Source organism: Mesoplodon bidens, assembly GCF_964165515.1.
Source record: "Mesoplodon bidens genome assembly, chromosome: X".
Taxonomy (NCBI): Eukaryota; Metazoa; Chordata; class Mammalia; order Artiodactyla; family Ziphiidae; genus Mesoplodon; species Mesoplodon bidens.
In genome coordinates, this window is record NC_138163.1 from 77,559,322 (window position 1) to 77,631,410 (window position 72,089).

The following is a 72,089-nucleotide window of genomic DNA, read 5'->3' on the forward strand; positions in this document are numbered from 1 at the left end:
TCCTGGCAAAGAGTCCTATATGTCAAACAAACCAGCAATGTATGCTCTTTAATAGTAGTTTAGCCATTCAGCACATATGGTATTTTACAAATACAAATTCTTAGGCCACGCCGCCCCCCCCCACACACACACCACATTTGGAGAAACACATTGACATTAATTCGTAGTTTGGTAATACGATCACCCAGGTAAGTCATTCAGAACAAAGTGATCTTGTCCAATATTTCAGAAAATTGTTTTAAGTTCTTAAAGGTGATCATATGCTGCTGCCCTTGGTCATTTACTACATCTCATTCAGGCAAAGAATACTGTGAAATTGTCCCTTGGCTCTCCTTTCACTCAAGAAAGAGAGCTTCCAAGTTAAATCTGTCAAGGCTCAGCATTTCTGGAAAGGTATTCAGGAGGAGGGGATGGAGCCTGACACTTGATTTCTCTCTTCATCACCATTATCTTCAGGCAAACATTTGAAAAAGATAAGGAGAGTCAGGGCAATTTAGAATTCTATAGCCTGTCAGCTCTCAGAAATCGGGACTTTAAAGGAGCTAAAACGGCATCTAACCAATAGCTCTGCTCACTTAAGGCACATGAAAGTGCAGTATAGCATGGAGCCTTGGTACTCAAAGTATGGTCCACGGACCAGCCCATGAATCAAACTCTGCATGTGATTTGTGAGCACACTGAAGTTTGAAAAGTTCAGCTCTAGTGATGGGTTAAGAGCTGGGGCATCGACTAGCGCACTGGATCTCCAACTTGAGTGTACATCAGAGTCACCTGGAAAGTGTTTCAAACCACAGGTGACTGGGCCCTGACCTCAGAGTTTCTGATTCAGTAGGTGAAGGGTAGGGCCTGAGGACTTGCATTTCGAACAAGTCCCCAGGCAATGCTGATGCTATTGTTCTGGGGACAACACTTTCAGAAAAAAACTGGACTAGAGACAAAGCTGGATGCAAACCATGGCCGTATTTGTTTAACCTCAGGTAAGTCTCTTAAACTAAGCCCTAGTTTCCTCCTACGTAAAGTGGAAATAGGGTACCAGTGTTCTGTGTTACTGTGAAGACTAAATGAGGGAACATGGAGAAGGCCCTTGGCACGGGGCCCACCACGTGGTAAACCCTGAACAGATGTAGCCAACTGTTGTTGTCGTTGTTGTTATTATTATTGAAAACATACCACGGCAGACATTTCGTCCTCCTCTAACCTCCCTTTTCCCCTGTCTCTACAGAGAATTCTGTCCCCAAAATAATGTAGCTAAATTGCATGCAGAGTATGGACAATCCTAAAGCTCAGTGCTCTGAACATAGAGGACGAATCCTATCACGGCCTGCATTGGGAGAAAAGGCTGGCGCTGATCTTAGAAAGAAGTGAAGATCACAGTCACCTGCAACCTGCTATCCAACACAACGGGGCAAAGTCTTGCCGCTGCCCTGGCCTAGACCAGCTGGTGTCCTCAATATTCCCACTCAACACAGTAGGTAGGTGCCCTCTAACAGGACATCAGGGACTCTTTTCAGTATCTATCTTACACTACGGCAACTAGTCCCACCCTCTCCTTTCCCCTCCCTCCCCCCAACTGGGGCCATTCACTTTGCTTTGTCTATTTACAGTCCTTTTGCCTCAGATTTTCCCCAGGTTGAGACCCTCCGGATATTAGTGTGGACAGTCAAACTGGATCTTACTGTGGCCATTCTTTCGGAAGGCCTATTTTTCCAGCTTCCCTTCACTGTGCACCTCACACCTACAAAAGGAGAACCATAGCTACTGATGATCTATAGCCTTTTAACTCCCCTTTTTCCTCCAGACCCAGGATAACTAAGGGGATCCCACTGCTGTCTACCACAGAATATGCATGCATGCATTCATTCATTCTTTCACTCAATTTGTGATGCTGTTGTCAACATGGTTTCACCTGCATACTGAACTTTAGGATTCCTTAAAATATCAAAGTTGTGGTCACTACGTAGGACCTACTGTGTACTATGGACCCACTCCAAACTCTTATTTGCATTTAAAATTCCACTGGCATTGCATTGGTAGTACTGCGGGTCTGTGACAAACTCCTCCATTACAGAAAAACAAAGCCCCACAGTGACCTAATCTAGAAAGATCAGATCCCAGGACCCATAGAGAAAGGAGGCCAGAGGGGAAGGCAGGCCACAAAGAGGAAGGGAATCAGGCTTCCCCACCCTCTGTACTCTTTGGCCTTCAGTGGAAAGAAGCCTTTCAGCTAGGTGCTCGAGGCCCTAACCTAGCAGCTGTTGTCCACACTCTAGTGCCAGCACTTCCTGGTCCTGATCCATTTAGCCCTTCTATCAGAATTTTCTATTCTGATTCTACTTTTGAGAGTCTAGGAGCTACTGCAGGAAACGAAGCAGCAAACATATCTATCTTTTGTGTTAATTCAAGCCTCTGTATTAATAAGGCGTGAAACAATGTAAAACCAGAAAGAAGCTTTCATCCTTATCAATGTCATCAAAGCCATACAGGACCGCTACTAATGTCCTCACCTGTAATTTCCTTGAAGAAGCCGAATCTGACCACCCAGTGAAAATGGGTACACAGCCACTGCATTTCTCTCCGTCATATTACCCCGTTTTATTTTCTTACTATCACTTATCACTATCTGAAATTAACTCGGTAATTTATTTATGTTCTGTCTCCACTCACTAGAAGGAATGGTCCCTGAGAACAGGGCCCTTGTGTTCTTCAGTGTCTTGGGTCCCCAGGGTCTAAAACTGTGTCTGGTACATAACCGGTGCTCAGTGAGCATCTGCTTTATCAAAGAACGGATGTACAGATGGCTGGGTGAATGATGCCCTTAAAGGGGGCTCCGGGGCTAGCTGGCTTTCCCTTTCCCTCACTCAAGCACCCAGGCCCCAACCCATAAAGTAAAGGAACAGCAGAAACTTCCCACTAAATATCAACAGCTTGAGGGCCCAGACGACACAGCTGGCTTGGGAAGTCCGTACTACGCTAATGCGCATGTCACCACGGGACTGAACGCGTCCATCTTCGCACTACTCCTCTAGATGACTCTTAGAGTGGGTCCGAGGGCTAACGTCATCCCTCTCCTCGCTTTCAATCTTCCCAGTAATGTCCGCCACCAGGGGGAACATAAGAAACTATCCACGAAATAAACTCAGGCCGTGGGTACGAAAGGGCGGACCGAATTCCGTACGACCCTAAGACAAACGGCCACACTTCCCATCAGCCATTGGCGCTGCCGCCCGGAAGGCAACGCTGGAACTTCCTGCTGCTGTTGCTATGGCTTCGGGGGCGGGTCTTCAGGAGACCGCTCTCCTGCCTGTCAATTGCAATTCCATTTCCGTGGTGCCCCCAGTTAGCAGTTTTGTGGGCGCCCAGGTCTAGCTACCGTCGCTTTCCCCTTCCCGTTTATCTCGCTCAGGTCCCTTAGTGGGCTACTCCGGGTCTAAGAGCAGAGACTGGGCAGCGGAGAGAACGTCCTCCCAAGCCTTCTTCGTCGCTCAGTGAAACTGTGGCCGTTTGATGGCAGCATAACTCCATTAAAGGCGCGCAACTCCGCTCTTCCCCCGCCCTTCGTGTTTGGAAAAAAAAAGGGCTCCTCAGAGTCAAAGCAAAAATTCTTTCTCCGCAGAGGCAGGGCTGTTTTAGGGCGGCCTTGTTGCTCTCCCTTCTTTCCTTAAATCTCTGTGCCAATCTGATGGACAGAAGAGTGACAGTAAAATATTTTAAATGTAAGTTGCTGTGATTACCAGCTCGCTTGTAAACTGTCTCGCATATGCCTCTCTTTTTTTTTTTCTTTTCTAAGTAAGCCATTAAGTCTCCTGTAGGGCTTATTTTAACTTTCTTTTGTTGTCCATTAAATGAATCTCAAGTGTATAAATGTTGAAAACTCAGAGAATATCAGTAAGAAGGTAAACATCACCGCCACTCCACTACCCAGAAACGACCACTAGTAATTTTGTGTATTGCCTTTTATAACTGGTTGCATTTTTTTATGTATTATTTTCCCATTCATTAAAGGCTGTTCACAAACAACGTTTGAAAGAGTTTCATCTTATTCCGCATTATCAAGATCATACTGTATCGACCACTTTGTACCCTGATATTTTAAAAGTCTCCAAAAATATATGCTTTAAGCTTTCTCCTCTTTTCTCATTATTTCCTTAGTGAAGAGTTCCTGAAAGTGTAACACAACTGTTTTTCTTCTTCAGTGTTTCACAGGATTTACCATACCATTGACCAGATTGAGTATTACTTGAATTTATTCTTGGAATCGTTCTAACCAAGGTCCCTACTTGATGATGATGATGATTTTTGAAAATTGTGGTATGAGTGACTAATAACAAAAATACATGCATCCTAATGTTCATAGCAGCATTATTTACAATTGCCAAGACATGGGTGCAGCCATCTAAGTATCCATGAACAGATGAATGGTAAACAAGATGTGGCATATATATCCAACCAAATACTGCTCAGTCATAAAAAGAAGGACATTTTGCCATTTGCAACAACATGGATGGCCTTGGAGGTTTTTATGCTAAGTGAAATAAGACAGAGGAAGATAAATATTCTATGACATCACTCTTATGTGGAATATAAAAAATACAACAAACTAGTGACTGTAACCAAATAGAAGCAGACTCACAGTTTTAGAGAACAATCTGGAGGTTACCAGTGGGGAGAGGGAAGTGGAGAGGGGTAATACAGGGGCAGGGGATTAAGAGGTACAAACTACTATGTATAAAATAAGCTACAAAGATGTATTGTACAACAGAAGGAATATAATAAATATTTTAAAATAATTATAAATGAAGTATAACGTTAAAAATTGTGAAACACTACATTGTACAACTGTAACATATAATATTGTACATCAGCTATTACTCGATAAAAAACAGATTAGTTTCAGGTGTACAACATAATGATTAGTTATTTGTAGATATTGGGAAATGCTATCCGCAGTAAGTCTACTTATCCTCCCTCACCTTACATAGACACAAAATAAATTTTTTCTTATGATGAGAACTTTTAAACTCTAGGTTCTTAGCATCTTTCAAATATGCAATACAGTAGAATTAAATATAGTCACCATGCTTACATTACACTCCCATGACTTATTTATTTTTTAACTGGAAGTTTGTATCTCTCCACCCTCTTCACCCTGACTGATTCTTGATACACATTCAAGTTAGAGAAACACTGTCCTAAGGGGCTTGCTTTCACATTCAAAGCACTATTAGTCTGTGATCTTAGCAAATGATTAAGATTTCTGGAAAAGAGATTGTGTAATAATGAGACAGAAAGACAAAGCATTATACAACAGTGTATTCCTTTTAGTGTTTTTAAAAACTTGAGATATATAGGAAAATTCTAAATGCCAAACAATGGTACAATAGGTCAATACAGTGGTCTATATCTGTGGACAGGATATTGCAGGATACTATGTGATCATGGGTCCTTATGAAAAAGCCTCCCTCCTTCATCAAACTTTTATCAGGCTCCTCTGAGCCTCTCCACTAGGCCTCCAGCCTGGCCTGCCTTCAGCAAGAATCCTGCTAAGTCTAAAATTTTAGTGAGAATTTCTCTACTCTTGGTATCTGATCTTGTTCCTCAAACCCACCCTTGGTGTGTAAGTCCTTAGCCATGCTTAGCAAGAATCCTGTTAGGCCAGTTTAGCAAGAACTTTCCCCCTTTAATGACTCCTCTCAGTAATTTTCCACCAACTGACCCCCTCACTCTACTTGTTTGCCATAAATCCCCAGCTGTCTTTGTCATATTCAGAGTTGAGCTCAGACTCTCTTTTCTAATGCAATAGAATTGACTCCTAATGCAAAAGTCTTGAATAAAATCGTCCTTACCAATTTAACTAGTGTCAAAATATTTTGTCTTTAACACTATGAAGACATCAGCAACCCACTAAACTGGCATAGTGATTACTTCATAGTGAAAACATCTGAGCTACAGAAGATGCAGAAAGAAATCTTACATGAACTTCCCTTAACTGACAAGAACAGAGATTGGGGACTTAACTGTAACACCTCTTCCCTCCCTGCACTCTGGGGAAGACTCTAGTCAGACAGACATTGACCTGGGGAGCCATAATATCCCCAAAATTTGTGTAAACAAGCCTCATAAGAATCTTCCATCCTTTTGATACACAAAACATTATTCAATGACACTTGCAAATAAATACACAGTAAGGAACACTTGACTGTGGCTATAGGTATAGGTCAACTGGAAGTTTGCAATGGGGTAGAGAGATTGGTCACAACTCTGAATACAGCATGGTTAAATGGGAATTTATAACAAAGGGGCAGGGTGGGGGTCACTGGATAGAAAATTAGGAAGAGTAAAACATGAAGGGCAATAGGAATTCCAGCTAAACCAACGTAACAGGATTCTTGCTAAAGATAGGCCAGCATAATCAGACATCACCTGGGGGAGAGGGGGGTATATGAGGAACCCAATGAGATATTGAGGGTGATCATATATCAAGGACTGGGGATTCTGGTTAAAATGACTTAACGGCATTCTTGCGAAAATTGGTCAATGCAGAGAATAACACGAAAATCCAAAAGAAAGGCCTAATTGACAAAAAGTTTAGGGGAGCCTGAGTGGAGTTAGGCCTATGAGAGAAACTTTGTCTCTTTGAAGCACTAAATACTACCACTTTATTAAGCCTGTATATTAACCTTTACTAAGGTACTTTCTGTAAGTGCACTTCCCCATGCATAGTAAACATTTTCCCTTGTTAACCTAAGGTCAGTTAACTCATAGTAACTAAGACCATTTAAACTCAAATTGGTTGAGAAGTAATGTTTCCTTCCAATAACTACCCATGTTTATTTTCCTATATTTTAAAATTCACAAAATATTTGCTTACCATACCTATGCAAGTTCTCCAACATAAAAGACCCATTCACCACTTGAATCTCTTACATGAATATGTATCAAGAATCAGGTAGGGACCTTGGTTAGAACGATTCCAAGAATAAATTCAAGTAATACTCAATCTGGTCAATGGTATGGTAAATCCTGTGAAACACTGAAGAAGAAAAACAGTTGTGTTACACTTTCAGGAACTCTTCACTAAGGAAATAATGAGAAAAGAGGAGAAAGCTTAAAGCATATATTTTTGGAGACTTTTAAAATATCAGGGTACAAAGTGGTCGATACAGTATGATCTTGATAATGCGGAATAAGATGAAACTCTTTCAAACGTTGTTTGTGAACAGCCTTTAATGAATGGGAAAATAATACATAAAAAAATGCAACCAGTTATAAAAGGCAATACACAAAATTACTAGTGGTCGTTTCTGGGTAGTGGAGTGGCGGTGATGTTTACCTTCTTACTGATATTCTCTGAGTTTTCAACATTTATACACTTGAGATTCATTTAATGGACAACAAAAGAAAGTTAAAATAAGCCCTACAGGAGACTTAATGGCTTACTTAGAAAAGAAAAAAAAAAAGAGAGGCATATGCGAGACAGTTTACAAGCGAGCTGGTAATCACAGCAACTTACATTTAAAATATTTTACTGTCACTCTTCTGTCCATCAGATTGGCACAGAGATTTAAGGAAAGAAGGGAGAGCAACAAGGCCGCCCTAAAACAGCCCTGCCTCTGCGGAGAAAGAATTTTTGCTTTGACTCTGAGGAGCCCTTTTTTTTTCCAAACACGAAGGGCGGGGGAAGAGCGGAGTTGCGCGCCTTTAATGGAGTTATGCTGCCATCAAACGGCCACAGTTTCACTGAGCGACGAAGAAGGCTTGGGAGGACGTTCTCTCCGCTGCCCAGTCTCTGCTCTTAGACCCGGAGTAGCCCACTAAGGGACCTGAGCGAGATAAACGGGAAGGGGAAAGCGACGGTAGCTAGACCTGGGCGCCCACAAAACTGCTAACTGGGGGCACCACGGAAATGGAATTGCAATTGACAGGCAGGAGAGCGGTCTCCTGAAGACCCGCCCCCGAAGCCATAGCAACAGCAGCAGGAAGTTCCAGCGTTGCCTTCCGGGCGGCAGCGCCAATGGCTGATGGGAAGTGTGGCCGTTTGTCTTAGGGTCGTACGGAATTCGGTCCGCCCTTTCGTACCCACGGCCTGAGTTTATTTCGTGGATAGTTTCTTATGTTCCCCCTGGTGGCGGACATTACTGGGAAGATTGAAAGCGAGGAGAGGGATGACGTTAGCCCTCGGACCCACTCTAAGAGTCATCTAGAGGAGTAGTGCGAAGATGGACGCGTTCAGTCCCGTGGTGACATGCGCATTAGCGTAGTACGGACTTCCCAAGCCAGCTGTGTCGTCTGGGCCCTCAAGCTGTTGATATTTAGTGGGAAGTTTCTGCTGTTCCTTTACTTTATGGGTTGGGGCCTGGGTGCTTGAGTGAGGGAAAGGGAAAGCCAGCTAGCCCCGGAGCCCCCTTTAAGGGCATCATTCACCCAGCCATCTGTACATCCGTTCTTTGATAAAGCAGATGCTCACTGAGCACCGGTTATGTACCAGACACAGTTTTAGACCCTGGGGACCCAAGACACTGAAGAACACAAGGGCCCTGTTCTCAGGGACCATTCCTTCTAGTGAGTGGAGACAGAACATAAATAAATTACCGAGTTAATTTCAGATAGTGATAAGTGATAGTAAGAAAATAAAACGGGGTAATATGACGGAGAGAAATGCAGTGGCTGTGTACCCATTTTCACTGGGTGGTCAGATTCGGCTTCTTCAAGGAAATTACAGGTGAGGACATTAGTAGCGGTCCTGTATGGCTTTGATGACATTGATAAGGATGAAAGCTTCTTTCTGGTTTTACATTGTTTCACGCCTTATTAATACAGAGGCTTGAATTAACACAAAAGATAGATATGTTTGCTGCTTCGTTTCCTGCAGTAGCTCCTAGACTCTCAAAAGTAGAATCAGAATAGAAAATTCTGATAGAAGGGCTAAATGGATCAGGACCAGGAAGTGCTGGCACTAGAGTGTGGACAACAGCTGCTAGGTTAGGGCCTCGAGCACCTAGCTGAAAGGCTTCTTTCCACTGAAGGCCAAAGAGTACAGAGGGTGGGGAAGCCTGATTCCCTTCCTCTTTGTGGCCTGCCTTCCCCTCTGGCCTCCTTTCTCTATGGGTCCTGGGATCTGATCTTTCTAGATTAGGTCACTGTGGGGCTTTGTTTTTCTGTAATGGAGGAGTTTGTCACAGACCCGCAGTACTACCAATGCAATGCCAGTGGAATTTTAAATGCAAATAAGAGTTTGGAGTGGGTCCATAGTACACAGTAGGTCCTACGTAGTGACCACAACTTTGATATTTTAAGGAATCCTAAAGTTCAGTATGCAGGTGAAACCATGTTGACAACAGCATCACAAATTGAGTGAAAGAATGAATGAATGCATGCATGCATATTCTGTGGTAGACAGCAGTGGGATCCCCTTAGTTATCCTGGGTCTGGAGGAAAAAGGGGAGTTAAAAGGCTATAGATCATCAGTAGCTATGGTTCTCCTTTTGTAGGTGTGAGGTGCACAGTGAAGGGAAGCTGGAAAAATAGGCCTTCCGAAAGAATGGCCACAGTAAGATCCAGTTTGACTGTCCACACTAATATCCGGAGGGTCTCAACCTGGGGAAAATCTGAGGCAAAAGGACTGTAAATAGACAAAGCAAAGTGAATGGCCCCAGTTGGGGGGAGGGAGGGGAAAGGAGAGGGTGGGACTAGTTGCCGTAGTGTAAGATAGATACTGAAAAGAGTCCCTGATGTCCTGTTAGAGGGCACCTACCTACTGTGTTGAGTGGGAATATTGAGGACACCAGCTGGTCTAGGCCAGGGCAGCGGCAAGACTTTGCCCCGTTGTGTTGGATAGCAGGTTGCAGGTGACTGTGATCTTCACTTCTTTCTAAGATCAGCGCCAGCCTTTTCTCCCAATGCAGGCCGTGATAGGATTCGTCCTCTATGTTCAGAGCACTGAGCTTTAGGATTGTCCATACTCTGCATGCAATTTAGCTACATTATTTTGGGGACAGAATTCTCTGTAGAGACAGGGGAAAAGGGAGGTTAGAGGAGGACGAAATGTCTGCCGTGGTATGTTTTCAATAATAATAACAACAACGACAACAACAGTTGGCTACATCTGTTCAGGGTTTACCACGTGGTGGGCCCCGTGCCAAGGGCCTTCTCCATGTTCCCTCATTTAGTCTTCACAGTAACACAGAACACTGGTACCCTATTTCCACTTTACGTAGGAGGAAACTAGGGCTTAGTTTAAGAGACTTACCTGAGGTTAAACAAATACGGCCATGGTTTGCATCCAGCTTTGTCTCTAGTCCAGTTTTTTTCTGAAAGTGTTGTCCCCAGAACAATAGCATCAGCATTGCCTGGGGACTTGTTCGAAATGCAAGTCCTCAGGCCCTACCCTTCACCTACTGAATCAGAAACTCTGAGGTCAGGGCCCAGTCACCTGTGGTTTGAAACACTTTCCAGGTGACTCTGATGTACACTCAAGTTGGAGATCCAGTGCGCTAGTCGATGCCCCAGCTCTTAACCCATCACTAGAGCTGAACTTTTCAAACTTCAGTGTGCTCACAAATCACATGCAGAGTTTGATTCATGGGCTGGTCCGTGGACCATACTTTGAGTACCAAGGCTCCATGCTATACTGCACTTTCATGTGCCTTAAGTGAGCAGAGCTATTGGTTAGATGCCGTTTTAGCTCCTTTAAAGTCCCGATTTCTGAGAGCTGACAGGCTATAGAATTCTAAATTGCCCTGACTCTCCTTATCTTTTTCAAATGTTTGCCTGAAGATAATGGTGATGAAGAGAGAAATCAAGTGTCAGGCTCCATCCCCTCCTCCTGAATACCTTTCCAGAAATGCTGAGCCTTGACAGATTTAACTTGGAAGCTCTCTTTCTTGAGTGAAAGGAGAGCCAAGGGACAATTTCACAGTATTCTTTGCCTGAATGAGATGTAGTAAATGACCAAGGGCAGCAGCATATGATCACCTTTAAGAACTTAAAACAATTTTCTGAAATATTGGACAAGATCACTTTGTTCTGAATGACTTACCTGGGTGATCGTATTACCAAACTACGAATTAATGTCAATGTGTTTCTCCAAATGTGGTGTGTGTGTGGGGGGGGGCGGCGTGGCCTAAGAATTTGTATTTGTAAAATACCATATGTGCTGAATGGCTAAACTACTATTAAAGAGCATACATTGCTGGTTTGTTTGACATATAGGACTCTTTGCCAGGAAGCTATCTGTTCACTATATAAGATGTTTGGAGTGTGTTCCTTATATTTATGGCAAATGAGGATATGGAGAATACAGATTGTATCTGACCGTTGACTGGGGTAGGGGTAGGGGGCTTTGTTGAATGGAAAGGGTGCCCAGGCACCTCCATGGCCCTTTTAATCTTCCTGAACTTCATGGAGAAGGCAACGAGTTAACATGTACACCTAGAGGAGGTATTATGTCTGCAGCACATCCTTATTTGGGGCCTGACGGTCCAGAAGTGTGATATGCTGCTCTTTAAATCCCCAGCCCTCCTGGCCAAAGTGTTTCTAAAATTTTCATTTTGTAGGTTTCAGCACTGTAAGGCCTCTGTGGAATATGTGGGGCAACCAGTAACCCAAAAGATAACTCCTGATGCACCCCCACCAGGATGCATCCCACTCATTATCGGGTATTCAGATTGTCCTCGTTGAGGTTCAGTGGCTACATGGAGCTTCTTCGGGCAGTGCTGATGGGAATGGTGATTAGGAAGCATGGTGCTGTATGGAGCTCAAGGAAGAGGGAAACTACAGGAAACTCAGGTTGGCCACCGCTGTAGCTCACAGCAGTGCAGACAGACCGAAGCATCTGTGTAATTCTCTGTATGAGGCCAGGAGCTCTCAGGGGAGGCTCAGAACTGTTGTAGAATGTCCAGCCTTCCTGGCAAATGGAACTCAGGTAAAAGGGAGGCAGAGTATCTCCATCTGGGGGTAAAATGAAGGAAGACATTGCCTGGTGTACTACATTGAGGCAGAGGGTAGACTGAACAGTAGTAATGTGATCCTAGATATAACCTCCTACCCACTGGGGAGCTGGTAGGTAAGCTGCCCCTCCACCGGTGGACTCAGGTACCTGGATCATAGAGAAAGAACAACGTCAGATCTTGGAACACCCAATGTCTCTATTTAAACTAAGACATCTTTCCACCAGATTTTTAGTCCAAATCCTCAAACTACTCATTTCTCTCATGCCCCGCTCCCTGCCCACCCTTCTATTTCACAACCTATTTTCTCTCTTCAAACTTCCAACACTGCCTCTTCCATCCTGAACTCTTAGCTGATGACCTATTCTCAATTTTTCATGGAGAAAATTGCATAGGAGTCAACCCAAATTAACAAGTCCAAAATTGAACTCCCTCATCTTCCCCTATAAACCTTCTCCACCTTCAGTATTTCCCACCCCAAGGTAATGGTAACTCTGCCCTCCCACTTTTTTTTGTGCCATAGACTCTGCTCTTTCATGCACCCTTCATTTTCAACCTGTCAGGAAGTCTCATCTTTTGTAAAAAGATGAGCTCTTTTTACAAAATATATCTAGAATCTGACCACTTCTCACCACCTCCACTGCCACCATCCTGTTCCAGGCCACCATCAGTTTTTCCCCTAGGTAATTGGAATTGTTTCCTGACTTCTTTCCCTGCTTCACCCTCCCCCCTCCCCACCAAACTGCCCCACTGATAATCAATCCAGCAGCCAGAATAATGCTATTAAAACACATGATCAGATCATATAATGCCTCTGCTCAAAACCAACAGCTTTCATTTCATTCAGGGTAAATTAAGAGCCCTTACAGTTGCTTACAATGTGGCCACTAGTTACCTGTCTTACCTTATCTCCTAGTCCTCTCCTCACTCTCCTCCTTTCTCATTCCCCTTTGGTTACAGTGACATCCTCGCTGCTCCTAAAGTAAGGGCTTTGGCACCATCTGTTTTTGCAGCCTGGAACATTCTTTCCCCACATTCTTTCCTGCATGGCTACCTCCCTCATCTCTTTCGTGTCTTTGATTAAATGTCACCTTTTAATGTGGCTTACCCCTAAACATCTTATTTCAAACACACACACAATTTCTATTTACACTCTTATTTTATTCTTTCTCGAATGCATTTTGTTCTTTCAACACATTATGTGATCTATTTCCTTATTACGATTGTTTGCTTGTCTCTGCCCACTAGAAGGCAAGCTCTTCAAGCCCTCTGTTTTGGTTGTTGTTGTTTTTAGTATGTGTGTCCGATTGTTCACTAATTTATCCCTGTAGTGACTGGCTAGTAGTAGGTGCTCAATGCATGTTTGTTGAATGAATAAATATACATTACCAACATCCTCCATCTTTACTTGACTTTTTTGGATCCAGTGAAGAATGAGAGGGAGATGTTAATGTGCCCCACAAAATTGTGTATTTCCTCAGTTTCCCCCATATGGTTGTACCATCATTGACAAAATCCCAAGACAAAGAAAAATATCTCTAACACACATAAGAGGCAAAGGGTAAAAACCCTAAGGAACAAAAGCAGGCAATAAATAGCACACCAAACAGCAAAACAAACAAAACACCGGGAGACACCCATAAATAAATGAACATTGTTCACAAACAATTTGGTGGTGGTGGTGGTGGTGAGGTTTAAGGAAACAAACTACTTTTGCCTAACTGTGCTCACACTGAGGGTGTTGTAAAAAAATATCTCCATGAATGTACCTGTTGTGTCTGGTGTTAGGACAACGTTGAAGACGAAGTTCACTCGACATACAGTAACCTCCCTAGGATGACTCATGGGAGAAACTCATCTCAGGGAAAAGCATGGTTGCTCCTCCCGCACAGTTAGTTCAGGTTTGAACTCAGGGTTACTGTGACTCCTGCTGACGATCACCTTTCCCTCTTTCCATCTGGGCAGCTAGAAAACTTAGATCCACATCTGTGGCCAAGTGGCAGTAAATGTATAGAGCCTTATGGCATGCACTTTGTGTTGAAATCAGTCATCTGATTAGACCTCCCTCCTCATTTTAATTTGGCCTTGATTTCCTCATCCAACGTATTTTTTTAACTTTGATTTTCTTTTGTGTTGATGTATTTTATAAGCTGTGTAATTCCTCAGCTCCAAGCCCTCCAACGGCTTCTGATCTCAACCAGAGTAAAAGCCCAGTCCTTAGCCTGTAAAGGACTATCTATCGGATGTAATTCCTGGTTAACTCTCTGCCTTCCTCTCCCACAGTCTCCTCGCTCTCGCTGCACTTCACTCTCTCTGCCCCTAGTCAAACAGGAATCAGATTATACTTTTAATAAAGGCTTCTGCTTCTGGGGGGATCGAGCCCCATGTTACATGACCACGGCCACAGATTTTTTTTCCTTAACCCAGCTTTTGATGGCAAGAGATGATGTCTCTCTAAGTCAGCTTACCCCTTGTACATGCCAACATTTGAATAAGGCATATCTGTCAGTCATATCCACAAATACTCTGTATATTGTTACACTTTCTACCAACAGCATGGCAGGTGTGTCTGTCTGGTCAATGCCAAATTCTCGTTCTACAGCTCACCCTCTGAGAAGAAATACAATCACCAGCCACCACTGAGACTATTAGACCTGTGATGACAACTACTTCTATCCTGGCACATCCATATTGCCCTCCAGAAAAAGAAGCTGTGAGCCGACTTACTGGGCCCTTTCTAGATAACAACAATCATCACCCTTGTATCCATGCATCTATGGTTTTCTCTGTCCAGGTGAATCCAAGGCACTTCCAAGGTTCCCTCCTCCAGCCTATTCAGTATGACTGTCCCCTCCCTACTTGGGTTAGCTCCCACAGCCTGCACTGCTAACCCAGGATGGGGAAGTGGAGTATGAAATACAGGAGAGGCTATACCTTCAATGGCACTGTGACATCTCCGAGCCTTCTCCACCTAAGAGGATGCTGCCTAGAGGACCGATCCCCAGAACCACCTGAAAAATGCCCTGGTCAGGTCAAAACATTCTAACAAATGAATCGTTGGAAATCCGGGCCCCTGGTATCTGTGGTATGGGATTTCATCAATTTGGAGGTGCACAGGGAAGCCAATGGGGGCACAAATAGTTTGAGGGTCATGAATTATTACCTGACGGTTCAGGGTCAAGGCCCAAAAGGTTTCTCTCTCTAACTTCTTTTGTACCTCAGGGAATGGCCTCAGGCAATGCTTCCTGAGCCAGTTCACTCAGTCTTCTCTGACCTGCACTGCCAGCCCTTCATCCCAGATCTTGTTTTTGCATTTAACCCACCATATGGACTTGACATCCTCACCAAAGAAAACATTGAAAGTAGGGGAAGGTTACCAGAATGAATAAAAAATCACCCATAATTCCACGACCCATGTTTAATCACGCTTAGCACTTAAGTTGCTTCCCAGTATTCTCTTTTCTAGGGAAGTAAGATAATGTAGCAGGTATCCTACTACCATGAGATTAAATTGTGTCCCTTGCTGCATTCCAGGCATTGCTGAGTGTGTGCGGTGACTGGCAGAAATGGCCTCCTTGCCCCCCTCCCACACACCCCACCCTTCGTGGAAAAAGATGCTTAACCTCAAAGTGAGTCAGGCAATAAAAAATTTGGGTCACGGTGAGATACCATTTCTTTCCATTCAGAGGACTATTTGATGTAGGGACTGTAAAGGATACTAGGCAATGACATCCTAAGGAAGAAAGAGCCAGGAAGCCCAGCTTGGCCCACTAAGAGCAAGTGGTGATTCTGAAGAGAGGACTCTATCCCTTACTCAGGTTTGCCTCCTGGCCCAGCCCCCATAGGACCCAATACGAATCCAATGAGGGGATGAGAGTAAACACTGAAAGAGCTGTTTCCATAGGAGTGATGAAGCAGTGCAAGTCGCTCATCACATCCCAAACGGCTCCCTCTCATGGCAGTGATTAGGGCCGCTGGTGGGCCTGTGGTCAGAACAAAGGGTGCCCCGTGACACCAAGCACCACAGGAGCCACTCTCAGAGAAATCTACTGGTGATACTTGTGTCCAGACCCCTGAAATCTCCTGTAGATGTGGCTGAGTCAGAACAGGGTCAGCACCAGGTCAGCAGGACAGGATCATCACCCGTCTCATCCCTACCTCTTCTCTGGCTGCTCCAGAACTCCTAGTGAGTTCTGCATCAACATACTCAGCAGCCCCAACCGGGGTGTGACGAAAGAGTAAATAAAGACAAAGGAAGGAAAGAATGGAAAGAGAGAACAGTGACTATACAGAGAGACCAGCCATGGGCTCAGTCCATTTTTCTGCTTGACACCCACCGCTGCTGCCTCTAAAGCCCAAAGTCTTGGCTATAACACCCTGGTATTGTGCTTGCTTAATGGAGCTTTCAGAGCTTCCCTGGAGGAAGAGTTATGACACACTGCAGCAAGACAGGCATGACTTGGGGTCTATACCCAACCGCAGCACTAGCTCAGCACAGCACCAGGAAGTTGCAGCTGGACCCACAAGTATCAGGGCTAACTTATGCCTACTTCTCTCCTTCACGCATCCCAGGCCTCCTTCTCCCTCAGCAGATGTGGAACAAAGGAACTGCTGCAGAAAATAATCTCAGAGCCTCAGTCTGCGCTATGTCTGCAAAGTCCATGGCGATCTGAATAATCTAGAATTTACTGAGCATTCGCTAGCTTCCAGGTCCTGTGCTAAGAGCTCATATGTTCGCTGATTACGTCATTCTTAATGATAGTAACAAGTAGGTGAGGCAAGTGTGACTATAGCCTCCACTTTTGAAGTAAGGAAACCAAGGCTCAGTGAGCTTCAGAAACCTGCCTAAGGTCACCCACATAGTAAAACTCAAGTGCCTCTGAAATAAAAGATGACAGAGTTTAACCATAAACCATCACGGCCCCGAGGCTGAGCAGAAGGGTAGGGTTGATAATTTCCAAGGAGGAGGTGATTTTAAATCTGGCCCGATTTCAGATCACTTGAACTGCCCCTGGTGTGTCTGGGGAGGCATCTTCTCTCTTAAACATGGACTCACAGGCAGGCACGCATGCATCCCCCCACCCCACCACCCGACACACAGCCCAACTGGTATAGTACTGGTTAAGTCTCATATGATCCAGACTCAGCAGTTAACAGAATGATTATTTCCCTACCCTTACCTGTGAACAATATTAAATCAAAATTCCCAGGATTTTCCTGGGAACTCAATGCATGAGAAGCTTCCAACCTTCGCCCAAGGTGTGTTCACTTCAGGAGTTGTGCAGATCCCACCACGTCCCAAGGACAGCTTAGAACCGTTCTCTGTCTTCCTGGAATACCCTGGATATATTGTCATCGATCCATTCATCCAACAAATAATCATGGAACTCCTCTAATATACGTCAGCCACAGAGATTCCTTGGAACCCCTGTCATTCCAGTTACTACTGTCTTTTGTTAAAAATGATCAGTTTTAACGTAACAATATCTCCCACTAGGATGAGTGCCTTGTAAGAAGGTTACCGTGCATTATTCATTATCATATACCTAGGGCTTAACCACATATGGGCACACTTCTGAGCAGGCTATCAAAAATATTGGAGACTGAGTGAAAAATTTCATGAGGTATATACTGCATCTAAGAAATGAGAAACACAAAGAGGAGATAAAATATACATTTAGTGGAATGTAAATCCCACTAAGGGTAAAGAGATGGTGCTGCGTTGAAGGCGGGATACCAAAAAGGGAAGCTCTTGTGACACCTCAAAACATCCTTTGCAAAGTAAACCAGGGTCTCTACACTCAGGTAAGGATACATCTTAGGTAGGATGGCAAAATGACATCCAGCCCTGTGATGGGAGCACTCTCTTCTCAGTCTCAGGTCTGCTTTAGGGGGCCCAGTCTGCCTATCATACTGTATGCAACACAATAATGGCACACCAGGGACAGCACACCAGGGACAGCAGAAGTGAGAAGTGAAAGAGCATGAATATGAAAGCCTTTTCTTTTAGGAATAGATACCTTCTTCTCTGACTCACTGGACTGCATTGCTTGTTTCTCAAAATACTAGAATTTCTGAGTCCCCAAAGGCTACACGGGAGAAGGGTTGCTACTTCCATACCTCTACATGCTTCTTAACTATGCATAAGGTTGAAGGGACAAACTTGCCTGCCAGTTCCCTTTGAGAGAGCAGATTTTATCTGTGAATTCTGTTGATAGGGTCCATCCCATATTTTTCAGATTCCATTCTTTATAAGGCATTGCTGCTTTCAATTTTTCACTTTTTTTTTTTTTTTCCTGGACAAGGAACCTGAATCGTCTCATGGTCCCTGGCACGGTATTCAGAAATCATGCGAGGCTTCTGACTTTCTGTTGTGCTGCAGGGGGCAGCAGGGAGCAGCCCATCATTTCTTTATACAGCTGCTTAATAATGATAAAAAACAATACAAAAATCATAGGTTCCATAAATTGAATAGGTCTCCTAAGATAGGTTAGGTTCCACACTAATTAATCTCATTAATCTCAGAATAACTCTACAACTTAGGTAGGTTTCTTCCCATTTAATACTAAAAAAAGAAAGAAAGGAAAGAATGAGACCCTGGGCAAAAACACTAAATAGAGGTATTAAGACTTTAATTCAAGGTCTAAGTTTATCAGTAGCTGGTGTTATGGATACTGAATGGTGTTTCTCGAGTTTTCCTTCCTGAAAAGCAAATCTGTCCATCTGGTACGAAAGAGCAGTAGCTGGAGCCCGTGGCCAGCCTGGCAGCTGGCCAGGACTTATGTCAGCACCCCTGGGAACACTAAAGCTACTTTTGATGGTAAAGGGGTAGGAAGGAGGTGCGATTGTGGACATGACACAAAGCTTAGAGGGCCTTATGGAGACTAGGGGATGGCTGTACCTCTCCATAAGGAGAGGTACTGGTGGTGTCAGTGTCATGATATGAACCCCTGGTGGCCAATGCACCCCAGGACAGAGCAAGATTCAGGGATCTTTGAGCCCCCCACCCTCGTCATGTCAAAAAGGACACAGTACATTTTGTCACCTCCTGTAACAACTGTGTCAGGTTGGCCAGGATGGTATCCTAGGGGACCGTTGTACTTTCTCTTGGCCACAAAACAGTCCTAGAATATGATCACCACTCTCATAGGCAACAACTTCAGCAAGATGGCACCAGCCATCTCTTTTACCTGTCCCCTGTTACGTTTGGTAAATCAGGTTTTCTGCTTTCACAGAATACTCTCTCACATGATTTCTGACCACAGTTCCAGTTTTTTTCCTCCAAGAGTTTGGTCACAAGTTTCAAGGCCAACCGAGTTTGCTTTCCTGTCTGTAGTCCAATAGACAAAGAACCCATAAGAACCATGTCCCTGAAGATGATCTATGTTGCTACTCAATTCCTGTTTAATATCTCGCTGAACTCATTTTCCTAGGACACCCTACTTCCTATCGATTGTGGCTTCTAGACTGTCTGCATGAGCTGGACTGTGTTATTTTTTTGAGATGTACCTTGTCTGATATTACATTTATTATACATGTTGCAGATATGCTTGACCATAATGTGTATTATATAATTATTGGTTTCAGGGTTCAGGATTTATCCATTAAATCAAGTTTGTTCACATGTTGCTCAGAACTTCTAAATTCTTATTAAGCTGTTGGCTGTTTGAGCTGTCAGTTGCTGAGAGACATGTTCATATGTACCACTCTTTTAACGGATGTGTCTATTTCTGCTTGTAATTCTTTCAATTTTTGCTTTATGTATTTTGAAGCTATGTCACTGCAAGTTTTCTGGGACAAGCTCGAATCTGGGAAGGCATCCTAAGGTCACTGTTGCACTCCCTCCTGACCATAGAACACACCCTGTGGATATGATCACTTGAGAGGTCATCTCTAATATCCTGTTTTCACATGAAACAGCCTCCTAAGATGACAGGGGTCAACCCCTGTAGGTACCATGAACCACACCTGTCACAGCAAACACTTTTATTATCCAGATTTTATATATTCATAGTAGACGAACTTACACGGTTTCTGACCATAGCCTTATTTTCGCTCCCAGGTTTTAATGACCAGTTTCAAGGTCCTTCAAGTTTGCCTTCCCCGTATAGTCTGACAGCCACCAAGACCATGTGATCCATATTTTTAGGGAGTGTCTACATGGCTTCACCACCTGCAAATAGCAGCACTCACCCAACTGCCTTGCCACTGACAAACTTATATTCAATAATGTGAGATGCCTTCCTCTACCCCATGGCACCCTAGCTCCAGCAATTATAGCTTTCATCTTCTCCACACCCCTGTTATCCCTGGCATTACAGACACCTCAGCACCTTAGTCAGGAGTGGTGATGCTTTTGGCTCCACACATGGCATGTCTACATCACCTGCCTTAGAAGGAAGCTGAAGGTCAACTCGGTGGTACCCTTCCAGAAAAGAGAGGGAATCATCCCAGTGGACTTCCATCTCCAATTTTCTTACCCCACACCAAAAGGTCTTTCTTTCCTCGATATAGTTCTTGAAGTCCACCACCTCTCCCCTTCTATGTACCGCCTTTTGTTCCTGGCACATTCCTCTCTCTCTTATTTTAACATCCAGCTATTTTGAGTCCATGTGAAACAATAGGTATGGGCACAAAGGCCAGTGCTTTTTCTGATACCTCTGCCTGGGCTGGTTCATTTGCCTGGCAGTGGGAAAGGCTCTGGGTGACAGTTTTATCTCCTGCTCTTTGGGGTTACAGAAGCAGTTGGCTTTTCCAGTCTTGTGAGGACCCAATTCTTGGTCTCTGCAAGTATCTAAGGCTGTGAGTACTTGAATGGTGAGAAGTTCCCTTATTTAAAAAAAAAAGTCCTAACAATCAAACCATGCACATACTATACATTCTAATAGATTAAAAAAAAATTTAGAGGCAATGAATCTGCCCAAAATACTAGATAAAGCAAATTACCTAAGTGCTTCCTCAGGTAAAAGGTTACTTGTGTTTTTTGGTATTCTATCCATATGCACTTGTTATGCATTGATTTGGCCATCATTTGGGGATACCCCTCCATTTTCCTGTTGTCTATTGACCTCCTGGTCAGGCCTCCACATTCACTAACGTTTAGCATCCATCTGGATGACCCATCTTACATTCAGACCGTTGGGTTACATACAGAGTGCTATCCCTGAAGAATCATGTCCTCTAGTTTGACCTGGTCCCTGAAAACTTCCAACCATCTCCTTGTCAGACTGCTTCTCCCTCTCCTCCAAGCTGCTATGCAGGACTTCTCAAGTCATTCTTCTCAAGACAAGACTTTAACACATTCCCTCTTGCTCTCAGCTGCCCTCTCATGCTTCATAGAGAAAACAGAAAGCATCTGGTGGGAACACCTCAATGTCCTGCTTATGCTGCCTCTCTTCATTCTGTTTCTCTGGAGATACACCTAGCTCACCCTGTAGGACCGTCTTTTGTATAAGGCCAAGTCCCCAGTACACTTAAGCCTCTCTAAACCTAACATCATAATTGAAAAAGTCCCTGAGGTTCCTCAAAAAATTAAGGATATGATTACCACATAATCCAGCAATCCCCCTTCTGGGTATAACTCCAAAAGTATTGAAAGCAGGGTCTTGAAGTGATATTTGCACACCCATGTCCATAGCGACATTATTCGCAAGAGCCGTAAGGTGGAGGCAACGTCCATCTCAACTGTCAGTGCCTCAGCTGAGGTTTTTAATCACCCAGTGCCTCCAAGTTAGTCTCTCTGCCTCCAATTTTGCATTCCTCAAATTTATCTTCCAGTGGGTGCTTCAGTGACCTTCTTAAAACTTGAGTTTGATCATGAGGCTGGTCTACTTAAAGGCCTTCAGTAGCTTCCCATTGCTTTTAGGGTAAAGTCTCAACTCTCTAGTATTCAGCATACAAAGTCCATGTGCTCCCCCAAAATCATGATTGATGACTGGCCCATGATCCAAGGTGACTAATTCTTGGGGAAGTTAGACACCAGTGGAAGAATACGAAATCTTCACGGTAAACTTATCACCTTAACAGAATAATTCTTCCTTGATCTACTATTTACTCCATTTCCTAGCTGCGTGCCTGCTTGTAACTTAATCCGTGGTTGGGGTTTTGGGAACTGTGTGTTGTGTCCCCGTCTGAATGCGCGTCCAAGCACAAGTGGAGAATGTAAATTCGAATCTCTGCAGGGCCCTCAGTGCAGTGGGGACGGGAAAGTTGCATTATTTTAACTCAGTCTTTTCCCATGTTCATCGCAGATACTACTGACTGTTCAACCACCTCCTGGCCGTCAAGCAGCCCAGAGTATACAACAAAGCCACACCTTTGCGCAAGGCGTATGAGGAGGGGCAAGGAAGTACTGCCTCCAGGCGAGTGAGAGTGCACGCATGCGCAACCGCAGTCGGATGAAAGCCACTCTTGCCGGTCGTCCCTTTTCAATGAACTGGGAACTGCGGAAGGAGCGCGCAAAACGTCATTTCCGTCATGTCCATAGTGACATTATTCGCAAGAGCCGTAAGGTGGAGGCAACGTCCATCTCAACTGTCAGTGTCTCAGCTGGGGTTTTTAATCACCCAGTGCCTCCAAGTTAGTCTCTCTTCCTCCAGTTTTGCCTTCCTCAAATTTATCTTCCAGAGGGTGCTTCAGTGACCTTCTTAAAACTTGAGTTTAATCATGAGGCTAGTCTACTTAAAGGCCTTCAGTAGCTTCCCATTGCTTTTAGGGTAAAGTCTCAACTCTCTAGTATTCAGCATACAAAGCCCATGTGCTCCCCCAAAATCATGATTGATGACTGGCCCATGATCCAAGGTGACTAATTCTTGGGGAAATTAGACACCAGTGGAAGAAGATGAAATCTTCACGGTAAACTTAGCATCTTACCAAGATAGTTCTTCCTTGACCTTTCTCCTAGCAGTTAGTGCATGCCTTTCCCCAACTCTCAAACTTTTACAGATGGTAATAGCCCAAAACTGCTTAGGCAGTGGTACAAAAAGTGACATCATTTTGCGTTGTCCTTCATTTTTTGAATTACCTACCTTCTATGGGACTTAAATCATATCTGCAAGTGGGGATGGAAGGAGAGTCAGTGCCATGAGCAGGAGAACAAGTATAAAGTTTGAAGCAGGGTAAATGAATATGGTAGTGTAGAACAATTTTTATATGTTCTTCCAGTCTTATCCATGCTTGACTGTTCCTCCAAGTTTTGAATTATACCACCAGTTACCTCAGACAGAGTCTCATAAGTCGCAGAATGGTACGATTTGCAGGTTTGGACAGTGAAATAAAGAAAGAGGAATCTACTTGTACAAAATTACAAAGTAAATGGATATTAACATCACAGACATCTCCTGACTCTGAAAGTTTTTTTTTTTAATGTCCCCGTGCCATCAGGTTTTTTTTTGTTTGTTTGTTTTTGGTTTCAAGATTCTTTATTTTGTAAACTATACATAAACAGTAAAAAAGAAAATGCATTTTACCTTAAATATTACATAAAGTTAACATTTAATATTTTTTCTTAGTGTATATAAATCAAATGGAAAGACTCCAACAACTTTATTTCAGTGGATTGTATACTGGGAAACCAGCTGACCCACTGTTTAAATGGTGACACCAGTGTGTAACACCCAACAGGTTTTTCCACTTTTATTATGGTCTCAAAACCATAGGTCTGATATCCTTAAAAGCGATGGTGTACCAGAAGGGCTACATGATTAATTAACATGCTAACTTAAATACAGCAACTAAAGTCATTTTTTTGCAGTTAAATCTTAAATGCTACTCCACACAATAATCATAAACATGTCCACATGGTAACTATGTAACAGTAGAAAAAAGAAAGAATGTATTCTATTTTCTTCATTCCAGCAGCAGTACCGGGACTGGTATTAATTTGTGATTAGGTGTGCCTTTCTATGGCCTAATGTCCTATGTGGGGATGCATGCTGAAACCTTTCTATTTCTATTTTGCAAGGCACCATACAGTATGTTCTCTAAGTTTCGACACTAGTAACAAAAATGGCATAATTCTTAGATTAAATGCAAATATTTGGGCTTCCCTGGTGGCGCGGTGGTTGGGAGTCCGCCTGCCGATGCAGGGGACGTGGGTTCGTGCCCCGGTCCGGGAAGATCCCACGTGCCGCGGAGCGGCTGGGCCCGTGAGCCATGGCCGTTGGGCCCGCGCGTCCGGAGTCTGTGCTCTGCAAAGAGAGAGGCCACAACAGTGAGAGGCCCGCGTGCCGCAAAAAAAAAAAAAAAAAAAAAAAAAGACAAAAAAAATGCAAATATTTATCTAACATAGGAAATAAAACAAGAATGAAGATTTTTAAGTTTGATATTGGGGCAAATGACAAACTTTTTGTAAAAATATGGTTTAAAAGAATCTTTCCCTTTGTCTTTCTACTTTAAGTTCTGCACCCTAAGTTGCTGGTCAGAAAGATAAAGAAACCTAGAAAGATAAAGAAATCATGCTGGTTAAGATCATCAAACAAATCAACATGAGACTGCTGTCCAAATTAAAATAAAAATTAGAAAGGACAACTATGTTTTTAACTTTCAAAATCCATGGTTTTTCCCTACTGGCCATTTTGTAAGATATCTGGTCACATCCAGAATAACTTCATAACTAAAAACATCACTAAAACTTCATAACTAAAAACATACAAACATGGTGGAAGTCTCCAGGATGGTGACTTTGTTTTTCTCACTTTGTGCTATTCCCTCACTCACCTCTAAATCACTCCAGCTCTGGGAAGAGTCTACTTGGAAACTGCAATTAAGGTCATGCATATTTTTATAAAATCCTTAGAATCCAGGTCATGTTATTAGAATAACTTAGAATCCTAGTATGTTATTGTAGATTCAACTTAAAATTTCTCCCATAAAAGTATCATATATGACCTCAAGCACTGGTTGTTTTGTTTGTGGCAGACTCACATAGGTCAGTAGCTCTTCATAACTTTCTCTTGTCTGGCTAGAGTCCATATGTGTTCTCTTTTTCATATAAAAACTCAAAGTAAATGATACTTCTCTACACATAAAGTTCTATGACTTTACTTGCAATATTTGAAATAATTATACAAAATATTAAGTGAGTTTTAGAATCATTTTGTTTTGGGGCAAGAAGGTACTCCTCAGTAGGGGATCACTTGGTAAATAAAAGAAACGTAGAATTTGTTGCTCTCAGGTCTCATCCATCAGATGTATCCATCCTGGTCACCACCATCATCATCATCCCCTTCATCCTCATCATCATCTTCAATTTCATCTTCATCATTCATAATGTCATCTTCATCGTCATCAGCAGCCCATTCACGGAAATCTCTACTTGCAAAATCTCCAGAGATCTCAAAATCAATAGCACAGTCTGCAACACCGTGCTTCCTGGACCCCACGACTTCCCTTCCATATCGGTCCACACACCAGCACTGCCCAGTTCTGCCGTGGCACTGCGTTGGCTTGTAGTAACCATCTGGATGTACTGTCCGAGGAGCTTCTTTACCCCGAGCCGCTTCTGAATACTGCCGAGATCCATCTGGCAAGGTAGGTCTTGTTGTCTCTGGAAGCAGTAGCACCACTCGTTGTTGGAGATGGAGCTGTCCTTGTATGTGTCACAGGAGCTGAAGAAGGCCTCCGCACACCAATCGTTCTTGTCCAGGTAAATGCTCCCAAGCTCCGACTGGTCCAGGAGCAGGTCGTAATTTGTATCAAGTCTGTTAAACATCAAGCCGAGTGAATCCTTGCAAATTGGCAAAATACTGGTATCAAATCTGCTTCTCTCTGGCCGCAGCGATGCTTTCGTCTTCTTGTTCTGGCCCCCACTCTCATGCAGGACCTTGAACCAGTCCCGCAGTCTGCTGGCCATCTCCCTGAGCTCCAGGTCACTGCAGGCTCTCTTCATATTCCTGCTTGAGCCCATGGTCGTATCCGAAGGACACGGGCAACGTCCTTCACACTTGACTGAGATCTGTTTTCCTAAGATGCATCCCTGGTATTCTAGTTTGCACTGAGAAGAGTAGGTATGTCCATCTGAACCACAGACGGGGCTGGTAGAGACGGGCACTGCTGGCAGGTGGATGTCGGGGGACCCCTCCACTGCTTATGCCCAACTCCTGTCTCTTTCATACTGTGCGTGAGCCTCCGCTGACCAACGCAGACTGCGGTGTGAGAACCTTGAATAATGCACATTTCGTGGCGACTACATTTCAGCCTTAAGCACGGGTCTTTAGTTGGGTCCAGAGCCCCATCGAAGGCCTTTCCTGGACTCCAAGTGCGGAAATAATCATCGTCTCGGAATCGGTTCCACTGTCCGCCTCCCGGTCGTACTGGGACACCGTGCTGAGCCATTGTTGGTCGTCCAGAAAATTGACGCCAGCCGGCCGGCCCGCAGCCGCCGCCAGAGCCTGCACATGCACAGCACGGCAGGCGCAGGGAGCATCCGCAGCCGCCCCTCAGCTCTGCGCACCCCTCCGTCCTTCCCTCCCCCATCCATGCTCCCCTTCCCCCTGCCATCAGTTTTTAACTGATCTGCTCTAGTAATTCAACCTCTTCACACTCTGTTCCTCATCTACAATAATGGAATAATAACCGTATTTACCCTGCCAAGCTGTTGAAATGAGCTAATTTCTAGAAAATGGTTAGCTAATTCCCTGACCCACTATAAATGAATGTTAGCCATTATTATTATATTGGATCATCTTCTCCATCTTCCAGAAGGTAATGGCCCACTCACTGCCAGTTGCACAACTGTTATCTCCTTTTATCCAGCCTGTCATCTTGCATACATGATTTGAGCTTCCAAGTTCTAATTTCTGTTTGGAGGTAGAAAGGAAGATATTATAGGTGAGATGGAATAGAATAAGAAAAAGCACTTTGGACTAGTACTTCAGAAATCAGTATTCAGGCTAAAAAATAATACAAATAAATGTATATATGAGAAACAGAAACAGACTCACAGATATAGAAAAAAAAAAAACTTGTGGTTACCAAAGGGGAGACAGAATTGGCAGAGGGCAAATTAGGGGTATGGGATTAGGAGATACAAACTACTATACATAGAATAGATAAGTAACAAGGACATATTGTATAGTACAAGGAATTATAACCATAATCTTGCAATGACTTCTAATGGAGTATAATCTGTAAAAATGCTGAATCACTATGATGTACACCTGAAACTAATATAATATTGTAAATCGACTATAAAAAAAAGTAGTCATGAAATTTGAGTTGGCCGATTTTCTGATTGGTTCAATTGTTCTATTCCTGAATCAGGAGTCAAAGAATGAGAGAGGGATAAAGCATGTAGGGTATTGAAAACAGTTCCAGTTTGGACTCCTACAAGCCTGTGTTTGAACCTCAGCTCTGCCTCTTGTTATATATCTTTAGGCAAGTAAGTCACTTAGCTCTCTGAGCCAGAGTTTCTTTATTTGTCAAATATGGCTCATAATACCATACTGATAGAATCACTGTGAAGATTCCTGGGGGAGTAATGCATGCACACATATATACTTTCTCCCACATGTACTGAATAGTCAATAATTGGAAACTATATTACGTACTTTGGAGCTTTGTGGCAATATTTTAACATTCTGGCAATGAGTTCCTTGTTAGTCTCACTTTTAGGGTTGTTGCAAACCTTTGTCCTCTTCTGGGTTATTTAAGTCAGCAGCTGGGAGAGCCAGCATCAAGGACTATTCATCAAAGGCTATTTAAACCTGGAAACCCATAAATAAAAATAAAAGACATACTTTTTTCAATAGTAGTGACAAAAAAAAAAACCCTCAAGAGTTTGATGAAAATACTCTGTTAGCGAGGCTGTGGGAAAATGTCTTGCTTTGTTGGTGGGAGTATACTTTGGTACACTTGTTGAAGGCAATTTAGGAAGTCTATCATATAATGAATTCATAAAGCCTCTAAACCAGCAACTACTTTTCTGGAAACTTATCCTACAAACATGCCAGTCTTTACACATGTTTTAAATAACATGTGTGCCAGGTTATTCACTGCAGCATTGTTTGTAATAGTAAAGTCCAAATGTCTATCATCAGAGTACTCACTAAATAAATTATGGTACAATCATACAATGATGCTATAAAAAAGAATGAGAAAGTGTTCTATACACTGACATGGAAACAAAAACAAAGATATATTAAGTGATTTTAAATGTTCAGAAAAGTATATATTGTATACTATCTTTTGTGCAAAAATAATGGAAAAATGGGTGGAAGGTTATCTTCTTACTTGAATATACACACACTTGGAATTTACAGAAGAAACAAATAACCGTGATTAACTGATTGGGAAGTGGAAACTAGGTAGATGGGAGACTAAGTTGGGAAGGACATTTTTTACTACATACTTTATTTTGAGTTTTTTTAAAAAATATTTTATTTTGGAGTATAGTTGATTAACAATGTTGTGTTCATTTCAGGTGTACAGCAAAGTGATTCAGTTATACATATAAATGTATCTATTCTTTTTCAAATTCTTTTCCCATTTAGGTTGTTACATAATATAGTATTGAGCAGAGTTCACTGTGCTATACAGTAGGTACTTGTTGGTTATCCATTTTAAATACAGCAGTGTGTACATGTCAATCCCAAACTACCAGTCTATCCCTCTCCCCCACCCTTCCCCCCCGGTAACCATAAGTTCATTCTCTAAGTCTGTGAGTCTGTTTCTGTTTTGAAAATAAGTTCATTTGTATCATTTTGTTTTAGATTCCACATATAAGCAATATAATACAATACTTCTCTTTCTCTGACTTATTTTACTCAGTACGCCAATCTCTACGTCCACCCATGTTGCTGCAAATGGCTTTATTTCATTCTTTTTAATGGCTGAGTAATATTACATTGTATATATGTACCACATCTTCTTTATCCATTCCTCTGCTGAAAAATTTTTGTTTTGATATATGTACATAACATTTTCAGTACATTTTATTTTTAAAAGACAATGATGAAGCTGAAAAAAATACTTGCAGTATACACGATAAATAGTTAATATCCTTATTGTATAGCTAATTTTACAAATTAAAGTACCTCTCTCCAAATTATTTACAAAGACAGTCATTGCTATTTTTTAATAATAGTGAATTGCAATGAGCTAAAAGTGTAATAGGAGAATGAGAAAATAAATGAGAGTATATGGATCTTGGACTTCCCTGGTGGCAGAGTGGTTAAGAATCCGCCTGCCAATGTGGGGGACATGGGTTCGGTCCCTGGTCCAGTAAGATTCCACATGCTGCGGAGCAACAAGCCCACACACCACAACTACTGAGCCTGCGCTCTAGAGCCCATGAGCCACAACTATTGAACCTGCATGCTGCAACTACTGAAGCCCACGTGCCTAGAGCCCATGCTCTGCAACAAAAGCCACTGCAATGAGAAGCCCATGCAGCACAATGAAGAGTAACCCCCCTTGCCGCAGATAGGGAAATCCTGCATGCAGCAATGAAGACCCAACACAGCCAAAAATAATAAATAAAATAATTTTTTTAAAATGATAGTATATGGATCTTCAGCAGGTGGATTATTTGACAAACATTAGAAATATTATTCTTGAAGAATTTTTCCTGACATGAAAAAACATTCATGAATTCAAAACATTGCATAGAATTCTGCAAAGTATTATCACCATTTCATTATGTGTTCATTATGCGTGTGAGTTCATATATGTATAATTATCTAAACTATCTGTAAATAATAGAGAAAATGAACATTGGGAAAAACCATTAAACATCACCAAAATAATAATAGTGAGTGGTCATGAGTGATTTTTCCCCTTGCATTTGCATTTGTGAAATGTTCAAATTTTCAACAATGACAACACATTAGTTTGATGAGGAAGATGTAATAACAAAGTTATTTAGAATATAAAACCCCAGTAGAAAAATGAATAAAGGACATGGGCACTTCAAAGAAAAAGACACAAATAGATAATAAACAGTGGGAGAAACTATTAAACCTCAGAAGTCATTTATAAAAAAACTATTAAATAGCAATAAGATAATACTTTATTATTTATCAAATTATTAAAGATTTTAACAAAGGCAATACTCACCATGATGAAGAACAGGGACTTCTCTCCTAGAGAACTTCATTCATCTGTAGAAAACATTTTTTTTTTATATTTTAAAGGCTAGGAAACTGGTTTCTTGCCTGTCATACTATGTGTCCCTTGACCTTAAGGACATTGCTAAGAGGCAAAGCCAAGATGAGTAAGGGAAGAGGGGAAATATTAGTCCTGGTACAAATTCAGAGAGCAAACCTGCCTACCTAGACCACCCAGGAAGAGTCAGGGATGCAACATAGGCACTTTCCCCAGTTCTATCCTTGAAACCACCAGCTAATCCCATAATATAAACCAGAGGGTGGGTGTTATGGTTGCCTAGGAGATTAGGAACATGGGGGAAAGTTTTAAAGCTGCAGACTTCACTTCTCCTGGGCTTTCCTAAGCCTCCAATTCCCTCTCTGTTGCAGGAGTTCATGTTATAGACAGTTTGTGCTATCTTTCTTCTCATCAGTCCATATGCTTGTTGAATTGGAGCTAGATCCCTCAATGCTTTACTGTCAGAGCTCCTTCTTTCTCCTATTACCAGCACACATTATATAACCCATAAAACAGTCCTCAAAGCAGGAAATAGAAAGGAAAGGGCATTAGTTAAATGGACAACCAGACAAAAAGGAGTAACTAAGGAGGACTTTATCCTAGGGATCCAGGATCTTCTCTCGAGTGTGTTGTTCTCTTTTCCTTGGATGATCCTATCCTCATTACACGGACTCTATGTGGTATGATAGTGGACTGAAGGAAGGAGAGACTTGAAAGAAGATTGAGTAATAGTCTGGATTAAAATTACTAATAATAAATAGTAACAGGTCTCAACATTTATTTAGCACTTATTTTGTACGAGGCATAATTCTAAGCACATTATACATATTAATGCATTTAATCCTCTGAACAACACTATAAGTAGCCACTGCTATTGTCCCCATTTTGCATGTGAGGAAACTGAGACAAGGAGAGGTTAAGTATCTAGCCCTAGGTCCATAGCAGATTTCCCCAGGTCTGCCACAGGAAGAACACCAGCAGAGTTTGCATGTCTTCTAAATATGCTCGATTATGCCTTATAATTACCTGAGGGTGAAGATCATTTTTTAGGAAAGTAGGAATATGACCATGTGCTGTTAAACTAACCTGTGCAAACCAGGTCTTCCCTATACTTGAAGCTTCTCATTTGGTCTATGAGACAAGAGGTTACTTTACAAATGTTTTGCTACTGCTGTTCCTGTCTACAAGAAATCCTGGGTAACCATTGTTATATATAACCTGAGCTGTATCTTGCTTTTCTCTCTTGGTGATTCCTCCAAGTTAGAGGAATCTTGGCAATTCCTCAAAGATAGAGTGTTTATTCTTTTTAATAGCCACAAAATATTTCATGGCATGACTATGTTTCAATTTAATTTAATTTAAATTTAAAATTTCAATTTAATTCAACCTAATTCAGTAGTTTTTAGTACATTCGCAAGGTGATGTAGCCATTACAGCTATCTAATTTCAGAACATTTTCATCACCACAAAAAAAACCTCTAGTACCCATTAGCAGTCATTCTCTATTCCTCAGCCCCTGGCAATCACTAGTCTCCTTTCTTGTGACTGTGGATTTGTCTATACTGGATATTTCATGTAAATGGAGTCATAAAATATGTGTGTGATCTTTTATGTCTGGTTTCTCTCACTTAATTAAGGGTTTCAAGGTTTATCCATATTATAGAGCTCAAACATGCTGTTGGGCTCCTCTACTAAATGTTTTCATTTTAGTTACTACACTTTCTTTTAAATTAAATAATTAATTAATTTATGGCTGAGTTGGGCCTTTGTTGCTGCATGTGGTCTTTCTCTAGTTGCGGCGAGCAGGGGTTACTCTTCGTTGTGGTGTGTGGGCTTCTCATTGCTATGGCTTCTCTTGTTGCAGAGCACGGGTTCTAAGGACGTGGGCTTCAGTAGTTGTGGCACATGGGCTCAGTAGTTGTGGCTCATGGGTTCTAGAGTGCAGGCTCAGTAGTTGTGGCACACGGGCTTAATTGCTCCTCAGCATGTGGCATCTTCCCGGATCAGGGCTCGAACCTGTGTCCCCTGCATTGGCAGGCAGATTCTTAACCATTGTTCCACCAGGGAAGTCCAGTTACTATGCTTTTAAATTGCAGAATTAACTTTTGATTCTTCTTTATAATTTCTATCTCTTTATTGATCAGTAGTTTCCATTTAGTGAAACACGGTCCTCGTACTTTTCTTTAGTTCTTTAGACATAATTTTCTTTAGTTCTTTGAACTATTCAAATTATCTCATGCTGATAGACTTTTGATAGTTTGTGATTTTTGAGGAATTAGTTCATTTCTTCTAAATTGTCAAATTTTGAATGTAAATTGTCCATACTGTCAAAGAAAACCAGAGCTTAATAGTAGTTAAAGTGGAAAAGCAGATTTTAATTGGGACTATTGCAATTGGGGGAAAGAGACCTCAGTATAAAACTGGACTCAAATCTGAATACAGCAAGGAAAAGTAGGGATTTATAGCTAAGTAGCAGGGTGGAAGGGTCAGTAGATGGAAAATTACTAAGAGGAAATATCAGGGATAAGGAGTGATTCTGACTAAACTGACTTCACAAGATTTTTGCTAAAGGCAGCCTAGAGGGATCAGATATCACCTGAGGGATTGTGAGGGATGAAGAATTTAATCACATATCGAGAGTGATCAGATATCTAGAGTGGGGATTTTTGTTAAACTGACTAACCGGATTCTTGCTAAAATTGAACACTGCAAAGATGAACATAAAAGTCCTAAGGTCAAGGCCTAGCTGAAAAGAGGATCCAGAAGAGTCAATAGTATTCTCTTTATTTTCTTTTTAAAGGTTACAGTCTCTGTAATGATTTTCCCTATTTTATGCCTTATAATGGCAATTTATGTCTTCTCTCTTTATTCTTGTCAGTCTTGCTAGAGGTTTATAAATTTTAATTATCTTTTCTAAGAACAAGTTTTTAAAAATAGATTCCCTTTATTATTTTTCTGTTTTCAGTTTTACTCCTTCTGCTTGGTTTGTTTTCATTTTGCTCTTCTTTTTCCAGTTTCTTAAAGTAGAAATGTAGATTATGGATTTAAGATCTTTCTTCTTTTCTAAGGTAAGTATTTAGTGCTATAAATTTCCCTCTCATTACAGCTTTAGCTGCATTCCACATATTCTGTTATGATGCATTTATATTTTCATTCAGTTCTATTTAGTTTTATTTCCTTTCAGATTTCCAATTTGGCCCATTGATTATTTGTAAATGTGTTGTCTATTGCCCAGGTATTTAAAGGTTTTCCTATTATATTTCTGTTGTTTTCTAGTTTTATTACATTATTGTCAGACTATCTATTCTGTATAATTTCAATTCTTTTAAAATTGTTGTGGTTTCTTTTACAGACTAAGAAGTGGTCTATATTCCCTATGCTTCAATGCATCTGTTACTGTTCATTTCAATCCCCTCCCTGCATTAATTTGATCACTGAGCATAGGAGAAGTAGGTCTAAGACTTTCCATTTCTCCATTTCCATTTTATTTCTGTAGCTACAGAGAAGCCAAAATTTCAAGAGGAATGCCAAGTTTCATCTCCTTCTTATTTATTTGGGGTATGTCTGCTGCAGTGGATTTTAGGTCAAGGAAATACCTTCTTAGTTGTTTTAAAAATAATTTTCTATAGGTGGCAACAGAGTGTCCCAAGAAAATAATCAATCTCTCTTCTTTCACCCATTGTGTTAAAAAAAGAAAAAGAAATAATAGTGGGCACATTTCTGCTGACTTGAATTTTGGGGTACACCCTTGAAAACACATAAATGAAATGATGTTTAACATCACTAACCACTAGGGGAATGCAAATCAAAAGCCATAATGTGATAACAACCTACATCTGTTGAGATGGCTATTATCCAAAAATCAAGAGATAATGAATATTGGTAAAAATGTGGAGAAAAGGGAACCTTAGTGCCCTGTTGGTGGGAATGTAAATTGGAAGAACCACTATGGAAAATGGTATGAAGTTTCATCAAAAAATTAAAAATAGAACTACCATATGATACAGCAATCCCACTTGGGTATATATCTAAAGGAAATGAAATCAGTATTTCAAAGAGGTATCTGCACCCCCACATTCATTACAGCATTATTCATAATAGCCAGAATATGGAAATAATCTAAGTGTCTATAGACAGATAAATTGATTTTTAAAATCTGGTATATATACAATGGAATATTGTTATAAAAAAAGGAAGGAAATCCAATCATTTGTGACAACATGGATGGACCTTGAGAGCATTACGCTAAGTGAAATAAGTCAGACAGAGGAAGACAAATACTGTTTGCTCTCACTTGTATGTGGAATTTAAAAGTAAAACTCAAGAGAGGTGGAAGATGGCAGAAGAGTAAGATGCGGAGATCACCTTCCTCCCCACAGATACACCAGAAATACATCTAGACGTGGAACAACTCCTACAGAACACCTACTGAATGCTGGCAGAAGTCCTCAAACCTCCCAAAAGGCAAGAAACTCCCCCACGTACCTGGGTAGGGCAAAAGAAATAAGGAATAAACAGAAACAAAAGAATAGGGACGGGACGTGCACCAGTGGGAGGGAGCTGTGAAGGAGGAAATGTTTCCACACACTAGGAAGCCACTTTGCTGGTGGAGACTGCGGGTGGCATAGGGGGGAAGCTTCGGGGCTGCGGAGGAGAGCGCAGCAACAGGGGTGCAGAGGGCAAAGTGGAGAGATTCCTGCAGAGAGGATCGGTGCCAACCCACACTCACCAGCCTGAGAGGCTTGTCTGCTCACCCGCCGGGGTGGGCAGAGATGGAAGCTGAAGCTCAGGCTTCTGTTGGAGCGCAGGGAGAGGACTGGGGTTGGTGGCGTGAACACACCCTGAAGGGGTTAGTGCACCATGGCTGGCCGGGAGGGAGTCTAGGAAAAAGTCTGGACCTGCTGAAGAGGCAAGAGACTTTTTCTTCCCTCCTTGTTTCCTGGTGCGTAAGGAGAGGGGATTAAGAGCGCTACTTAAAGGTGCTCCAGAGATGGAAGCGAGCCGCGGCTAAAAGCGCAGACCACAGATATGCGCATAAGATGCTAAGGCTGCTGCTGCTGCCACCAAGAAGCCTATGTGCGAGCACAGGTCACTATCCACACCTCCCCTCCCAGGAGCCTGTGCAGCCCGGCACTGCCAGGGTCCCATGATACAGGGAAAACTTCCCCGGCAGAACGCACGGGACACCACAGACTGGGGCAACGTCATGCCAGCCTCTGGCGCCGCAGGCGCGCACTGCATCTGCACCACTCCCTCCCCATGGCCTGAGTGAGCCAGAGGCCCCGAGTCAGCTGCTCTAACCCCATCCTGCCTGAGCGAAGAACAGAAGCCCTCTGGCGACCTACATGCAGAGGCGGGGCCAAATCCAAAGCTGAGCCCTGGGAGCTGTGAGAACAAAGAAGAGAAAGGGAAATCTCTCCCAGCAGCCTCAGGAGCAGCGGATTAAATCTCCACAATCAACTTGATGTACCCTGCATCTGTGGAATACCTGAATAGGCAAAAAATCATCCCAAATTGAGGAGGTGGACTTTGAGAGAAACATTTATTATTTTTTCCCCTTTTCCTCTTTTTCTGAGTGTGTATGTGTATTCTGCTGTGTGAGAATTTGTCTGTACAGCTTTGCTTTCACCACTTGTCCTAGGGTTTTATCCATCCGTTTTTCTTTTTTTTACTATAAAAACATTTTCTTTTTAATAATTATTTTTTATTTTAAAAACTTTATTTTATTTTATCTTTATTTTATTTTATTTTATTTTATCCTCTATCCTTCTTTCTTTCTACATTTTCTCCCTTTTATTCTGAGCCGTGTGGATGAAAGGCTCTTGGTACTGCAGCCAGGAGTCAGTGTTGTGCCTCTGAGGTGGGAGAGGCAACTTCAGGACACTGATCCACAAGAGACCTCCCAGCTCCACATAATATCAAATGGCGAAAATCTCCCAGAGATCTCCATCTCAACACCAAGACCCAGCTTCACTCAATGACAAGCAAACTACAGTGCTGGACACCCTATGCCAAACAAGTAGCAAGACAGGAACACAACCCCACCCATTAGCAGGGAGGCTGCCTAAAATCAAAATAAGTCCACAGACACCCCAAAACACCCCACCAGACGTGGACCTACACACCAGAAAGACAAGATCCAGCCTCATCCACCAGAACACAGGCACTAGTCCCCTCCACCAGGAAGCCTACACAATGCACTGAACCAACTTTAGCCACTGGGGACAGACACCAAAAAGAACGGGACTATGAACCTGCAGCCTGCAAAAAGGAGACCACAAACACAGTAAGATAAGCAAAATCAGAAGACAGAAAAACACACAGCAGATGAAGGAGCAAGATAAAAAGCCACCAGATCTAACAAATGAAGGGGAAATAGGCAGTCTACCTGAAAAAGAATTCAGAATAATGATAGTAAAGATCATCCAAAATCTTGGAAATAGAATAGACAAAATGCAAGAACCATTTAGCAAGGACCTAGGAGAAATAAAGATGAAACAAGCAATGGTGAACAACACAATAAATGAAATTAAGAATACTCTGGATGGGATCAATAGCAGAATAACTGAGGCAGAAGAATGGATAAGTGACCTGGAAGATAAAATAGTGGAAATAACTACTGCAGAGCAGAAGAAATAAAAAAGAATGAAAAGAACTGAGGACAGTCTCAGAGACCTCTGGGACAACATTAAACACACCAACATTAGAATTATAGGGGTCCCAGAAGAAGAAGAGAAAAAGAAAGGGACTGAGAAAATATTTGAAGAGATTAGAGTTGAAAATTTCCCTAATATGGGAAAGGAAATAGTTAATCAAGTCTGGGAAGCACAGAGACTCTCATACAGGATAAATCCAAGGAGAAATACGCCAAGACACATATTAATCAAACTGTCAAAAATTAAATACAAAGAAAACATATTAAAAGCAGCAAGGGAAAAACAACAAATAACACACAAGGGAATCCCCATCAGGTTAACAGCTGATCTTTCAGCAGAAACTCTTCAAGCCAGAAGGGAGTGGCAGGACATAATTAAAGTGATGAAGGAGAAAAACCTACAACCAAGATTACTCTACCCAGCAAGGATCTCATTCAGATTTGATGGAGAAATTAAAAATTTACAGACAAGAAAAAGCTGAGAGAGTTCAGCACCACCAAACCAGCTTTACAACAAATGCTAAAGGAACTTCTCTAGGCAAGAAACACAACAGAAGGAAAAGACCTACAATAACAAACCCAAAACAATTAAGAAAATGGTAATAGGTACATACATATCGATAATTACCTTAAAAGTAAATTGATTAAATGCTCCAACCAAAAGTCACAGACTGGCTGAATGGATACAAAAACAAGACCCAAATATACGCGGTCTAAAAGAGACTCACTTCAGACCTAGAGATATATACAAACTGAAAGTAAGGGGATGGAAAAAATATTCCATGCAAATGGAAACCAAAAGAAAGCTGAAAGAGCAATTCTCATATCAGACAAAACAGACTTTATAATAAAGACTATTAGAAGAGACAAAGAAGGACACTATATAATGATCAAGGGATCGATCCAAGAAAAAGATATAACAATTGTAAACATTTATGCACCCAATGTAGGAGCACCTCAATACATAAGGCAAATATTAACAGCCATAAAAGGGGAACTCGACAGTAACACATTCATAGTAGGGGACTTTAACACCCCACTTTCACCAATGGACAGATCATCCAAAATGAAAATAAATAAGGAAACACAACCTTTAAATGATAAATTAAACAAGATGGACTTAATTGATATTTATAAGACAATCCATCCAAAAACAACAGGATACACTTTTTTCTCAAGTGCTCATGGAACATTCTCCAAGATAGATCATATCTTGGGTCACAAATTAAGCCTGGTAAATTTTAGAAAATTGAAATTGTATCAAGTATATTTTCTCACCACAACGCTATGAGACTAGGTATCAATTACAGGAAAAGATCTGTAAAAAATAGAAACACATGGAAGCTAAACAAGACACTACTTAATAATGAAGTGATCACTGAAGAAATCAAAGAGGAAATCAAAAAATACCTAGAAATAAATGAAAATGGAGACACGACAACCCAAAACCTATGGGATGCAGCAAAAGCCATTCTAAGAGGGAAGTTTATAGCAATACAATCCTACCTTAAGAAACAGGAAACATCTCGAATAAACAACCTAACTTTGCACCTAAAGCAATTAGAGAAAGAAGAACAAAAAAGCCACAAAGTTAACAGATGGAAAGAAATCAGAAAGATCAGATCAGAAGAAAATGAAAAGGAAATGAAGGAAACGATAGCAAAGATCAATAAAACTAAAAGCTGGTTCTTTGAGAAGATAAACAAAATTGATAAACCATTAGCCAGAGTCATCAAGAAAAGAAGGGAGAAGACTCAAATCAATATAAGTAGAAAGGAAAAAGGAGAATTAAAAACTGACACTGCAGAAATACAAAAGATCATGAGAGAATACTACAAGCAACTCTACACCAATAAAATGGACAACCTGTACAAAATGGACAAATTCTTAGAAATGCACAACCTGCCAAGACTGAATCAGGAAGAAAGAGAAAATATGAACAGACCAATCACAAGCACTGAAATTGAAACTGGGGTTAAAAATCTTCCAACAAACAAAAGCCCAGGACCAGATGGCTTCACAGGCGAATTCTAACAAACATTTAGAGAAGAGCTAACACCTATTTGTCTCAAACACTTCCAAAATATAGCAGAGGGAGGAACACTCCCAAACGCATTTTACGAGGCCATCATCACCCTAATACCAAAACCAGACAAGGATGTCACAAGGAAAGAAAACTACAGGCCAATATCACTGATGAACAAAGATGCAAAAATCCTCAACAAAATACTAGCAAACAGAATCCAACAGCACATAAAAAGGATCATACACCGTGATCAAGTGGGGTTTATTCCAGGAACGCAAGGATTCTTCAATATACACAAATCAATCAACTTGATACACCATATTAACAAACTGAAGGAGAAAAACCTTATGATCATCTCAATAGATGCAGAGAAAGCTTTCGACAAAATTCAACACCCATTTATGAAAAAAAACCTGCAGAAAGTAGGCATAGAGGGAACTTTCCTCAGCATAATAAAGGACATATATGACAAACCTACAGCCAACATCGTCCTCAATGGTGAAAAACTGAAAGCATTTCCACTAAGATCAGGAACAAGTCAAGTTTGCCCACTCTCACCACTCTTATTCAACATAGTTTTGGAAGTTATAGCCACAGCAATCAGAGAAGAAAATGAAATAAAAGGAATCCAAATTGGAAAAGAAGAAGTAAAGCTGTCACTGTTTGCAGATGACATGATACTATATATAGAGAATCCTAAAGATGCCACCAGAAAACTACTAGAGCTAATCAATGAATTTAGTGAAGTAGCAGGATACAAAATTAATGCACAGAAATCTCTGACATTCCTATACACCATTGATGAAAAATCTGAAACTGAAATCAAGAAAACATTCCCATTTACCACTGTAACAAAAAGAATAAAATATCTAGGAATAAACCTACCTAAGGGACAAAGGCTCTGTATGCAGATAATTATAAAACACTGATGAAAGAAATTCAAGATGATACAAGTAGATGGAGAGATATACCATGTTCTTGGATTGGAAGAATCAACATTGTGAAAATGACTCTAGTGCCCAAAGCAATCTACAGATTGAATGCAATCCCTATCAAACTGCCACTGGCATTTTTCACCGAACTAGAACAAAATATTTAACAATTTGTATGGAAAGACAAAAGACCCGAATAGCCAAAGCAATCTTGTGAATGAAAAACAAAGCTGGAGGAATGAGGCTCTGTGACTTCAGACTATACTACAAAGTTACAGTAATTAAGACATTATGGTACTGGCACAGAAATATAGATCAATGGAACTGGATAGAAAACCCAGAGGTAAACCCACGCACATATGGTCACCTCATCTTTGATAAAGGAGGCAGGAATGTAAATGGAGAAAGGACAGCCTCTTCAATAAGTGGTGCTGGGAAAACCGGACAGCTACATGTAAAAGTATATGATTAGAAGACTCCCTAACACCATACACAAAAATAAGCTCAAAATGGATTAAAGACCTAAATGTAAGGCCAGAAACTGTCAAACTCTTAGAGGAAAACATAGGCAGAACACTCTATGACATAAATCACAGCAAGATCCTTTTTGACCCACCTCCTCGGGAAATGGAAATAAAAACAAGAATAAACAAGTGGGACCTAATGAAACTTAAAAGCTTTTGCACAGCAAAGGAAAACATAAACAAGACCAAAAGACAACCCTCAGAATGGGAGAAAATATTTGCAAATGAAGAAACTGACAAAGGATTTATCTCCAAAATTTACTAGCAGCTCTTTCAGCTCAATAACAAACAAAACAAACAACCCAATCCAAAAATGGACAGAAGACCTAAATAGACATTTCTCCAAAGAAGATATACAGATTGCCAGCAAACACATGAAAGAATGCTCAACATCATTAATCATTAGAGAAATGCAAATCAAAACTACAATGAGATATCATCTCACACCAGTCAGAATGGCCAACATCAAAAAATCTAGAAGCAATCAATGCTGGAGAGGGTGTGGAGAAAAGGGAACACTCTTGCACTGCTGGTGGGAATGTGAATTGGTACAGCCACTATGGAGAACAGTATGGAGGTTCCTTAAAAACTTACAAATAGAACTACCATATGACCCAGCAATCCCACTACTGCGCATATACCCTGAGAAAACGATAATTCAAAAAGAGTCATGTACCACAATGTTCATTGCAGATATATTTACAATAGCCCGGAGTTGGAAACAACCTAAGTGTCCATCATCGGATGAATGGATAAAGAAGATGTGGCACATATATACAATGGAATATTACTCAGCCATAAAAAGAAACGAAATTGATTTATTTGTTGTGAGGTGCGTGGACCTAGAGTCTGTCATACAGAGTGAAGTAAGTCAGAAAGAGAAAGACAAAAACTGTATGCTGACACATATATATGGAATCTAAGAAAAAAAGAATGTCATGAAGAACCTAGGGGTAAAACGGGAATAAAGACACAGACCTACTAGAGAATGGACTTGAGGATATGGGGAGGGGGAAGGGTAAGCTGTGACAAAATGAGAGAGAGGCATGGACATATAGACACTACCAAATGTAAAATAGATAGGTAGTGTGAAGCAGCCGCATAGCACAGGGAGATCAGCTCGGTGCTTTGTGAGCACCTGGTTGGGTGGGATAGGGAGTGTGAGAGGGAGGGTGATGCAAGAGGGAGGCGATATGGGACCATATGTATATATATAACTGATTCACTTTGTTATAAAGCAAAAACTGACACACCATTGTAAAGCAGTTATACTCCAATAAAGATTAAAAAATAAAATAAAATAAATAAAAGTAAAACTCATAGCAGCAGAGAGTAGAATGAATGATGGTTTCCAGAAGCTGAAAATTGCGGGAAATGGAGAAATGGCCAATAAAGAGTACAAGCTTTCAGTTAAGATGAATAAGTTTTGGGAATCTAATATTTAGTTTGATGGCTGTAACAACTGTGCTATATTCTTGAACGTTGTGATGAGACAAGATCTTATATACTCTCACCACACACAAAAAATTGTAATTATGTGAGGAAATGGACGTTAACCAAGCTTGTAGTAATCATTTTGCAATATATATAGCATCAAATCATCACGTATACACCTGAATCTTTATAATATTATATGTCAGCGATATCTCAAGAAAGTTGGGGGAAAAACTCTGATCTAGTGTGTCATATCTGGCCTTCCTTGGGGATGGTTTTTGCCAGTTCATTTTGTTCCTTTGAATAGGCCATGTTCTCCTGTTTCTCTGTGTGTTCTGTGATTTTTTTAGCTGATAGTTGGGCATTTAGAAATAAAATTCTCCCTCTTCCTTAGGGTTTTCATTATTATCAATATTATCGTTTAAGGCTTAGTTGTCTGTTTTGGGACATTCATACTATTTTCGCAAAGAGTATTCCTTGCCATACATGACTACTGAAGTCTTTGTTCCATTAGCTCATGTTCAACTAATGTTTTGACAGAGACTTTTTGAATTCCAGGAGCTCACTAAGTCTTTGCAGATTGGCTCTGTGCTTGAGCACGCCTTCAAGACTTAACTGGGCTTGTTCAGAGCCTAGAGGTCAGCACAAGCAAAATCTTAAGGTCCTGTAAGGTCTTTTCTGAGCATGTGCCTTGCATATTGCTTTCTAAATCCTACATATGTATGACTGCTTTTGAATGTCCTAATTTCCCAAAGAGTCTCATTTCAACTTCTCTTTCAGGCTTTAGACTATTGTATGTCTCCACCCGTTATCTATTGCCCCAGGCATCTATGGTTCTGTAGTTGCCTTGGAGATTTTATGAGCAGTATCTGCCGTTTTCACTACTCAGCTCCAAGTTAGGGGAAACAGAAATGAGCACCTTACATCAGTCCTTCAGCTTTCCCCCAGAAAGGATAGAAAAGATGTACACAATACTTTTTTTTTTTTTTTTTTTTGTGGTACGCGGGCCTCTCACTGTTGTGGCCTCTCTCGTTGCGGAGCACAGGCTCCGGACGCGCAGGCTCAGCAGCCATGGCTCATGGGCTCAGCCGCTCCGCGGCATGTGGGATCTTCCCGGACCAGGGCACGAACCCATGTCCCCTGCATCGGCAGGCGGACTCTCAACCACTGTGCCACCAGGGAAGCCCTACAATACTTTTTAAATAAAGTATGCAGAACACACCTCCAGTTTGAATAAGGGATCTGAGAACGAGGCTGCTTCCTCTTTAAAACTAAAACCACTACCTCAGTTGAAAGGGCATGGGGCAAAGGTGAGTAAAACACCACAAAAATTTCCTACTGTTCTGAAGATGGCTTTTCTTGATTAGGTAGTTTCATGGTTGCTGTAAACCTTTGTCTGTGATTCAGACTCTGGTTGATTCAGAGAGTTCTTGCTTATTTTTTTCCCTTTGATCTTTCTGTTGGGGAAGAGGGCTTGGAACTTCTGAGTCCCTCATTTTGCTGACATTAGTTAATACCTCTACTATTATACTGCATCGAAAACATTCATTTTCTGAACTCTTGTTCCATTAGTGCAACTCCCTTTATGTTTTGCTTCCTGAGCTACCATTGATTCTAGGGTCTGATACTTCAGTCCTCATCATGCTAATAACCCTCAAATTGGCAGAAGAGCAGAGAACCTAGGATAGAGAACTTGTGAACACCAGCCTTTGTAGAGGAGGAAGAGGAACCTGTGGACATACTGAAAATGAATTGTCAGTGGAGTATGAGGAAAAGAATGTTACAATATCAACAAATGCAACAGACTGACCCTCAATACATCACAAAGTACTCTACATCTTCAACTTTGTACAGTGAGTTCTCTCCATCTACTTGACTTAACGAAAATCTAGTTCTTCACTAAGTATACCTGAATTACAGCTCTTGCAGTCACCACGTTAAACACCTTAACAAAGGCTTTCACATCTGAGTCAACTGAAAAAAAATGTGTATTATTAATTTCATTAGCTTCCTGAAGCTGGCAGCAGAGCTTTATAAAACAGAACTTTCTACACTTCCTCCCTTCCCACCCACACCCCTTCCTCCAAACTTGGAACAAAGTAGATGTTTTTTTGCATCGTTGCTTTCATTGATTATGATCTTTTAAATAATCGTTTCTCAATGTGATGGGTGAAAATTTGCATCTCAGAATTGTTTTAATATGCATTTCTTTGGTAAGTAGGGAAGTTAAACATATTGCTATGCTTCACAGAATTTCTATTTTTTCTTTTTTGAATGATATTCATATCCCTTATATTTACATTGGGATTTTATTTTATAGCCGTTATTTTTTCTCATTATAAAAATAATATTTATGCAACTGAACACCCATATTTTCACGCCACTAGAGACAACAATTTTAACATTTAGATGCATTTTTACTAGTTTTTCCCCATCTGTGTAGTTATTTGCATTTTCATATTTAATATCATTTTGCTTTATAGCCTGCCTTTTTTTCATGTAACTATGTAGTGATCTTTCCCCATACCATTAATAATTGTTGTGTAAATGCTTTAAAAGAGCTTTTGTTTATGATTTAAAAAACAATTCTTGAGCACTGTTGAAAACTTGGTAAATTCAGAAAAAAAATTAATAAGAAAAATCATATAAAATCCCTCAAACTGGAGATAATCATTGTTAAACTTTTGGTGTAATTTCCCAACCATTTATCTATGAAAGTGTTATACATTTTAATTCCACTGAGATCATATACTAATGTACAGTTTTACATGAGTATTATTTCATTTTATATTTTACATACCCCTAGAACTATTTTTTAAATGTTATTTTAGTGGCTATATATTAAACCAATTGTTTAACCACTTTAATAGTCCACTCTATTGAACACTTAAAACTTCCCCACTATTAGAAACTATGCTATAATGAATTTTTGAGTGCAAAATCTGTATTTCTGAATTTTATTAAAGAGCCCAAGAAGTGGATTACTGGGTAAAATGTTATGACCATTTTATAAAATACTGCAGTAGTTTAGATTTATGTAAATGGCTCTTTCCTTGAGTACACAGATCCTTTCACTGGTTTTGTTCTGTTTACTCTTTTTTAAGGTGACAAGTGGTACCCTAATATTGTATTAATTTTAATTTAAAAATTATCAATGGATATTTTTCAAGCTTATTAGCAATGTGATTTCCTCCATTGTGAATTATTGTTCACATTCTATGCTGCTTGTAAATCTTGGTACAACCTCTGGAGGACAATTTGTAAATTTCTTTCAAAATTACAAATGCACAAATCCTTTAATCATCATTTCCATTCATAGGGATTTATTCCAAAGATATATGTGTGTGTGTGTGTGTGTATCTCAAGATGATATATGTACAACTATATTGCAGAATTTTTTAAAAATATAAAATATTAGAATATAAGTTTTAAGTGGGAAAATGTATAGATCTTTGTGTTCTACTATTCATTTAATAAAAGGGAGAGGTTAACACACACATATGTATATATTTGAGTATTAACATACTATATATGGGAAAGAACACACAGAGACTAATACAAGTTGAATGAAGTCCCTTTCCCTTTTATGTTCTATTTGAAGACTATTTTACAGGGTTTATGATGTACATTAAGTAATTGGAAAAGGACTGGGATGCTGAAAGTGAGGCATGGGAAAGATGTAGCTCCAAATCAAGAAGACATCTGGGGGGTTTCCCTGGTGGCACAGTGGTTGAGAGTCCACCTGCCGATGCAGGGGACACGGGTTCATGCCTCGGTCCGGGAAGATCCCATGTCCCGCGGAGCGGCTGGGTCTGTGAGCCATGGCCACTGAGCCTGCACGTCCAGAGTCTGTGCTCTGCAAAGGGAGAGGCCACAACAGTGAGAGTCCTGCGTACCGCAAAAAAAAAAAAAAAAAAAAAAGACATCTGGGAAGCCAGACACAAAAGACCTCACATTATATTATTACATTATAGATGTACCTGAAAGGCAAATCTCCAGAGACAGAAAGTAGAAACACAAAGTAGTTTACCTGGGGCTGGGGATGGAAACATGGAGTGGCTAAAAACGAGCACTAGGTATCCTCCTGGGGCAATGGAAACATTCTAAAACTTGACAGTGGTTACACAACACTGTGAGTTCACTAAAAATTATTGAATTGTACACTTAAAGTGGGTGAATTTTATGATGTGTAAGTTACACCTCAATAAATCTGTTAAAAATAAACAAATAAACATGTCTAAGAATATATTTTTTAAATGGACTCTGGTTTGTTAAAGAAGTTAAAGAAGGAACCAATCCTACAGCAGCATTGGCACCAGAGATATCTATCAGTAAAATTAACCTCATGATTCACAGAATAGTCTTACAGGTTTTAGAAAGACTTTCAGTGGTCCAGGCAGCTGCTCTAATGATCAACCCCACACTCCTGATATTGCTCACAAATATCCCTATCCCCAGAAGTTACACTTAAGTATGATTAGAGGAACAGGTTGCAGTAGTGGTGGTATGTGCTTAGAATTCTGCCTGGTACAAAGTAAGTGCTAAGTAAAGTCAGCTGTTATTGTTTCCATCCAGACTATTAAAACAGACTCTTTTCTTAAACATTTTATGTCGAGTCTCTCATTCTTTCATTCCATCTTCTCACCTCTGACTTGAAATATACCTGAAGGACTCATCACTGCAGCAGACCATACATGAGCTAGATGTATCCCTGGACAAGTTTCTGTCTGGATCACCCAGGTAGTCTGGTGAAATACTCAGAGACACTGCTTCTCAACACTCAGGAAGTTTACAACCACCTCTGAGTTGCTTAGTGACAAATATCATTCATCTTGAACAAAGGTGGAGACTGACAATGTTGAATTTTACCTGAGCCCTGTGCTCCTAGAAAACAGAGGAAATTAAGAAATATTCAACCTTTTTGTGCTCCAAGGAACTGCTTACTACAAAGAACCACTCTTCTCCATATAACTTAGATAAGACACACGATATGCACCTTGTTTACCTATATAACAAGGTTAAACACAGACACTCTAAATATCTGTTCTTTGCCTCATAAATAACTAACTTAACTGATTGAAACCACTGACCAACCTGGACAATATATCTGCCACCTTGACTTTACCAAACTTTAGTTAAGCTTCTCTCCTTTCTTCAGGCCTTTTAACTTTCACCCTCCCTCAACTTGAGTATCCTTCATGGCCCCTTAATGGCATCAATTAACCTCAGGGAAAAACATTTCATGATCAACTGTTCAGTCTGGTTACCCTTTCATCCCACTTCCCCAAATCTGGTTCTTTCTAGTTTTGGTCTCTTTTCCCTATAAAAGAAAGGCCCTTTTATGCCTGACCTTTGAAATACTTACAGATTTCATGGGCAGAGATTCTCGCTATTGCAATAGTCCCTTTCCCCTCTCTTGCCAAAATCCATTGGAATAAAGCCTCTTCTAATCTAAATCCAGATTTGTTTTTTATCTGAAAGGTTTAATAAAGTTTAGGTAATACCCAAACATGTTATAATGCCCAATTCCTTTTTCTGATGTCTTATCCAGCTACCTATACCCCCAGGAATTTTACTTGAGTAGTTTAAAAGAAAGCTGCTATCAGAAAGAGAAGTTAAGAAAACAATCCCATTTACAGTCACATCAAAAAAAATAAAATACCTAGGAACAAATCTAACTAATGAGATTAAAGACTTGTACTCCAAAAACTACAAGACACTGATGAAACAAATTGAAGATGACACAAACAGATGGAAAGATATATATATTATTCAATGCAATCCGTATGAAAATACCAAGGGCATTTTCCACAGAACTAGAACAAATAATTCTAAAATTTGCATGGAAACACAAAAAAAACCCAAATAGTCAAAACAATCTTGAGAAAGAAGAACAGAGCTGGAGGAATCATGTTCCCTGACTTCAGACTATGCTACAAAACTAAAATAATCAAAAGAGTATGGTACTGGCATAAAAACAGACACACAGATCAATGGAACAGGATAGAAAGCCCAGAGATAAACCCACGTAGCTATGGTCAATTAATCTAAAATAAAGAAGGCAAGAATATACACTGGAGGAAAGACAGTCACTTCAATAAGTGGTTCTGGGAAAACTGGACAGCTACATGTAAAAGAATGAAATTATAACATTCTCCAACACCGTATACAAAATAAACTCAAAATGAGTTAAAGACCTAAATGTAAAACTGGATACTATAAAACTCCTAGAGGAAAACATAGGTGGAACACTCTTTGACATAAACCCCAGCAACATTTTTTTGGATCCATCTCCTAAAGTAAAGAAAATAAAAGGAAAAAAAAAACAAATGGGACCTAATTAAACTTAAAAGCTTTTGCACAGCAAATGAAACCATTGACAAAACAAAAGAACAATGTACTGAATGGGAGAAAGTTTTGCAAATTACTTAACTGATAAGGGATTAATATCCAACATATATAAACATCTCATACAATTCAACATCAAACAAACAAACAACCCAATTAAAAAGTGGCAGAACTGAATAGACATTTTTCAAAGAGGAAATACAAATGGCCAACAGGCATATGAAAAGATGCTCAACATTGCTAATCATCAGGGAAATGCAAATCAAAACCACAATGAGATATGACTTCACAGTTGTCCAAATGGCTATCATCAAAAAGAACACAAATAACAACTATTGGCAAAGATGTGGAGAAAAGGGAACACTCTTACACTGTTGGTAGGAATGTAAGTTGGTGCAGCCACTGTGCAAAACACTATGGAGGTTTCTCAAAAAACTAAAAATAGAACTATCATATGACCCAGCAGTTTCACTCCTGGATATATATTTAAAAAAGCACAAAAACACTAATTCAAAAAGATACATGCACCCCAAAGTTCATAGCAGTATTATTTACAATTTGCCAAGATGTGGAAGCAACCTATGTGTCTATCAACAGTTGAATGGATAAAGAAGATGTGGTGTATATCTGCAATGGAATACTACTCAGCCATAAAAAGAATGAAATTTTTGTTATTTGCTGCAAATTGGATGGACTTGGAAGTCATTATGCTAAAGTAAATAAGTCAGATAGAGAAAGACAAATACTATATGATATCAGTTATATATGGAATCTAAAATATGCAACAAACTAAAATATATAACAAAAAAGAAGCAGACTCAGAGATATAAATAACAAGCTAGTGGTTACCAGTGGGGAGACGGGGGAGGGACAATATAGAGGTGGGGAGAGTGTTAGGTACAAACTATTGGTTTTAAGATTAGCTACAAGGATGTATTGTACAACATGAGGAATATAGTCAATATTTTGTATTAACTGTAAATGCACTGTAAACTTTAAAAATTGTAAAAAAAATTTTTAAAAATCATAATACCATGTGGGAATAAAAAAACGGATGCACAGATCAATGGAATGGAATAGAGAGCCCAGAAATGAATCCATCCTTAGAGGGACAATTAATCTACAACAAAGGAGGCAAGAATATACAATGGGAGAAAGACAACCTGTTCAATAAATGGTGCTGGGAAAACTGGACAGCTACAAGCAAAAGAATCAAACTGAACTACTCTCTCACAGCACACACAAAAATAAATTCAAAGTGTATTAAAGCCTTAGATGTAATACCTGAAACTATAAAACTAGAAGAAAAATATAGGCAGAATGTTCTTTGACATCTGTCTTAGCAATATTTCTTTTAGATATGTCTCCTCAGGCAAATGGAAAAAAAGCAAAAGTAAACAAATTGGAATACATCAAACTAAAAAGCTTTTGCACAGTGAAGGAAACTAACAAAAAAACTAAAAGCCCTCTCTTCCTTTTCCTCCCCTCTTTTTGTGAGTGTGTGTGTGTGTTTCTTTGTGTGATTTTGTCTGTTTAGTTTTGCTTTTACTATTTTTTTGGGGGGATCTGTATGTTCATTATTTTTCTTTCTTTTCTTCTGTGCTGTGCAGCTGGCAGGGGCTTGGTACTCCAGCTGAGTGTCAGGCCTTAGCCCCTGAGGTGCGAGGGCCAAGTGAAGGACATTGGACCACCAGAGACCTCCCGACCCCATGTAATATTAATCAGCAAGAGCTCTCCCAGAGATCTCTGTCTCAACACTAAGACCCAGCTCCACCAAACGGCCAGCAAGCTCCAGTGCTGGACTCCCCATGCCAAACAACTAGCAAGTCAGGAACACAAGCCCACCCACTACCAGAGAGCCTGCGTAAAGTCCTACTAAGATCACAGACATTCCAAAACACATCACCAGATGCGGGGCTGCACAGCAAAGGGACAACATCCAGCTGCACCAACCAGGACACAGGAACCAGTCCCCGCCACAAGGAAGCCTACACAAGCCACTGAACAAAACTAACCCACTGGGGGCAGACACCAGAAATAAGAGGAAATACAAACCTTCAGTCTGTGAAAAGGAGACCCCAAATACAGTAAGTTAAACAAAATGATAACACAGAGTAATAAGCAGCAGATGAAGGAGCAAGGTAAAAACCCACCAGACCAAACAAATGAAGAGGAAATAGGCAGTCTATGTGAAAAAGATTTCAGAGTAATAATAGTAAACATGGTCGAAAATCTTGGAAAGAGAATAGAGAAAATACAACGAATGTTTAACAAGGACCTAGAAGAACAACAGAGCAAACAATGATGAACAACACAATAAGTGAAGTTAAAAATACACTAGAAGGAATCAATAGCAGAATGACTGAGGCAGAACAATGGATAAGTGGCCTGGATAATAGAATAGTGGAAATAACTGTTGCAGAGCAGAACAAAGAAAAAGAATGAAAAGAATTGAGGACAGTCTGAGAGACCTCTGAGAAACATTAAATGCACCAACATTCAAATTATAGGGGTCCCAGAAGAAGAAGAGAAAAAGAAAGGGACTGAGAAAATATTTGAAGAGATTGCAATTGAAAAGTTCCCTAACATGGCAAAGGAAATAGTTAATCAAATCCAGGAATCACAGAGAGAGTCCCATACAAGATAAATCCAAGGAGAAACATGCCAAGACACATATTAGTCAAACTATCAAAAATTAAACACAAAGAAAAAAATATTAAAAGCAGCAAAGGAAAAGCAACAAATAACATACAAGGGAATCCCCATAAGGTTAACAGCTGATCTTTCAGCAGAAACTCTCCAAGCCAGAAGGGAGTGGCATGATATATTAAAAGTGATGAAAGGGAAAAACCTACAACCAAGAGTGCTCTACCCAGCAAGGATCTCATTCAGATTCGATGGAGAAATCAAAAGCCTCAGAAACAAGCAAAAGCTAAGACAATTCAACACCACCAAACCAGCTTTAAAACAAATGCTAAAAGAACTTCTTTAGGTGGGAAACACAAGAGAAGGAAAACACCTACAAAAACAAACTGAAAAAAATTAACAAAATGGTAATAGGAACATACATGTAGATAATTACTTTAAATGTAAATGGATTAAATGCTCAAACCAAAAGATCCAGGCTGGCTGAATGGATATAAAAACAATACCTGTATATATGCTATCTACAAGAGACCCACTTCAGACCTAGGCACACATACAGACTGAAAGTGAGGGGATGGGAAATAAATATTCCATGCAAATGGACATCAAAAGAAAGCTGGAATAGCAATACTCATATCAGAAAAAAATAGATTTTAAGATGAAGACTGTTAGAAGAGACAGGGAAGGACACTACATAATGATCAAGGGACTGATACAAGAAGAACACATAACAATTGTAAATATATATGCACCCAACACAGGAGCACCTCAATACATAAGCAAATGCTAACAGCCATAAAATGGGAAATCAACAGTAACATAATAATAATAGGGAACTTTAACACCCCACTTTCACGAGTAGACAGATCATCCAAAATGAAAATAAATAAGGAAACACAAGCTTTAAATGATGCATCAGACCAGATGGGCTTAATTTATATTTATAGGACATTCAATCCAAAAACAACAGAATACACTTTCTTCTCAAGCGCACATGGAACATTCTCTAGGATAAACATATCTTGGGTCAAAATCAAGCCTCAGTAAATTTAAGAAAATTGAAATAATATCAAGTATCCTTTCTGACCACAACGCTATGAGATTACATATAAATTACAGGAAAAAAAACTCTAAAAAATACAAACACATGCAGGCTAAAAATATGCCACTAAATAACCCTGAGATTACTGAAGAAATCAAAGAGGAAATCAAAAATTACCTAGAAACAAATGACAATGAAACCACAACGACCCATAACCTATGGGATGCAGCAAAACCAGTCTAAGAGGGTACTTTATAGCAAAAGAATCCTACCTCAAGAAACAAGAAACATCTCAAATAAACAACCTAAACTTACACCTAAAGCAATTAGAGCAAGAAGAACACCAAAAAAACCCAAAAGTTAGGAGAAGGAAAGAAATCATAAAGATCAGATCAGAAATAAATGAAAAAGAAATGAAAGAAACAATCGTAAAGATTAATCATACTAAAAACTGATTCTCTGAGAAGATAAACAAAATTGGTAAACCATTAACCAGACTCAACAAAAAAGGGAGAAGATTCAAATCAACAGAATTAGAATTGAAAAAGGAGAAGTAACAACTGACACTGCAGAAATACAAAGGATCATGAGAGACTACTACAAGCAACTATATGCCAATAAAATGGACAACCTGGAAGAAATGGACAAATTCTTAGAAAAGTACGGCCTTCCAAGGCTCTACCAGGAAGAAATAAAAACATGAACAGACAAATCACAAGCACTGAAATTAAAATGGTGATTTAAAATTTTCCAACAAATGAAAGCCCAGGGTCAGGTGGCTTCACAGGTGAATTCTATCAAGCATTAGGAGAAGAGATAGCACATATCCTTCTCAAACTCTTCCAAAGTATAGTAGAGACAAAAACACTCCCAAACTCATACTATGAGGCCACCTTCACCCTGATACCCAAACCAGACAAAGATGTCACAAAGAAAGAAAACTACAGGCCAATATCTCTGATGAACATAGTTGCAAAAATCCTCAGTAAAATATTAGCAAGCAGAATCCAACAGCACATTAAAAGGATCATATACCATGATCAAGTGTGGTTTATCCCAGGGATGCAAGGATTCTTCAGTATATGCAAATCAATCAATGTGATACACCATATTAACAAATTGAAGAATATAAACCATATGATCATCTCAATAGATGCTGAAAAAGTTTCAACAAAATTCAACACCCAATTATGATAAAACCTCTCCAGAAAGAGAGCATAAAGGGAAACTACATCAACACAATAAAGGCCATATATGAAAAACCAACAGCGAACATCATTCTCAATGGTGAAAAACTGAAACTATTTCCTCTAAAATCAGGAACAAGACAATGGTTCCCACTCTTGACACTATTATTCAACATAGTTCTGGAAGTTATAGCCATAGCAATCAGAGAAGAAAAAGAAATTAAAGGAATCCAAATCAGAAAAGAAGAAGGAAAGCTGTCACTGTTTGCAGATGACTTGATACTATACATATAGAATCCTAAGATGCTATCAGAAAACTACTAGAGCTAATCAATGAATCTGGTAAAGTAGCAGGATACAAAATTAATGCACAGAAATTTCTAGCATTCCTATACACCAATGACAAAAAATCTGAAAGAGAAATGGAGGAAACACTCCCATTTATGGTTGCAAAAAAAGAATAAAATATCTAGGAATAACCCTACCTAAGGGACAAATGACCTGTATGCAGAAAACTATAAGACACTGATGAAAGAAATCAAAGACGATAGAAACAGATGGAGAGATATACTATGTTCTTGATTTGGAAGAATCAACATTGTGAAAATGACTATACTACCCAAAGCAATCGAAAGATTCAATACAATCCCTATCAAATTACCAATGGCATTTTTCACAGAACTAGAACAAAAAAATCTTAAAATTTGTATGGAGACACAAAAGACCCCAAATAGCCAAAGCAATCTTGAGGAAAAAATACAGAGCTGGAGGAATCAGGTTCCTTGACTTCAGACTATACTACAAAGCTACAGTAATCAAGACATTATGGTACTGGTACAAAAACAGAAATATAGATCAATGGAATAAAATAGAAAGCCCAGAGACACACCCACAGACATATGGTCACCTTATCTTTGACAAAGGAGACAAGAATATATAGTGGAGAAAAGACAGTCTCTTCAATAAGTGGAGTTGGGAAAACTGGACAGCTACATGTAAAAGAATGAAATTAGAACACTCCCTAGCACCATACACAAAAATAAACTCAAAATGGATTAAAGACCTAAATGTAAGGCCAGACGCTATAAAGCTATTAGAGGAAAACATAGGCAGAACACTCTAAGACATAAATGACAGCAAGATCCTTTTTGACCCACCTCCTAGAGAAATGGAAATAAAAAGAAAAATAAAGAAATGGGACCTAATGAAACTTAAAATCTTTTGCACAGCAAAGGAAACCATAAATACAACAAAAACAACCCACAGAATGGGAGAAAATATTTGCAAACAAAGCAACTGACAAAGTATTAATCTGCAAAATATACAAGCAGCTCATACAGCTCAATATCAAAAAACAAGCAACCCAATCCAAAAGTGGGCAGAAGAGCTAAATAGACATTTCTCCAAAGAAGATATACAGATTGCCAACAAACACATGAAAGGATGCTCCACATCATTAATCATTAGAGAAATGCACACCAAAACCACAATGAAGTATCACCTCACACCTGTCATAACGGTCATCCTCAAAAAATCTAGAAACAGTAAGTGCTGGTGAGGGTGTGGAGAAAAGGGAGCCTTCTTGCACTGTTGGTGGGAATGTAAGTTGATACAGCCACTATGGAGAACAGTATGGAGGTTCCTTAAAATATAAAAGTAGAACTACCATATAACCCAGCAATCCCACTACTGGGGATATACCCTGAGAATACCATAATTCAAAAAGGGTCATGTATCACAATGTTCATTGCAGCACTATTTCCAAAGCCAGGACATGGAAGCAACCTAATTGTCCATTGACAGATGAATGCATAAAGAAGATGTGGCACATATATACAATGGAACACTACTCAGTCATTAAAAGAAATGAAATTGAGTTATTTGTAGTGAGGTGGATAGACCTAGTGTCTGTCCTACAGAGTGAAGTAAGTCAGAAAGAGAAAAACAAATACTGTATGCTAACTCATATATAAGGAATCTTAAAAAAAAATGGTTCTGATGAGCCTAGGGGCAGGACAGGAATAAAGATTGCAGATGTAGAGAATGGACTTGAGGATACGGGGAGGGGGGATGGTAAGCTGGGATAAAGTGAGAGAGTAGCATTGACATATATGCACTACCAAATATAAGGTAGATAATTAGTGGGAAGCAGCTACATAGCACATGGAGATCAGCTCAGTGCTTTGTGACCACCTAGAAGTGTGGGATAGGGAGTGTAGGAGGCAGACGGAAGAGGGAGGGGATATGGGGATATATGTATATGTATAGCTGATTCACTTTGTTATACAGCAGAAACTAACACAACATTGTAAAGTAATTATACTCCAATAAAGATGCAAAATTTTTTAAAAAGGAGATAAAAATACTAAAAGTCCACTGCTAAATGGAATAATATATATGCAAGTGATCTACCTGACAAGGGGTTAATGTGCAAAATATACAAAGAATTCATAGGACTCAACATTAAAACACAAACAAAGAAACAAACATCCTGATTAAAAATGGGCAGAGGACCTGAACAGGCATTTTTTCCAAAGAAGACATAGAGGTGACTATCAGGCACATGAAAGATGCTCAACATCCCTAATCATCAGAGAAATGCAAATCAAAGCTGAAATGAGATTTCACCTTACACCTGTCAAAATGTGTATCATAAAAGGACCCCAAATAACAACTGTTGGCAAGAATTTTGAGAAAAGGGAACTCTTGTACACTCTTGGTGAGAATGTAAATTGGTGCAGCCACTATGGAAAACAGTATGGATGTTCCTCAAAAGATTAAAAATAGAACTACCATATGATCCAGCAATTCCACTCCTGGGTATGTATTCAAAGTCAGTGAGAACACTAATTCGAAAAGACACATGCACCCCAATATTCATAGCAGGATTTTTTTTGTGTTTGTGGTACACGGGCCTCTCACTGTTGTGGCCTCTCCCATTGCAGAGCACAGGCTCCAGACACGCAGGCTCAGTGGCCATGGCTCACGGGCCCAGCCACTCCATGGCATGTGGGATCTTCCCGGACCGGGGCACGAACCCGCGTCCCCTGCATTGGCAGGCGGACTCTCAACCACTGCGCCACCAGGGAAGCCCCATAGCAGGATTATTTACAATAGTCAAGATATGGCAGCAGCCTACGTGTCCATCAACAGATGAATGGACAAAGAAGATTTGGTATACATATGGAATGGAATATTACTGAGCCATAAAAAGGAAATTCTGCCATTTACAACATGAGTGCACATAGAGAATATTATGCTTAGTGAAATAATTTAGACAGAGAAAGACAAATACTGTATGATATCACTTAAATAGACTCACAGATATAGAGAACAAACTAGTGGTTACCAGTGAGGAGAGAGAAGTGGGGAGATGCAAGATAGGGGTACAGGATTAAGAGATACAAACTACTATGTATAAAATAGATAAGTAACAATGATATATTTTACAACATATGGAAATATAGCCATTATCTGCAATAACTTTAAAAGGAGTATAATCTATAAAAATATTGAATCACTTTGTTGTACATCTGAAACTAATATAATATTGTAAATCAATTATACTTCAATTTTTAAGAAACCTGGTCTATAAATAAAGTTTTTCCAAAAAAGAGAAAAGCAAAGTATGTAAAAAGTACATTAAAAGGTGCCATTGAAGCTTGGACTGACATGCATGAAACTAAGACCCATATAAATAAGGATCTTGGTCTCCATCCCTACTGCTATTTTTTCCAAAGGCAAAAGGCACTCCCTGCGATTACTGTTGGTCTTGAGTATGTGAAGCCTTATCCTTACCTTGGAAATATCCCTATTTCCAGGCTTTTATCCCTGACATATATACACTACTATATGTATAATGGATAACTAATGAGAACCTACTGTATAGTACAGGGAGCTCTACTTAATGCTATGTGGTGACCTAAATAGGAAGGGAATGGAAAAGAGTGGATATATGTATATGTATGACTGATTCTCTTTGCTGTACAGCAGAAACTAACACAACATTGTAAAGCACCTATACTCCAATTAAAAAAAAAACTTTTTAAAGGCTTTTATCCCAATTAAGTTTCTATTTTCCCAGAGACAGAGTAGGGAACAGGAGTTTAAAATGGACTTTTAATCAAGAGAAATTATTAAAGTATTCTAATTTCAGCCTCCCCACTCTCCCCATGCTGTCCCTTCCCACCTCAGATTCCCTCTTATTTCAATTTAGTGAGCAGAACGTCTGGCTGCATCACCATAGAAACCAGCAGCAAGGGCCAATTAACTGTGCCATTAGACACCTGAGTTGATTATAGAGCCCAGAATATTGTATGGAGGACAGAAGCTGACGGGAAAGAAAACACAGCAGGACTTAATTGGAGAGATGTGAGGCTGTTGAGTAGCTGGGGACTGCAAATCATTCCCCACCTCCAGTCCATGGGATCCATGGGTTTGGATGTGGACTACCTGGAATGTTCCTTGAACAACCAGGCCAGAGCGGGGAGAAAGAAAGTGCAGTGGGTGGGCAGGGGTCACCTTTCTCTCACCTACCCCCGTCACACCCAGGTGTAAGCATACTTTCCCAATAGTCTATTTCTAGAGCTGTATGCTCAGTGCCTAGAGAAATGTCAGGCTCACAGTAATGCTCTTAACTTCTGACTGGCACTCCTGCTAGACAGAGCCCTGACATAGTCAATCTGAATCCTGGGATCGACTGTCAGTTCCATCAGTAACAAACCTTATGATCTGGGACGGGGTCTTCCCTGCCCTATGACTTAATTTCCCAATATTTACAATGGTAAAACCTTTCCAGTCCTGACTGAGTAGCCCAAGATTCTAAGATCCAGTAAATGAAGACCTTGGTCTCCCATGATCTCTTTTACCTTGCCAAAATCCACATTCTGACAAAATGCTGGGCCTTAATTAGGTGAAGCAATTTAAGATGAATAACTGAGTGAAATTAGGAGACTATGGAAACATGACATTATGTGGGTAGGGTTAAGTGGAATGCAAATGCAAGATGAAGTTTTAGTCTCTCATCCATATGTAGCAAGATTCATACAATTACTTCAAGTGGAAATAAAGAGAAATATGATTCATATACCATAGAAACCACCTGTTTAAAATGCACAATTCAATGGTTTTGAGTATATTCATGGCATTGTACAATGATCCACAACAATAAACTGTAGAACATTTTATCACCCCAATAAGAAACCATGTATCTTTTAGCAGTCACTGTCCATTTTCCCTTAATTCGTCCAGGCATAGGCAAAACACTAATATACATTTACTACTTAAGGATTTGCTTCTTCCAGACATTTCATATAAATGAAATCATAAAATATGTGATTTTTTGTGACTGGTTTCTTTCACGTAGCATAATATTTCAACATTCATCCATGTTGTAGAATGTATCAGTTCTTCATTTCTTTTTCATATCGGTGCTACTGTAAATGGAATTGTTTTCTTATTTTCCTTGTTCATTGTTAGTGCATAAAAATACCAATGATTTTTGTATGCTGATTTTTTCATCCTGTAGTTTTTCTGAATATATTAGTTTTAATAGTTTTCTTATATGGAAAACCTTTAGAAATTTTTACATATAGGATCATGTCACCTGCAGTAAAAAATAATTTTAATTCTTCCTTTCCAATTTGGATACATTTGATTTCTTTTTCTTGTCTAATTGCTTTGGCTAGAAATTCTAATGATATGTTGAATAGAAATGGCCAATGTGAGCATCCTTGTCTTGTTCCTGATCTTAGAGGAAAGGTTTTCAGCCTGTCACCATTGAATCTAATGTTGTCTTTGGGTTTTTATAGTCTTTAGTATGTTGAGAAAGTTTTCTTCTATTCCTAGTTCACTGAGTGTTTTATAATAAAAAGGGTGTTGAATTTTGTCAGATGCTTCTTCTGCATCAGTTGGAGAAATCATCTGTTTATTTCCTCTCATTCTGTTAATGTCATATATTATAGTGATTGATTTTCATATGTTGAACCATTCTTGTCTTCCAGGAATAAATCCCACTTAGTCATAGTGTATACTATTTTTAATATGTTGTTGAATTTAGTTTGCTAGCATTTTGTTGAGTATTTTTAATATAAACTTTCATAAGGGATATCTGTTTGTAGTTTTGCTTTGTTTGGTTGTAAATCTGGCTTTAGTATCAAGGTAATGCTGGCCTCAGAATGAGTTAGGTATATTCCCTCCTCTTCAATATATTTGGAAGAGTTTGAGAAGTATTGGCGTTAGTTCTTTTAAAAATGTTCTATAGGATTCACCAGTGAAGCCATCTAGTCATGAGCTTTTCTTTGTTAGGAGGTTTTAGATTGCTGATTCAAACTCCTTACTAGTTATATGTCTATTCAGGTTTTGTATTTATTCATGATCCAGTCTTGGTAGGTTTTGTGTTTCTTGGAATTTGTCCATTTCATCTTGGTTATCCATTTTATGGCATACCATTATTCATAGGACTCACCTATAATCATTTTTTATTGCATTAAATCAGGAGTAAGTCCCACTTTCATTTGTGATTTTTATTATTTGAGTTTCCTCTTTTTTGTGGTAAATCTATTTAAAGGTTTGTCAATTTTGTTGATCTTTTCAAAGAACCAATGCTTGATTTTACTGATATTCCCTGTTGTTTTTCTATTTGACATTTTATGATTTCTGCTCTAGTATTTTTTATTTCCTTCTTCTAAGTTTTGGTTTAGTTTATTCTTCTTTTTCTAGTTCATTAAGGTGCAAAATTAGGTTGCTGACCTAACATTTTTCCTTCTTTTTAAATGAAAATATTTCCAGCAAAAAATTCCCTGCTTAGCACTGCTTTTGCTGTATTCTATAAGTTTTGGCATGTTTGGTTTTCATTTTCATTTGTCTCAAGATATATTCTGATTTCCCCTTTGACTCTTTGATTGTTTAAGAGTGTGTTGTTTAATTCTCACATATTTGTGAAATTTTCAGTTTTCATTCTTGCATTGATTTATTTCATTATATTGTGATTGAAAAAGATAGTTTATATGATTTCTACCTTTTAAAATTTATTAAAACATGGTTTGTGGCCTAATATATGGTCTATCCTGGAGAATGTTTCAATATGCACCTGAGAAAAATATGTAATTTTCTGTTTGGGGATGGAGTGTTCTTTGTACATATGTGAGTTTCAATTGTTCTAGAATACTGTTTATGTTCCCTATTTCTTTATTAATATTGTCTGGTTGTTCTCTCCATTATTAGAAGTAGAGTATTGCTGTGGTCTGAAAGTTTGTGTCCCCACAGAATTTATGTGTTGAAATCCTAATGCCCAGTGTGATGGTATAAGAAGGTGGGGCCTTTGTGAGGTGATTACATCATGAGGGCAGAGCCCACATGAATAAAATTAATGCCTTTAAAAGAGTCCTGAGAGATCTCCCTTGTGTCTTTCACCATTTGAGGATACAACGAGAACTTTACAACATGGTAAAGGGTCATCACCCAACCATGCTGAAACCCTGATCTGGATTTTCAGCCTCTAGAACTTGAGAAAGAAATTTCTGTTCTTTATATGGTATGTAGTCTGTGATATTTTGTTATAGTAACCTGAATGGGGTAGGAAAATTTTGAAGTCTTTTACTGTTATCGTTGAGATATTTCTCCCTTCAGTTCTGTCAATGCTTGCTTTATATATTTCAGAGTCCTGATGTTTTGTACATATATTTTTATGACGTTATATCTTCTTGGTGAATCAACCATTTTATCTTTATATAATAACCTTATTTGTCCCTCGCAATGGTTTGTGACTTACAGTATGTGTTTTTCCTGACACCAGTATAGCCAACCAAGCTGTATTTTGGTTACACTATACAAAGAATATGTCTCCATCCTTTTGCTTTCAACCAATGTGTGTTCTTAGGTCTAAAACGAGTCTCCTGTAGACAGCATAGAGTTGGATCCTGTTTTTTATTTTATCCATTTTGCCAATCTATGTCTTTTTTTAAAAAGGTGAACGTTATGTTTAATTTTCTAAAATTTTTAAATTGAAGTGTACTTGATTTAAAATGTTTCATCAGGTGTACAGCAAAGTGATTCAAAAGGCTGTATATATATATATATACATATATATATATATATATATATATATATATATATATATATATATCCTTTTTCAGATTCTCTTTTTTTTACTTCATTTAGTTATTTATTTTTATTCAAGTATAATTGCTTTACAATGTTGTGTTAGTTACTGCTGTACAAAGAAGTGAATCAGCTATATGTATACCTATATCCCCACCCACTTTGACGTCCCTCCCACCCTACATCCCACTCATCTATGTTGTCATGGAGCACCAGCTGAGCTTCCTGTTCTTTATGGCATATTCCCACTGGGCTATCTATTTTACACATGGTAGTGTATATATGTCAATCCTAATCTCCCAATTCGTCCAACCCTCCCGTCCCCACCCATGTTCACAAGTCCATTCTCTACGTCTATGTATCTATTCTTGCCCTGCAAAAATGTTCATCTGTACCATTTTTCTAGATTCCACATATATGCGTTAATATACAATATTTGTTTTTCTCTTTCTGGCTTACTTCAATGTGCATGACAGAATCTAGGTCCATCCACATCTGTACAAATGACCCAATTTTGTTCCTTTTTTGGCTGAGTAATATTCCATTGTATGTATTACCATATCTTCTTTATCCAGTCACCTGTTGTTGGACATTAAGGTTGTTTCCATGTCCTGGTTACTGTAATTAGTGCTGCAATGAACATTGGGCTACGTGTGTCCTTTAGAATTATGGTTTTCTTGGGTATATGCCCAGTAGTGGGATTGCTGTGTCATAGGGTAGTTCTATGTTTAGTTTTTTAAGGAACCTCCATACTGTTCTCCATGGTGGCTGTATCAATTTCCATTCTCACCAACAGTGAAAGAGGTTTCCCTTTTCTCCACACCCTCTCCAGCATTTATTGTTCATAGATTTTTAATGATGGCCAATCTGACTGGTGTGAGGTGATACCTCACTGTAGTTTTCATTAGCATTTCTCTAATAATTAATGATGTTGAGCATCTTTTCATGTGCCTCTTGGACATCTGTATGTCTTCTTTGGAGAAATGTCTATTTAGGTCTACTGCCCATTTTGTAATTGGGTTTTTTTTTATATTGAGCTCCATGAGCTGTTTATATATTTTGAAGATTAATCCTTTGCCTGTTGCTTCGTATGCAAATATTTTCTCCCATTCTGAGTGTTGTCTTTTCTTCTTGTTTATGATTTCCTTTTCTGTGCAAAAGCTTTTAAGTTTCATTAGGTCACATTTATTTATTTTTGTTTTTCTTTTCATTACTCTAGGGGTTCAGTCAAAAAGGATCTTGCTGTGGTTTATGTCAAAGGGTGTTTTTCCTCTAAGAGTTTCTTTCCTCTAAGAGATTCTTCTTCATTATAGGTTATTATAAGATATTGAATATAGTTCCCTGTGCTATACAGTAAGTCCTTGTTGTTTATCTATTTTATATATAGTAATGTGTATTTGTTTATCCCAAATTACAAAGCCATCCCTTCGCCTCCCCTTTCCCCTTTGATAAACATATATTTGTTTTCTATGTCTGTGAGTCCATTTCTGTTTTGTAAATAAGTTCATTTGTATCATTATTTTATTCCACATATAATTGATATCATATGATATTTGTCTTTTTCTGTCTGAACTAGGTCACTTAGTATGATAATCTCTATGTCCATACATGTTGCTGCAAATTGCATTATTTCATTCTTTTGTATGGCTGAATAATATCCCATTATATATATACATATATACCACATCTTCTTTGTCCAATAATATGTCAATGGACATTTAGGCTGCTTCTGTGTCTTGCCTGTTGTAAATAGTGCTGCTATGAATATTGGGGTGCGCGTATCTTTTCAAGTCAGAGTTGTCTCTGTATATACACATGTTAATGGGATTGCTGGGTCATATGGTAGCTCTATTTTTAGATTTTTTTTGCTTGTCTTTTTGTATTTGTCCCTAACATTTATCTTTATCATTATTATTTTTAAACTTCTTTATTGAAGTACAATTGCCTTACAATGTTGTGTTAGTTTCTGCTGTATAACAAAATTAATCAGCTATATGTATGTATATATATATATATATATATATATATATATATATATATATATATCCCCATATCCCTTCCCTCTTGATCTCCCTCCCACCCTCCCCATCCCACCCCTCTAGGAGGCCACAAAGCACTGAGCTGATCTCCTTGTGCTATGCAGCTGCTTCCCGCTAGCTATCTATTTTACATTTGGTAGTGTATATATGTCAGTGCTACTCTCTCACTTTGTCCCAGCACAACCTTCCCCCTCCCATGTCCTCAAGTCCATTCTCTACATCTCCGTCTTTATTCCTGTCCTGCTCTTAGGTTCATCAGAACCGTTTTTTTTTAGATCCCATATATATATGTGTTAGCATACAGTATTTGTTTTTCTGACTTACTTGACTCTGTATGATAGACTCGAAGTTCATCCAACTCACTACAAATAACTCAATTTCATTTCTTTTAATGGCTGAGTAATATTCCATTGTATAAACGTCCCACATCTTCTTTATCCTTTAATCTGTTAATGGACACTTAGGTTGCTTCCATGTCCTGGCTATTGTAAATAGTGCTGCAATGAACATTTTGGTACATGACTCTTTTAGAGTTATGGTCTTCTCAGGGTATATGCCCAGTAGTGGGATTGTTGGGTCATATGTTAGTTCTATTTTTAGTTTTTTAAGGAACCTCCATACTGTTCTCAATACTGGTGTGGCAATTTACATTTGCACCAACAGTATAGGAGGGTTCCCTTTTCTCCACACCATCTCCAGCATTTACTGTTTGTAAATTTTTTTGATGATAGCCAATCTGACCAGTGGGAGGTGATACCTCATTGTAGTTTTCATTAGCATTTCTCTAATAATTAGAAATGTGGAACATTTTTTCATGTGCCTGTTGGCTATCTGTACCTCTTCTTTGGAGGAATGTCTATTAAAATATTCCACCCATTTTGGAATTGGGATTTTTTTATATTGAACTTTATATATATTTTGGAAATGAATCACTTGTCAGCTGCACCATTTGTAAATCTTTTCTCCCACTCTGTAGTTTGTCTTTTGTTTTGTTTAAGATTTCCTTTGCTGTGCAAAAGCTTTTAAGTTTAATTAGTCCCATTTGTTTATTTTTGCTTCTGTTTTCATTGATCTAGAGGACACATCAAAAATATATATTGCTGTGATTTATGTTAAAGAGAGTCCTGACTGAGTTTTCCTCTAGGAGTTTTAAGGTATGCAGTCTTAAATTTAGGTCTTTAATCCATTTTGAGTTTATTTTTGTATATGGTGTTAGAGAATATTCTAATTTCACTGTTTTATGTGTAGCAGTCCAGTTTTCCCAGCACCACTTATTGAAGAGACTGTCTTTTCTCCATTGTATATTCTTGCCTTCTTTGTCATAGATTAGGTGATCATAGATGTGTGGTTTTATCTCGGGGCTTTCTATCCTGTTCCATTGATATATCTTTCTGTTTTTGTGCCAGTACCATAATGTCTTGATTACTGTAGCTTTGTAGTATAGTCTGAAGTCAGGGAGTCTGATAACTCCAGCTCCGTTTTTTTTTTTTTAGCAAATTTAATCAGTTATACATATACATATGTTCCCATATCCCCTCCCTTTTGTGTCTCCCTCCAGCCCTCCCTATCCCACCCCTCCAGGCGGTCACGAAGCACCGAGCTGATCTCCCTGTGCTATGCGGCAGCTGCACACTAGCTATCTACCTTATATTTGGTAGTGTATATATGTCCATACCGCTCTTTCACTTTGTCACAGCTTACCCTTCCCCCTCCCCATATCCTCAAGTCCATTCTCTAGTAGATCTGTGTCTTTATTCCTATCATACCCCTATGTTCTTCATGACATTTTTTTTCTTAAATTCCATATATATGTGTCAGCATACAGTATTTGTCTTTCTCTTTCTGACTTACTTCACTTTGTATGACAGACTCTAGGTCCATCCACCTCATTACAAATAGCTCAATTTCGTTTCTTTTTATGGCTGAGTAATATTCCATTGTATATATGTGCCAAATCTTCTTTATCCATTCATGCGATGATGGACACTTAGGTTGTTTCCATCTCTGGGCTATTGTAAATAGGGCTGCTATGAACATTTTGGTACATGACTCTTTTTGAATTATGGTTTTCTCAGGGTATATGCCCAGAAGTGGGATTGCTGGGTCATATGGTAGTTCTATTTATAGTTTTTTAAGGAACCTCCATACCGTTCTCCATAGTGGCTGTACCAATTCACATTCCCACCAGCAGTGCAAGAGTGTTCCCTTTTCTCCACACCCTCTCCAGCATTTATTGTTTCTGGATTTTTTGATGATGGCCATTCTGACAGGTGTGAGATGATATCTCATTGTAGTTTTGATTTGCATTTCTCTAATGAGTAAAGATGTTGAGCATCCATTCATGTGTTTGTTGGCAGTCTGTATATCTATGTGGAGAAATGTCTATTTAGGTCTTCTGTCCATTTTTGGATTGGGTTTTTGTTTTTCGTTATTGAGCTGCATGAGCTGCTTATAAATTTTGGAGATTAATCCTTTGTCAGTTGCTTCATTTGTAAATATTTTCTCCCATTCTGAGGGTTGTCTTTTGGTCTTGTTTATGGTTTCCTTTGCTGTGCAAAAGCTTGAAGTTTCATTAGATCCCATGTGTTTATTTTTGTCTTTATTTCCATTTGTCTAGGAGGTGGATCAAAAAGGATCTTGCTGTGATTTATGTCATAGAGTGTTCTGCCTATGTTTTCCTCTAAGAGTTTGATAGTGTCTGGACTTACATTTAGGTGTTTAATCCATTTTGAGCTTATTTTTGTGTATGGTGTTAGGGAGTGATCTAATCTCATACTTTTACATGTCCCTGTCCAGTTTTCCCAGCACCACTTATTGAAGAGACTGTCCTTTCTCCACTGTACATTCCTGCCTTCTTTATCAAAGATAAGGTGACCATATGTGCCTGGGTTTATCTCTGGGCTTTCTATCCTGTTCCATTGATCTATCTTTCTGTTTTTGTGCCAGTACCACACTGTCTTGATTACTGTAGCTTTGTAGTATAGTCTGAAGTAAGGGAGCCTGATTCCTCCAGCTCCAGTTTTCGTTCTCAAGATTGCTTTGGCTATTCGGGGTCTTTTGTGCTTCCATACAAATTGTGAAATTTGTTGTTCTAGTTCTGTGAAGAATGCCAGTGGGAGTTTGATAGGGATTGCATTGAATCTGTAGATTGCTTTGGGTAGTAGAGTCATTTTCACAATATTGATTCTTCCAATCCAAGAGCATGGTACATCTCTCCATCTATTTGTATCATCTTTAATTACTTTCATCAGGGTCTTATAATTTTCTGCATACAGGTCTTTTGTCTCCTTAGGTAGGTTTATTCCTAGATATTTTATTCTTTTGTTACAGTGGTAAATGGGAGTGTTTCCTTGATTTCACTTTCAGATTTTTCATCATTAGTATATAGGAATGCCAGAAATTTCTGTGCATTAATTTTGTATCCTGCTACTTTACCAAATTCATTGATTAGCTCTAGTAGTTTTCTGGTAGCATCTTTAGGATTCTCTATGTATAGTATCATGTCATCTGCAAACAGTGACAGCTTTACTTCTTCTTTTCCGATTTGGATTCCTTTTATTTCCTTTTCTTCTCTGATCACTGTGGCTAAAAGTTCGAAAACTATGTTGAATAAGAGTGGTGAGAGTGGGCAGCCTTGTCTTGTTCCTGATCTTAGTGTAAATGGTTTCAGTTTTTCACCATTGAGGATGATGCTGGCTGTGGGTTTGTCATATATGGCCTTTATTATGTTGAGGAAAGTTCCCTCTATGCCTACTTTCTGCAGGGTTTTTATCATAAATGGGTGTTGAATTTTGTCGAAAGCTTTCTCTGCATCTATTGAGATGATCATATGGTTTTTCTCCTTCAATTTGTTAATATGGTGTATCACGTTGATTGATTTGCGTATATTGAAGAATCCTTGCATTCCTGGGATAAACCCCACTTGATCATGGTGTATGATCCTTTTAATGTGCTGTTGGATTCTGTTTGCTAGTATTTTGTTGAGGATTTTTGCATCTATGTTCATCAGTGATATTGGCCTTTAGTTTTCTTTCTTTGTGACATCCTTGTCTGGTTTTGGTATCAAGGTGATGGTGGCCTCGTAGAATGAGTTTGGGAGTGTTCCTCCCTCTGCTATATTTTGGAAGAGTTTGAGAAGGATAGGTGTTAGCTCTTCTCTAAATGCTTGATAGAATTCACCTGTGAAGCCATCTGGTCCTGGGCTTTTGTGTGTTGGAAGGTTTTTTATCACAGTTTCAATTTCAGTGCTTGTGATTGGTCTGTTCATATTTTCTATTTCTTCCTGAGTCAGTCTTGGCAGGTTGTGCATTTCTAAGAATTTGTCCATTTCTTCCAGGTTGTCCATTTTATTGGCATAGAGTTGCTTATAGTAATCTCTCATGATCTTTTGTATTTCTGCAGTGTCAGTTGTTACTTCTCCTTTTTCATTTCTAATTCTATTGATTTGAGTCTTCTCCCTTTTTTTCTTGATGAGTCTGGCTAATGGTTTATCAATTTTGTTTATCTTCTCAAAGAACCAGCTTTTAGTTTTTTTGATCTTTGCTATCGTTTCCTTCATTTCTTTTTCATTTATTTCTGATCTGATTTTTATGATTTCTTTCCTTCTGCTAACTTTGGGATGTTTTTGTTCTTCTTTCTCTAATTGCTTTAGGTGGAAGGTTAGGTTGTTTATTCGAGATGTTTCCTGTTTCTTAAGGTGGGATTGTATTGCTATAAACTTCCCTCTTAGAACTGCTTTTGCTGCATCCCATAGGTTTTGGGTCGTCGTGTCTCCATTGTCATTTGTTTCTAGGTATTTTTTAATTTCCTCTTTGATGTCTTCAGTGATCACTTCGTTATTAAGTAGTGTATTGTTTAGCCTCCATGTGTTTGTATTTTTTACAGCTCTTTTCCTGTAATTGATATCTAGTCTCATAGCATTGTGGTCGGAAAAGATACTTGATACAATTTCAATTTTCTTAAATTTACCAAGGCTTGATTTGTGACCCAAGATATGATCTATCCTGGAGAATGTTCCATGAGCACTTGAGAAAAATGTGTATTCTGTTGTTTTTGGATGGAATGTCCTATAAATATCAATTAAGTCCATCTTGTTTAATGTATCATTTAAAGCTTGTGTTTCCTTATTTACTTTCATTTTGGATGATCTGTCCATTGGTGAAAGTGGGGTGTTAAAGTCCCCTGCTATGATTGTGTTACTGTCGATTTCCCCTTTTATGGCTGTTAGTATTTGCCTTATGTATTGAGGTGCTCCTATGTTTGGTGCATAAATATTTATAATTGTTATATCTTCTTCTTGGATCGATCCCTTGATCATTAGGTAGTGTCCTTCTTTGTCTCTTCTAGTAGTCTTTATTTTAAAGTCTATTTTGTCTGATATGAGAATTGCTACTCCAGCTTTCTTTTGGTTTCCATTTGCATGGAATATCTTTTTCCATCCCCTTACTTTCAGTCTGTATGTGTCTCTAGGTCTGAAGTGGGTCTCTTTTAGACAGCATATATATGGGTCTTGTTTTTGTATCCATTCAGCCAATCTGTATCTTTTGGTGGGAGCATTTAGTCCATTTACATTTAAGGTAATTATCGATATGTATGTTCCTGTTCCCGTTTTCTTAATTGTTTTGGGTTCGTTATTGTAGGTCTTTTCCTTCTGTTGTGTTTCTTGCCTAGAGAAGTTCCTTTAGCATTTGTTGTAAAGCTGGTTTGGTGGTGCTGAACTCTCTCAGCTTTTGCTTGTCTGTAAACGTTTTAATTTCTCCATCAAATCTGAATGAGATCCTTGCTGGGTAGAGTAATCTTGGTTGCAGGTTTTTCTCCTTCATCACTTTAATTATGTCCTGCCACTCCCTTCTGGCTTGTAGAGTTTCTGCTGAGAGATCAGCTGTTATCCTGATGGGGATTCCCTTGTGTGTTATTTGTTGTTTTTGCCTTGCTGCTTTTAATATGGTTTCTTTGTGTTTAATTTTTGACAGTTTGATTAATATGTGTCTTGGCGTATTTCTCCTTGGATTTATTCTGTATGGGACTCTCTGTGCCTCCTGGACTTGATTAACTATTTCCTTTCCCATATTCGGGAAGTTTTCAACTATAATCTCTTCAAATATTTTCTCAGTCCCTTTCTTTTTCTCTTCTTCTTCTGGAACCCCTATAATTCGAATGTTGGTGCATTTAATGTTGTACCAGATGTCTCTGAGACTGTCCTGTGTTCTTTTCATTCTTTTTTCTTTATTTTGCTCTGCATCAGTTATTTCCACTATTTTATCTTCCACCTCACTTATCCGTTCTTCTGCCTCAGTTATTCTGCTATTGATCCCATCTAGAGTATTTTTTATTTCATGTATTGTGTTTTTAATCGATGCTTGATTCATCTTTAGTTCTTCTAGGTCCTTGTTAACTGTTTCTTCCATTTTGTCTATTCTATTTCCAAGATTTTGGATCTGGGAAATAGAATCTTGGATCATCTTTACCATCATTATTCTGAATTCTTTTTCAGGTAGACTGCCTATTACCTCTTCATTTGTTAGGTCTGGTGGGTGTTTATCTTGTTCCTTCTCCTGCTGTGTGTTTTTCTGTCTTCTCATTTTGCTTATGTTACTGTGTTTGGGGTCTCCTTTTTGCAGGCTGCAGGTTCGTAGTTCCCGTTGTTTTTGGTGTCTGTCCCTAGTGGCTAAGGTTGGTTTAGTTGGTTGTGTAGGCTTCCTGGTGGAGGGGACTAGTGCCTGTGTTCTGGTGTGTGAGGCTGGATCTTGTCTTTCTGGTGGGCAGTTCCACATCTGGTGGTGTGTTTTGGGGTGTCTGCGGACTTTTTATGATTTTAGGCAGCCTCTCTGCTAATGGGTGGCATTGTGTTCCTGTCTTGCTATTTGTTTGGCATAGGGTGTCCAGCACTGTAGCTTGCTGGTCGTTGAGTGAAGCTGGGTGCTGGTGTTGAGATGGAGATCTCTGGAAGATTTTTGCCGTTTGATATTATGTGGAGCTGGGAGGTCTCTTGTGGACCAGTATCCTGAAGTTGGCTCTCCCACCTCAGAGGCACAGCACTGACTCCAGGCAACTCAATTTGGGATGATGTGTTGTCTATTCATGTATTCCACAGATGCAGGGTACATCTAGTTGATTGTGGAGCTTTAATCCGCTGCTTCTGAGGCTGCTGGGAGAGGTTTCCCTTTCTCTTCTTTGTTCTCACAGCTCCACGGTCTCAGCTTTAGATTTGGCCCCACCTCTGCGTGTAGGTCGCCGGAGGGCGTCTGCTCTTCGCTCAGACAAGACAGGGTTAAAGGAGCAGCTGCTTCGGGGACTCTGGTTCACTCAGGCCGGGGGGGAGGGAGGGGCACGGAGTGCGGGGCGAGCCTGCAGTGGCAGAGGCCGGCGTGACGTTGCACCAGCCCGAGGCATGGCGTGCGTTCTCCCAGGGAAGCCGTCTCTGGATCCCGGGACCCCAGCAGTGACGGGCTTCACAGGCTCCCGGAAGGGCGGCGTGGACAGTGACCTGCGCTCGCACACAGGCCTCTTGGCAGTGGTGGCAGCAGCAGCCCCAGCGTCCCGCGCCCGTCTGTGGAGCTCCTTTAAGCAGCGCTCTTAATCCCCTCTCCTCGCGCACTGGGAAACCAACAGGGAAGAAAAAGTCTCTTGCCTCTTCGGCAGCTCCAGAGTTTTCCCGGACTCCCTCCCGGCTAGCTGTGGCGCATTAGCCTCCTTCAGGCTGAGTTCTTGCCGCCAGCCCCAGTCCTCTCCCTGCGCTCTGACCAAAGCCCAAGCCTCAGCTTCCAGCACCGCCCGCCCCAGCAGGCGAGCAGACAAGCCTCTCGGGCTGGTGAGTGCCGGTCGGCACCCATCCTCTCTGCGGGAATCTCTCCGCTTTGCCCTACCCAGGTACGTGGGGAGTTTCTTGCCTTTTGGGAGGTCTGGGGTCTTCTGCCAGCATTCAGTAGGTGTTCTGTAGGAGTTGTTCCACGTGTAGCTGTATTCCTCGTGTATCTATGGGGAGGAAGGTGATCACTGCGTCTTACTCTTCCGCCATCTTCCCCGGAAGTCTCCATCCAGCTCCATTTTTCTTTCTCAATATTGCTTTGACTATTAGGGGTCTTTTGTGTTTCCATACAAATTGTGAAATTTTTTGTTCTAGGTCAGTGAAAAATGCCATTGGCAGTTTGATAGGGATTGCATTGAATCTGTAGATTGCTTTGAGTAGTAGATTCATTTTCACCATGTTGATTCTTTCAATCAAAGAACATGCTATGTCTCTCCATCTGTTTCTATCATCTTTGATTTCTTTCATAAATGTCTTATAGTTTTGTGCATACAATTCTTTTGTCTTCTTAGGTAGGTTTATTCCTAGGTATTTTATTCTCTTTGTTGCAGTGGTAAATGGGAGTAGTTCCTTAATTTACCCTCCAGATTTTTCATCATTAGTGTATAGGAATGCAAGAGATTTCTGTGCATTTATTTTGTACCCTGCTACTTTACCAGATTCATTGATTAGCTCTAGTAGTTTTCTGGTGGCATCTTTAGGATTCTCTATATATAGTATCATGTCATCTGCAAACAGTGACATATTTACCACTTCTTTTCCAATTTGGATTCTTTTTATTTCATTCTGTTCTCTGATTGCTGTGGCTGGGACTTCCAAAACTATGTTGAATAAAAGTGGTGATAGTAAACATCCTTGTCTTGTTTCTGATCTTAAAGGAAATGCTTTCCATTTTATAGCCTTAAGAATGCTGTTTCTGGGCTTCCCTGGTGGCGCAGTGGTTAAGAATCTGCCTGCCAATGCAGGTGACATGGGTTTGAACCCTGGTCCGGGAAGATCCCACATGCCACAGAGCAACTAAGCCTGTGTGCCACCTACAGCCTGTGCTCTGCAACAAGGGAAGCCACCACAATGAGAAGCCTGTGCCCCACAACAAAGAGTAGTCCCTATTCACTGCAACTAGAGAAAGCCCGCGTGCAGCAGTGAAGACCCAATGCAGCCAAATATTAAATAAATGAATAAATTAATTAATTTTAAAAAAGAATGATATTTTCTGTGGCGTTGTCATTTATGGTCTTTATCATGTTGATGCAGGTTCCCTCTATGCTCTCTTTCTAGAGAGTTTTTATCATAAATGTGTGT

The 72,089-nt window shown here is 39.7% G+C and overlaps 1 protein-coding gene across 1 annotated transcript; it reads right to left on the minus strand.

The window, feature by feature from the left end:
• Nucleotides 1-25,129: 25,129 nt before the first annotated feature.
• LOC308608676 (testican-3-like) lies at nt 25,130-26,057 on the minus strand (the record flags this gene model as incomplete). Its single annotated transcript, XM_081221967.1, is given in 3 exon segments — nt 25,130-25,410; nt 25,413-25,979; nt 25,982-26,057. Coding segments are annotated over 3 exon segments (924 nt in total).
• Nucleotides 26,058-72,089: the final 46,032 nt, after the last annotated feature.